General features: G+C 43.5%; 2 protein-coding genes and 1 non-coding gene across 3 annotated transcripts in view; 2 read left to right on the top strand and 1 right to left on the bottom strand.

Moving 5' to 3' along the window:
* The window catches only part of LOC118587755 (glutathione S-transferase A2-like), a 17135-nt gene extending 262 nt beyond the window's left edge, over positions 1 to 16873 (top strand). The window contains exons 2-7 of the mRNA XM_036193808.1: positions 5257 to 5362; positions 10348 to 10399; positions 11235 to 11367; positions 13371 to 13512; positions 15697 to 15828; positions 16646 to 16873. Of these exons, the coding sequence (XP_036049701.1) occupies positions 5276 to 5362; positions 10348 to 10399; positions 11235 to 11367; positions 13371 to 13512; positions 15697 to 15828; positions 16646 to 16771 (672 nt within the window). The 5' untranslated portion in view covers positions 5257 to 5275 and the 3' untranslated portion in view covers positions 16772 to 16873. The remainder of the gene's footprint in view (positions 1 to 5256; positions 5363 to 10347; positions 10400 to 11234; positions 11368 to 13370; positions 13513 to 15696; positions 15829 to 16645) is intronic.
* Positions 16874 to 24933: 8060 nt separating this feature from the next.
* Positions 24934 to 25006, top strand: Trnak-cuu. Its single transcript has one exon. It is a non-coding gene; the product is annotated as a tRNA-Lys (tRNA).
* Positions 25007 to 43968: 18962 nt separating this feature from the next.
* LOC118587743 (glutathione S-transferase A2-like) lies at positions 43969 to 59400 on the bottom strand. The gene is made up of 7 exons (XM_036193792.1): positions 59320 to 59400; positions 56275 to 56380; positions 52413 to 52464; positions 51445 to 51577; positions 49148 to 49289; positions 44893 to 45024; positions 43969 to 44091 (listed from the first exon to the last, which is right to left on the bottom strand). Exons 2-7 carry the CDS (start codon positions 56359 to 56361, stop codon positions 43969 to 43971), a joined length of 669 nt encoding a protein of 222 aa, XP_036049685.1. The 5' UTR covers positions 56362 to 56380; positions 59320 to 59400.
* Between the last annotated feature and the right edge of the window lie 12510 nt (positions 59401 to 71910).

Here is a 71910-nt window from a genome sequence, read left to right as displayed (position 1 = left end):
GTTTGACTCTGGTGCATGTGAGTTATTTTGTGACTCAACATGGAGTAGCAAGAAATTTCTCCTTCTCTCTTTCTGTTGTCCCTCCTCCCCACCTTCCCTCCTCTATCCCTCCTCCCTGAGGTGGCTCTGGCTTGTTCTGCTTCTCTGATCTTCCAGCGTTCACCCCAATTAAAAAAAAAAAATGTCTGCAGGGAACCATGACCACGCCTAACAGTGATTTTAAAATCTTCAAAACAGACGGGATCACACAATGATGATTCCACATGGACTATGGTAAAGCCATTAAGCTGATTAACACCACGGAAAGATCGACTTTGGACTACAAACTACTCAGGACAATTTTGAGATGGCTAGCTGAGATGATCCAGGCTGACAGACTACTTGAACAAGGACCTGAAACAAGCCCTGCACTTTCTCATTATGCAGCGGCTGGACAAATGATACAGGACTTGACAATTAACCCCAAAATAGAGTTTTTGTTTAAAAAAGAAAAAGGAGACTATAGGTATGAGATAGATCACTGAGTCTACCCTGAGAAAAAAGATAAAGACATAATAGGATAAATGGGTAGATCATTGAATCTACACTAAAAAGAAAAAGGGAAAGATATAAAAATGACAAAAGGAAGATTATTGAATCTATTATGAAAAGAAAAAAGAGAGAATATGGTTATGATAAGATAAAAAGGGAGATTATTGAATCTACTTTTAAAAAAGAAACTACTTGTTTTAAATAGGATAAGTAATGAAAATTTTTTTGTCTGAGTTTATCAAATGTTACTGGACTGACATTGTTATATATAATGGAGTTTTTCACCAGAATCTGTCAAATGTTCATGGACTAGACATCATTAATGTAATCTTGACTGTATATTGTATATACTTATTGGATATGATTTTTCTTGTATTAGTTATAAGCTTTTTAAATTTTAGACAAAAACAGGGGAAATGTGGTGATATTGTGTTCCCCAAAACATTGTGTGTTCCCTGAAATAAACTTATCTGGGGTCAGAGAACAGGATGGCCACAATATTAAACATGAGGATAGGCAGTGGTAGCACACGCCTTTAATGCTAGCATTTCAGAGACAGAAATACCTCTGGATCTGAGTTCAAGGCCACATTAGAAACAGCCAGGCTTGGTACACACACCTTTAATCCCAGAAATCCAGCCTTTAATCCCAGGGAATGGAGGCAGAAAGGGAAAGATTATATAAGGAGTGAAGACCAGAAACTAGAAGCATTTGGCTGGTTAAGTATTTGGATGGTTAAGCTTTTAGGCTTTGGAGCAGCACAGTTCAGCTGAGATCCATTCTGGATGAGGACTCAGAGGTGTCCAGTCTGAGGAAACAAGACCAGCTGAGGAACTGTCGAGGTGAAGTAGCTGTGGCTTGTTCTGCTTCTCTGATCTTCCAGCGATCACCCCAATAACTGGCCTCAGGTTTGATCTTATTAATAAGGCTCCTGTTAAGATTCCTACTACACCTCCCCTTTCTCCCTCCTTCCTCATCCTGGTCTTCAATCTTCTCTTCTCCTGTTTCTTCCTTCGTCTCCTACTCCTTTCTCTCCTTCTGCTTCTCTCTCTGTTCCCTCCCCCCTCCTCCTCCTTCAGAGTCACTGAGCCGAAAGGTGGGGTGTAATGTATCTGCAAGGGACTCTAAATGATGGGATTCAGGACAGTGAGGAGTAGACCTGGATGTCCTCTCAGGGAAACCTAAGATCAATAGCGTTCTTCTCTTGAATTGCATGTGCCAATCGCAGAGAACTTGCACAATCCTCCCAGTGAGAACTTAAATTTACCCAGACTCTCCCAGGCCACCCTCCCAAAGCACTTCCCCAGTTGGGTTTTCTACCACATTTGTTTCTGTCGTGTGGATTCTGATTGCTTCAATAATTCTGTTTCAATAGCAGAGTAACAAGTTTCACACTTACACTTAGGATTTGTTACTTTATTACTACCTTAATATTTAATTGCCCAACACAACCTCTGTTATTAAATGGTAAGCCCCAGAAAGCAAATGGAAAGGAAAACTGTGACAAACAGTTGAGCCCTGGGAGATCTGAGGACTGCGGACTGAGCCATCCATCATGTACCAGGGAGAAGACTGTCTACTTATTTCCTTCATGATCACAGATGTGTGCAGGAGGGATGAATGGGAGACCAGAAAGCAGTTTAAAATCTGTAAGAAGACATGGCAGGAAGAAATGAGTCTGTAGAAGAACGAGGTTAAATACAAACTCTGACACTAAGCAGTTACGTGGCCAAGCCTATCCTAAGGTTCAAAGCATCATCACGAATATGGAGAAGGCTAGCAGAATCTTAATTTATGCAGCTCTAAAACAGGGAGGTTAAAGAGAGAGCCACACAGCCCACAGAGATGTCCCTTATAAGGTACGAGTCACCACAAGGCTGCAAGCCCATAGCCTCAGTGAAGCTGTGGAGGAACTGACCCCAGGGAAGGTAGGATGGAAGTCTTCTTTGAAAGCCTCAGAGTCTCAGAGTCCCTGTGAGGTCCCCAGTGCTGAGGCTCTCCAGGGCAAACTAGAGTTCATGGAGAAACAGAAGAAAAGACAAAACTGACCAGAGCTTTATAATGTGCTGCAGACAGCTGTCAGGAGCCCACAAGGAGCAGCTGTAACCTGAGGGAGGCAGACATCTGAGGGCTGAGGCTGGGGGATGCTGACCTTGCAGACAGAGGTCACCTGGGCAGAACAGCCAGGGGCTTTCTTCTCAGGCTGGAAGACTTCTCCCCCTAGCCCTGGCCTAAACTGGCTGAGGGGATGATGGTGCTTCGGTTGAATCCTCAAGAGCAGTAATGTGCAGAGCCTGCTCTTCTCTTAGGGCTGGCTCCCTAAGTCTGGGGTCCAGATTTCAGCCCATGTAGACCAAAGCCCAAATGAGTTCCTTCCAGCCATTATTATCCTTTGGTCTTGGGAACTTCTCACTGCAGGTGATCATGAAGCTTCCATCACATTTCTTAAAAATAGAAATACACGTGTATATAAACCAGGAAGAAGGCATTAGAGGAAAAAAAGGACATGGGTTAGTGGGCACATGTAAACTGTTTTCTGTCTGAAGATTCCAGTCACACAGCTTTCACACAGGAATACAGTGAGAGGGGAGAACATTGGGGCTGAGACCACCAGCAGCCGCAGCCCACCCAGAGAACATTAGTCATTTCCTACCTCGAGGTCGGGAGCTGAAGGGGACTCGCACATGACACTTGGTGGTTCCAGAGGAATTTTCCATCTGGCTACTTCTTGTCTGTGTATCTCAAACAGTTTAGATTCTCTTTTCCTACAAATGCTAAAAGTTATGAACAAGAGATATTGTACTTTAAAACTCTTGAAAACAAGTAATAATAAAGGCTAGAGACATAGGTCAAGGCAAGGTGCTGCTGCCAAGGCTGATGGACTGAGGTAAACCTGGAACATGGTGACAAGAGAGAACTGCCTCCAGGTTGCTCTCTGACCTCTCTGTGTACTCAGAGGGCCGCATGTGCACACATACAAACACAGTCACACCAATCAACAAGTAAAGGATAAAAAAACAACCATCTGTTTATATATAACTGAAACTGTTCCCCTCCACGTCTGAGTGACTGAACTCATCCTGGCTGCTTAGTGAATCCTGTAAATTTCACACCCACACCCCGATATGTCTTCCCCGACTCTGCTGCTGACCTTGCCTGGTGATTGTGTGCAGTTATTGGTTTTGTGTTGTTGTCCGCAGGAGTAAGAACTAGAGCAGTCGATCACAGCAGAGTGGAATGCGCCCCCTAAAGGACATTCGGCAAGCTCTAGAGGTGTTTTGAATTGTCTTGACTGGGGTAGGGGGGACCTAAAGCCTCTTGAAGGTTACTTGGTTAATAAACTACATTGCCTGGGATAGTGTCACAGAACCAAAGAATCACTGGTCCTCATCGACAGTGTAGAATAGCCTTGAAACAGCAACGGAGAACTACCAGGCTTCTGCAGCTAGTCCCAGCCACACCCAATTCTTACATCTTATGTCAGTCCAGAGTGCACAGTCATGTGCAGATGCACAAGAATGTAACTAAGTTTAAAGTCTTCCTCTCAAGTACGTACCTTTCCCACACAAGAAACACCACAGGGAGCTGGAGCAAGGGCTCAGTGGTTAAGAGCACACATTGCTCTTCCAAAGGACAAGAGTTCAGTTCCTAGTACCCACACTGGGCTCTGCTCAGAGCAGGGTTAGTCCAGCTCTAGAGAATCTGATAGCCTCTCTGGTTTGTAGGCACTCCACTCATGTACACACACACACACACACACACACACACACACACACACACACACACACAGAGTACTTTTTAAAAGACAGACTCTGAAATTTCATATTACATTATAAGTTAAAGACACTACCCGAGCCGGGCATTGGTGGCACACGCCTGTAATCCCAGTACTCGGGAGGCAGAGGCAGGTGGATCTCTGTGAGTTCGAGGCCAGCCTGGTCTACAAAGTGAGTTCCAGGAAAGGGACAAAGCTACACAGAGAAACCCTGTCTTGAAAAACCAAAAAAACACAAACAAACAAACAAACAAACAAAAAAACCACCACCAACAACAAAAAGAAGACATTACCCAGCTCCATAAGCAGCAGGGACCCAGCACATCTACAAACTGTGCAGGAACTAAGCTGCTCTCTCCAGGGTCTCCTCACCATGGAACTGTGTGTACATCAGTCTATCAGTCTCTCCTGCAAACATGTGACAGGAACAGCTCCTCACCAATAACTCTGGAGATGAAGTAAAGTTCAAGCGAACAACTGCTCGTTACGTGGTGATAATGCGTCAACCACTCTCTTCTGAACACAGAACAGGATCCAGTGGTCAGTGGGAAACAGAGCTGGGGACCTAGGGTTTGCACAGCCAGGGTGGCACCAAGCCATCGACATCTTCTGAACTGAGAAACCCAGGAGCCAAAGGACTGGGGAGGGACTTTGTCTCATCCCTCTGTGATGGCTCTGCTGTCCAAGGTGAACAGGCTTCCAGTCCTTCATCACTCTAGGATAGTGGCTGCCTCATTTATGTTCTCAAAGAGAAGGCTTATGGCCAGCTGAGACCTGTTTTAGGTAATTACAGGTTTGTGGTCACTGATGGGTGAGAATAAGACCTTCCTGGGCCCCCTGCAAGCTGCCCATGAAGAAGGCAGATTCCCTCCTCTAGTGTTGTGTTATTACTCACATCCCAAAGCACAGTCTCCCTGGGATTGATCTCTTTGCTTTCCCTTCACACTTAGTGAAACCACAGTTGCTGCCATGGCTGGGAAGCCCGTGCTTCACTACTTCAATGGCCGGGGCCGAATGGAATGCATCAGGTGGCTGCTGGCTGCAGCAGGGGTGGAGGTAGGTTGTGCATTGTGCTTCTGGAACTGGACGTAAGATAAGATTAAAATATTTCTCTAAGCTGAGAGTCTTCACACCAGGAAAATGGCACACAGTTTCATGGTAAATGGTAATCTTCATGTATTGAGATGAACCGACGTGCACAAATGAAAATGTTACCACGCTGTCTGCCAAAGAACACATTGACATTAAAAGCTCTTTTCAGGTGAAAAAAAAAATCAAACAATTACTTATTTGGTTAATTAGCTATTTGCATTGAATCAAGTTATATGATGAGACATACAGAAGTAGAAACTTGAATATTGATTGTTAAGTAATCCTAATTGATTATTGCACATTATGGTATGATGTGATTTTAGCTATGGTACTGCTCTTTTAAGAAGAGTACTTACATCCGGAGATTCACGGTGAGGTGTTTGTGACAGGGAAGTGTGACACCTCAGCTCTGATATTAAGGTCACAGTCGCAGAGAAGATGGGCACAGAGGTGAACAGGGTGGACTTTAGCTGGTGGCTGTTGGAACTGGTGATTGATGGATGGAGGCTCTTTGCCCCTTGTGTGCAATTTTACAGCACAGACCCAGGAATTCCCATGATAAAAATGGTTTAGAGGGGACAGGAGACTGAAGTGATGTCTCAGTGGTCAAAATCCAATACAGTTCTTGCAAAGGACCCACACGGGCTGCTCACAACTTCCTGTTACTCTCGCCTCTGAGGGTTCCCATGCCTCTGGTCTCCATGGGCACTTATACACACACACACACACACACACACACACACACACACACACACACACACACCACACACACACCTTCTGAATATAATATTAAAAACACTAGAAAGGGTAAACATATTGAATAGGTAGAGGAGTTAACTTTAAATTATGTGCCACAGAAGGAAGGCCTGACACATGGGTTGTACAGAACAATACTCAGTAATCAGTTTGCAGGGACTCTATCAAATGTCAGGCACAGGGCTGGTTGGGAGGATATAGGTGGGGAGTAAGATAGAGGTCCCATCCTCAGGTGGCCCCAGGTCTATGAGCTTTCAAGTAAGTGTGTGAGTGGCCCAAATGAGGTGTGGAAGCAACAGTCTGCATTTCTGTAACTTTTTTCCCCCAGCTTTTGAGCAGAAGATCCTGGTCACTTCTATGCTGCCCTCTAGAGGTGTTGCTGGGAAAAATACTTCCCGGTTCACACCAGTTCATTGCAGGCATGGCTCACCTGTCCCTCACTAAAGCCTTTTAAGGCCCAGAACCTGCAGGTCTATTTTGAAAGTGGACATCAGAGGGGATGGATTCATCGAATGATTTTAGAATTGGTTGTAGATTTATTCCCCAAGCTGCAGAGAATGTTCCTGCTTTGTATATGGGATGAAAAGTCACCTGATCCACAATGGGGGAAATCTTTCAATTTTAAAGGATGTCCTTTCAATTGCTTTATTAAATTTATGCTGGGTGGTGGTAGTGCATGCCTTTAATCCCAGCACTTGAGAGGCAGAGGCAGGCGGATCTCTGTGAGTCTGAGGCCAGTCTGGTCTACAGAGTGAGTTCCAGGACAGGCTCCAAAGCTACACAGAGAAACCCTGTCTCAGGAAAAAAAAAAAAAAAAAAAAAAAAAAAAAATTTATGATTCAGGGATGAGACTTCTCAGATCAGAATGGGAAAGGTTTAACAAGTATTTATATTAAAGTTTTGAAGATGAAAAATTACATTATTAGCATGATTGAGAGGGATTTTCAAGCATGGCAAATTCAAATGTCAATACAACCGAGTTTTCAGTTTTTGATCACAACAGTGTTAAACCTCCTTTGGGTGGGAAACAAGGATTTGATCAGATAATTAAGGACTGTGTATGACAAAGATGCATGGAAATATGAAAGTGGAGGGTATAAGACATGCCGATTGTGTGTTATTGCAGGACATATAGAACTGAGTGAAGCGTGTCGGGTTGTTCCCCAGAGATGGTAACTGTCATCCAGATGTCACTAACAATGTATATATGAATTGAATTGAATTTTTTTCATATTATATGTATGTAATATTTCCTGAATGGATGTGTGGTGCCCCAAGTGTGCAGAGCCCACAGAGGACAGAAGAGAGCATTGGACCCCTGGAACTGGAGTTCCAGGCAGTTTTTTTTTTTTCCCCCGAGACAGGGTTTCTCTGTAGCTTTTTGGAGTCTGTCCTGGACTAGTTCTATAGCCCAGGCTGGCCTTGAACTCACAGAGATCCACCTGCCTCTGCCTCCTGAGTGCTGGGATTACAGGCTTGCGCCACCACTGCCCGGCTCCAGGCATTTTAAGGCACCAAATGTGGGTGCTGGAATCGAACATAGGTCGTCTGGAAGAGCAGCTAGTACTTTTAGCCCTTGAACCATTTTCTCCACCCCAAGATATGAAATTGAAAGATATAGATTAATAGGGGGAAGAATGGCCTAAGAGATTTGGAGCACTGGCTAGATTCCAGAGGACCCAAGTTCAATTCTTACCAGACACACAGGTTGCTCACAACCATCTGTTACCCTAGCCTCAGAGGGTTCCCATGCCTCTGGTCTCCATGGGCACTTAAACTGCCTTCCCCTACGCTCTATAATAATAAAAAAAATAAAATTAAAAAGGTAAACTATACAAGAGAAGCTTAATAGATTTAAATTAAAAATATACACCACAAAAGGGAAACCTGACAAAGAAGACAGTAAGTAACAACCCGCCTGTCAAAGCAGAGCAATACTAGGTAACCAGTTTTTAGAGACTATCAAATGCCAGGCACAGCCCTTGTCGGGAGGGTATAGTTGGTGAATAAAATAGAGGCCCTATCCTCAGGTGGCCCCCACGTCTATGAGCTTTCAGCTAAGTGTGTGAGTGGCCCCAGTGAGGTGTGGAAGCAACATTCTGAGGTTAAATGTTTTCCTTTCCAGTTTTAGAGCAGGAAGTTCTGGTAGACTTTAGTGCTGCCCTCTAGAGGTGTCACTGGGAAAAACACTTCCCAGTTCACATCAGGGCAGCTCAGTAGTTGGCATTTCCTGAGAGGAAGTCAGGAGCATTCCCTGAGATCTTGACCTCAGGAGGCTTGAAGGATGAAGTGGTGTCCTGTGAAGGCTGCTTTGGGGTGTTCCCTCCATGTCATGGCAACGTGTGTTGCCATGGACTGTGGAATCATACCTCCATTCCTACACAAATATGGCTTCAGCTGGATTCTGTCTGACTGAAGAGGTACATGAGAACCGAAAAACACTAGTGCCAGCCCAGGAGGATTGCTTTAAATGACTGAATAATTGGGGTTGGGGATTTAGCTCAGTGGTAGATCGCTTGCCTAGCAAGCTCAAGACCATGGGTTCGGTCCTCAGCTCCAGAAAAAAAAAAAAAAAAAAAAAAAAAGAATAATTGGGAGCCAGTGTCTGTATGCCAGCTTTGTGGCTCAGGGACCCAGGGATATGTTCTAAGCCCCTGGACTGCTGATTCAGCACAGGAGGAGGGTGTGGGACATCTGCATAGAAGCCTTCCTGTTCCGTGTCCCATGTGACTTGAGAAGGCAGTGGGCAGGGGCTATTGGAGACCCTGGCTCACACCTTCCAGACTCAATGTGCCCACAGGCCGCCCATTGACTTCATCATCCTCACCCCCACCAACCCCATCAGAGTTCAGCCGCCCTCTGTGATGATGTCAGCACTTTCTGCAGCTCTCTGAAAGCTGTGCAAGTTGTAAACACTCACCAATTCATTCCTGTCAGGTCAGTCCGGACGGTTATGGAATCATCCGCAAACTGCCTTGCCAAGCAAGGTAGAAGCTGATTTTCAGCCTTTCACAATTGAAAAGTTTCTTTAAACCGTGAAAGGAAGAAAGTGGTTTATTACTCTAGAGGGCTGGAGAGAGGGCTCGGTGACTAAAAATTAAGCCACATGGGTTTGGATCCCAGAAACCCATGTAAAAGACCAGAGTAAATTTTCATTGGGTATGTGTATCCTCACACAAAAATATATTAATATGGCCTGGCAGTGGTGGCACATGTTTATAATCCCAGCACTTGGGAGGCAGAGGCAAGCAGATTTCTGTGAGTTCGAGACCACCTTGCGCTACAGAGTGAGTTCCAGGAAAGGCAAAAAGCTACACATAGAAACCCTGTCTCGAATAACAACAACAACAACAACATAAATACTTACACATAAAACAAATAAATATTTTAAAAATACGACAGTGGTCCCAGGTTGTAAGTAACTTTGATGCAGGGTAGAGTAATGGCTTGGCTGTTTAGAGTTTTTTTTCTTTGTTGTTGTTGTTTTTTGTTTTGGTTTTTTGAGACAGGGTTTCTCTGTGTAGCTTTGCGCCTTTCCTGGATCTTACTCTGTAGCCCAGGCTGGCCTTGAACTCACAAAGATCTGCCTGTCTCTGCCTCCTGAGTGTTGGGATTAAATGCGTGAGCCACCACTGCCCGCTGTTTTGAGTTCTTATTGCACATACAGACAATGACTATAGTTACCAGCACATATGACAGTTAATAACTGCCTGTCACTCCATTTCTAATAGAATCTCTAACCTCTGACCTCTGACCTCCAAGATGGATGTGTTCACATGTACAAGGCCACACATAGACACACAGACCCACATACACAAAACCAGTAACACTAATCTTGAAGAAAGAAACCCAGGTGATCATGGGCCCATACCATGTGCCATAATGAAGACACAGAAAGTTCTGTTTTGTTCTCACTGAAGTTAATAGGCTTTCCTGAGAGCCCAAAACCTCAACAGTCTATTTCCCAGTGCTGGTCTTCCAGTGAGATCACTCTCTTCTTAGGACCTAAGCATGGACAGAGTGGGATCAGAGAAGCTTTGTTATGATCAACACCCTTTTGTTGATGGATCTACTCTGAATTTCCAAGTGGCCTTTGTGCCTACTTCAGGTTTTCACTTCTGCAGACACAGTCTACTCATGTTCAAATAAACAGAATGAGCTAATGAGAATGTATTGACTTTTTCTGCTTTCAGTTTGAAGAGACGTTTATAGAAAGTCCAGAAGATTTGGAAAAGTTAAGAAAAGGTAACACCAAGTATTTAAATGTCATCAATGAGGTGCCCAGTAGAAGGTTTACCAGAAGGTGATGGTGGTGGGTAGTGGGTGGGAATAGTCAAGAAGGGCAGAGTGATATGATGCAGGTGGTGGGTCTCCTTGAGTGCTCTGAAAATGGAAACAGTGATAAGAGTGGGGTGCAGAATTCTACAAAAATGTGTGTGGTGCCTTGTGAATGTCTTCTCCCTATTTCTGCATCAGAGTGAGCTATTTCATTCAGGCTCACTCTCACTCACTTTTTCAGTCATGGTTTCACCCACAGTGTTTAAGAGCCACACAAGTACATGGCCATTGATTAGATCATGGGTAGAGAAACAGCTGGGGTGATTTTCTTGAGTAATTTTCATTATAGCTACTGATGAGTTACTGTCCTCCAATAAATACAGGCTGGAGGAATTCATGGTGGCTCACTACATAGCAACCTGTCACACAGCACCTTAACATCATGAACACAATTAAAATTTCAAATACCCTGCTTAGTCCTGTTTGCATGGTGGCCCTCTGCTGCCCCTCCTCATCTTCCAAATTTATCCAGAGACATGAATTGAACATAAAAACATGCATGAGAGATATACTATGTATCTGGATAGAAAAATAACAGTGAATGAGAGAACCCCAAATGATAGCAGAGGATCATGAGACAAAGGAGGAAGCAGGAGCTAAAAGTAAATGGGATTTTAATTCAAGACTGGCTGCCAATCACTTATCTTTCCTTTGCATGATCAGATATTTCAATACAACTTTTCTGTTTCTGAGAAGTGAGACTTGCACACTTCACAGACCTTTTTCCTTTCTTCTTTCAAAGATGGGAAATTGATGTTTGACCAAGTGCCCATGGTGGAGATTGACGGGATGATGCTGGTGCAGACCAGAGCCATTCTCAACTACATTGCCACCAAATATGACCTCTATGGCAAGGACGTGAAGGAGAGAGCCCTGTACGGTAGATTTCCTGTTATTAATCCAAGGGGAAACAAAGGCAGGATTGGTCTCTCCATCAGTGAGCAAGAGAGTTGCAAACATTAAGTCTTGGAGCAGGCTGGCTCTTTTATAAACACTTAGGCTAAGTAGGAAGAGTCCATGGAGGAGAGGGAAGAGCATCTGGGGTGGGATCAGGTGAGTGTGACTGCAGCAGAGGATGATGTTGCCAGCACAGCATGGGGACAGAGTTGCAAACACGATGGTCTAAGGGCCCTGAGCATGGTGGAATCATGACTCCAGGTGCTCAAGGCTTCAGTGACTGGACCTGAGCCAACAGCTTAGGACAAAGGACACAGGGTTGAGGCTAGAGGAGTCCTAGAGAGGGGACAGGGAAGGAGCTGCTTCCTACATCCCAGGAGTAGGAATAGTGCAGAGCAAGACCTGAATTGCCAGCCAGTTCTATGGACTGGTCAACTCAAGGAGCCTTAGAGAGACCGGTTCCCAAGGACCAAGACTACCTGAAGCATTTAATTCAGAACTAAAGCAGCCCAGCTGACTGTACCACCCATGCTGGGACCCACTGTGAGATGACAAAATCCTTCATTCATAAACCACTCTGTGTGAGTATTGCAGTTGCTCAGAGAGCTAAATGTGGTGCTGGCCAGCAACACTAGTGTGGGAAACATATGTCCATGGAAAGAGAGACTCGGCTGTAATAATGCTTATATAGAAATACTCTTAGCAGCATGTTAACATTCTTAGACTGTTATGGATGCTTTGAAACACAGAATATCACCTTTTCAGGGGTTATCAATGATAGTGTGTGAAAATGTGACAATGAAACTCTTTTCTAAAAGCACTGTGCGAAATACAGTGTAGAACAAGGGAAAATATGTGTCCTGTGGTTTAACTGAGTAAAGAAATAGACAAGTCTTGACAAATGTTAACAAGGCCAGAATCCAGCAGCGGTGTGTGGAGGACATACACATGTGCTTTATGAGAAATGAATGGAGAAATTCTAACAGTGACCCCAAGAATGACTCTGGGTCATGCAGCAGAAGGAGAGATGGGCAGATACCCATCTGGTGGTTCAGCCAGGGCTCTGTGTTGAGATTACATGGGAGGCAGCTTGTTAGCTCTGAGAATCCCTGGATGGTTGTTGAGAACAAATCATGTCAGAGAACAGAGACAGACAGAGAGACAGAGAGAGGCAGACAGAGACAGACAGTGAGAGACAGAGAAACAGAAGGAAATAGAGTCAACACACACACACACACACACACACACACACACACACACACACATGCACGCACACACACACACACACACACAGAGAGAGAGAGAGAGAGAGAGAGAGAGAGAGAGAGAGAGAGAGAGAGAGAAACAGACAGACACACACACACACACAGATAGACAGATGAACACAGACACACACACACACATACATACACAGACACATACACAGTGATAGAGAGAAAGAGAAACAGCCTTGTGTAAAGTTGACGGTTATCATCTCAGATACCAACAAGTTTATCACGGCTCCATCTCTAGATGGGCCAGTGATGCTCTTTGTGCCTTGGATGTGTAACAAAAATTCTGAGCTGGGCAGTGGTGGCGCACGCCTTTAATCCCAGCACTCGGGAGGCAGAGCCAGGTGGATCTCTGTGAGTTCAAGGCCAGCCTGGTCTACAGAGAGACATCCAGAAAAGGTGCAAAGCTACACAGAGAAACCCTGTCTCAAAAAACAAAACAAAACAAAAAAAGAAATTCTGCACCTGATCTTAGCCAAAAGGCCGAGAAGCGATACAAAAAAAAAAAAAAAAAAAAAAAAAAAAAAAATTCTGAAAGTGTATCTGGTTGGAAAGGATGTTCTAGGGAGAAAGTTAATATATCTGTTAAATATAAGGATAATGACCCACTAGAGGCGAATAAGTTTGAAACCACATTTCAGTGTTTTTAGATTAAAATATAAAATAGTGAATCCCTGAAAACCCTGACCATTTGGATATTTGTCTTTCAGGATTGACATGTATACAGAGGGTATTGTAGATCTAAGTGAAATGATCATGCTACTGGTTCTATGTCCCCCAGACCAAAAAGAAGCCAAGATTTCCTTGATAAAGGACAGGACCAAAAACCGGTACTTGCCTGCCTTTGAAAAAGTAAGTGGGCTCTTTGAGTCAGGGGACAGTCAGTTCCAAGGACAGGAGAAAGGTAGAGTCTGGGAGAGAAAGGTTGCTGAGCACTGACCTTCCATGAGCCTCTCTGTGCAGCTCCCTGCCCCACAGGGCACTGTAGAAAAATGGCCTGTGAAGGAGCCCTGCATGGTCATGCCATCTAGGGGTCAGTATGCACAGGGTTCATGGCCACAACCAGAACTTGATCTGTGAAGGCTGAGCCACACCAGAGATGGACCTGGATCCTGCAGAACACAATGACCTTCAATTCCAGAGGAACTCAAGAACAACTCAGATGAGAAAATATTCTGTCATATCACACAGGGAGGCCAGAGAGTGGCTGTCAGGAGAGTGTGATTGTGCTTCAAAGACAGAGGGGAATGCCTGAACAAGGACAGGGAGGGAGGGTGGAGAGGAGGAGGCTGATGAAGAGATGTTAAGGAAAACTGACCTGTGGGAATGGGGGTCACAGATGCCAGGCTTGGAGGAGAGCCATGCACGCTCACCAAATGAAGGTGTGTCAGTGACATGGAGTGCCTCTTTTAGTCAGGGCTTCTCTTTCAAGGTAGATCACTTCAGAACTGCTTGATGTTCTGTCAAGTTAAAGAGAAGAACAGAGCTAGGATCCTAGAGGATCAGGGCATCCTACACATTCCTGAGAGACCTGACTTTGACAACCATGTTACAAAGCATCACCTTGTTTTTCATCCTTTCACTGAAAGTTCACCCACTGCTGTCCCTGCTCTGTGGAAGCTGCCAGGGTTTTAGGGCCATCAGGTCCTCACAGAGCCATCTGGAGTCCAGGCCCTGTCTCCTAGAACATAATGTCCAGCCATGACAGCTTACAGCATCTGTGGTACGAGATTCATGACCTCCATGCACACAATGTACTATGCACTGAGAACATTTGATGCTGCCTTTTGCGTTTTTTGTTTTTCTTCATTTTTCCTTTTTTTAAAAAACAAACAAACAAAAAGAAAGAAAACAAACAAACAAACAAAAACAGAGTCTTTCTATTATGTAGCTCTGGCTCTTCTAGAACTCTCTGTGTGGACTGGGATTAAATGTGTGTGTCACTCTGCCTGGCTTTCTTTTATTTTTGGAATTGCTAATTATATTTTTCTCTATAGACATGTACAGTGTGATGAGGTGACCACAAAGCCTTTTATAGTTCTTTACTTACAGCTCACGATTTAAGAATGGCTTTTCTTGCCAGGCGGTGGTGCACACCTTTAATCCAGGCACTTGGGAGGCAGAGCCAGGAGGATCTCTGTGAGTCTGAGGCCAACCTGGGCTACAGAGTGAGTTTCAGGAAAGGTGCAAAGCTACACAGAGAAACCCTGTCTCTAAAAAAAAAAAAGTGATTTTCCTTGTGGTTATCTGTGATTTTCATATTGCTGGGATATTTAAATAAATGCCACATGAATGTAACTAAGACAGTATTATTATCCAATCTTCACAGAACCAGAAACATTGGAATAAATATTAAATAAATACATAGCCACCAATCAGATAGCAAGATTAGCACCATATGGTGTTGGCATGCTCATCTGTCAACATTCATGTGTTATCAGTACAAAGTTTCTTATTGACACCAACTCAGTTCACCCTGTACAATTCAGCATGTCAATCATGACACAGGGAAGGTTGGGAGTCAGAGCCAATGCTGTAAAGTGGGAGGATGTGCTGTAGTTCAGTCGGTTGTACTTCAGATTCCAGAGAAGTGAGGAGAGCAGACAAAGGAGAATGCAGACACAGGATGTTCTCTGGTGACTGATGCTCCCTGCAGGTGGAGCCTCTGCCCAAGACAGATTGAACAGAGGACAGGGAGAGGAACGTCCTGAAATCTCAGTGCTCCATCAGTTTAAAATAAGGGGAAGATCCATGATGTGTCAGGGCTAAGCCCTTACCACACGTGGAAAATGCACAGAAGGGTGGGTGGTGTGGAGGCCATAGGAATTGGCAATGACCGAGAAAGGTCACCTGGGCTTTAAGAAAGGAAGTCGCACAGATGACTTCTCCCTCTCCCTCTTACATCATAGGCCTAGAGAAATGTCTGCCCATCTATCCCTGCCAGGCAGAGGCAGAGTGACCCCTTGGGAGACTTGGGAAAAGTCAGTGGTCCCTGCTCAGCTCTATGTTCACAATCTGTCTGCTTTAATTCTGCAGGTGTTGAAGGGCCATGGACAAGACTACCTTGTTGGCAACAGGCTGACCAGGGTGGACATTCACCTGCTGGAACTTCTCCTCTATGTTGAAGAGCTTGACTCCAGCCTTCTGGCCCCTTTCCCCCTGCTGAAGGTGAGATCACCTCAGAGAGGCAGCTGCACACACATGCCTCTGAGAATATAATGGTGGCCTGTGGGCTGCTCAGGGCCCATCCTCAGGCCTCCAAACTGAGCTACTGGACCCTGGTTTCAGGCATGCAAATGATCTTTTTGTGTATGGAGATTGGAGGCTGGTACCCCAAGAAGAATATTTTCCCATTTGTAATAAAAAAGATGCAAGACCTGCCAGCTGTCTCCCTGGACCCGTTTTTTTTTGTTTTTTTTTTTTTTGCAGGATGCTTCTGCCTTCATCTTCCATCTCCTGTGTCCTGCCTTTGCACACTCGGTGTCTGAGCAGGTCTCTGTCATGCTGATCCCCTTCCTCAGCTCTGACTTCTCAGCACTGTGCTTCCCTCTGCACAGCCCCCACCATGCTGACTTCCACCCCAGGGACCCCATCCTTATCTCCAGGTGTGAAAACTGGCTGGGAGTTGCTCCTGGTTAGACTGAGATTTTCTGTGTTCATTTCCAACTCAGTTTTTCATGTCTTCAGTTTTCTTTGGTAGTCTCTGCTTTCACACCCGAGAGACACAGTGCTCTGTGCTCTGCACCACAAAACCAGACCTACAGGGTGTGTCTGGGACCTGAGGAGAAGATAATTGGATGTCAAAGGAGGTCTTTGGGAACATTATGCTGAACTGTGGTTTCAGCTCACGGTTTCATCATCTTCTCATGTCTACACAGGAGCTGTTGCAAGGATGCAGTTGGTGGTGTTCTGGGAGGGGCTCAGAGTTTTTTGGACTGTCTACATAAGCTGTTCTGACTCTCAGGCTGTGTTTTCTGGATTACAGGCCCTGAAGAGCAGACTCAGCAGCCTGCCCAATGTGAAGAAGTTCCTACAGCCTGGCAGCCAGAGAAAGCCTCCCCCGGATGAGAAAATAATTGAAAAGGCGAAGAAGGTTTTCAATGTTAAGTGAAGCTGAGTGATGGAGTGAATAGATGCAAGTCTCTGATGTTCTGCAAAAATGAGCAGCAGCTGTGTATCATGGCTCATCTGAGATAATAAACATGAACAAATGATGTGTATCTGTCTTGTGTTCAAATTGTTGACCTGGACTGCAGGTACCACCTAGTTAGGGGAAAGCAAACAGTCATTACCAGAAACAAAAGCAAAGCTTGTAAAAATTAGGAAAAACTAAATAAAAAGAACACTAGCAAAAGAAAAAGTAACTAACATCTTGTAGACTGAACCAAAAAGTTTTAAAGCAGAATTAATTTACAAGTGGAGGAAATGAAAAGAAAAATGGAGAAAAACAATGAAGAATTTTTTTTTTTAAGACTGCAAGTTTGGTTGACAGGCATTGGGTAGCTAGTGAAAGGTTTTTTTTTTTTTTTTTTTTTTGGTTTTTTTTTTTTTGTTTGAGCTGAGGATCAACCCCAGGGCCTTGTGCTTGCCAGGCAAGCACTCTACCACTGAGCTAAATCTCCACACCCCCCTTTTTTTAGAAAAAAGAAAAAATAATGAAGAAAAGAGAAAACAAAATGAAAAATTTTAAACAGTGAGGGAGAATCAGGAGAGCAGGCTCAGAGATGACAAGTACTGGCTACTCGTGCAGAGGACCAGGCCAGATCCCCAGCATCTACACGTTATCTCACAACCATCTGTAACCCCAGCTCCATGGAACCAGATGTCCTCTTCAGACTTCTGTGGTCACCAACACCCGGGATATACATACATACATGTAGCCCAAACACCTCAATATATAAAATAAAAATGGAAAAATATTTTAATAATTAAAAAAGAAGGGAAAATACATTCAAACAAAATAACAGTAACAGAAAATATCTTTAATTTTTTTTCCATCTTTAGCCAGGTGTAGCACATGACTTCAATCCCAGTTCTTGAGATACAGAGCTACATGGATCTCTGAGTTCAAGGTCAGTCTGGTATACAAAGTGAGTTCCAGGATAGCCAGAGCTACAGAATAGTGATGCTCTGTCTCAAATGGGACAAATAAGTAAATTCTGTCGCTGACCCCACTGGAATCCCCTGACATCATCCTTTCCATGCAACCTAAAACCTCCAGCCCCAGTCCTGTAATGAATATCTTGTGTTGAGGTCTAGCCTGGTGGGTGTGCCTAATCCTACTGTCTGCATACCCCCCTCCTTCCTCAGATCCAGGTATATTCTGGTGAGCTCCACTTACACTGTCGTCAACCTCTAGCTCAGGCCAGGATGCACATCTTACACATAAGTCCTGTCCCTTTTCCCAACTGTGGGAGACACAGAGGTCCTGTGCTCACAGATAAACACTAGGAGAAGCAGGAATGCTAAACACACAGGGTTGTCCCTTCAAAGAGAGGGATGCAGAACCTGTTTCTCATCCATAGGGCTGGGAATGAGTGAGGTAACAGCCTGGTGACCTTTGAGCTATGTGTGTATTGAAGACCACACCAGATCCTCCACCAGACCCTTATCATGAGCTTGTCAATCTACAGAACCCATCTTCATGGAAGATGTCACATGTACCATACAAAGAATTTTAGTGTACGTATGTCTTAAGCTTTATTGTGCACCCAGGACTGAGTTAATTATCACCAGGAATTTTTTTAACCAAATAATGCTGTACTTAAATATGCCTGAAATAAACTACTCAAGGTCATAGTACCTTCTACCCTTCCATGCATTGTTACTCTCCTGGCTGTGGTGGTTGCAGAGACTCCCCATACCCAAACCCCTACTACAACCTGAATCCATCCTTACCACACCATATCCAAATTCCAGTCTCAGCCATTCCTATAAATCTTGTGCATATGCCAGCCTGCTGTGTCCACCTCAGACATGGAACCAACAAAAGTCTACATACCTAATTCTCATGGAAAACAATACAAGCAATATGAATAAGGCATTATCTTCCTGAAGACAAATCCACCAGTCCTACAATATGTTCTCCAATGTTCCACCCCAGGAAACAGACCTTAAAAGAGAAATCACAGATTTCACTGAAGTATTCTGGGTGTTTAGAGAAGAAACAAACAAACAGCTCAATGAAATTAAAGAAAAATACTTGGGTGATGTCCAAGAAAACACAAACATGATGGAAATAATGAAGACAACTCAGGATTTGAAAAAACGGATTCAGCAGAGAGCTAGAAATATTTAGAGAACTCAGGCTGAAATGAAGGCAGAATTGAAAAACTGAATGATCCAATTAGAAAACTCAGGGGAATGTCTTACAAATAGAATGGGTCAAGAACAAGAAACTGCATCAGTCCACAAAGATAAAGTGGAGGGAAGAGATCACTCAAAGAATATGAAATTAAAAATACATAAAGAAACACCAAAGAAATGTGGGACACCATGAAAATTCTAACTCTTAATTATAGGTGACAGAGAAGATCCCAGGTCAATGGCATAGACAAGATCTTCAACAAGATCACAGAAGAGTGGTTCTCTTCCTTCTCTATGCTGTGACCCTTTAATATAGTTCCTCATGTTGTGCTGACCCCCAACCAGAAAATTATTTTTATTGCTACTTCATAATTGTAATTTTGCTACTGTTCTGGGTCATATGTAAATATCTGTGTTTTCTGATGGTCTTAGGACACCTCTGTGAAAGGGTTGTCCAACCTCCCACAAGGCTCTTAGCCCACACATTGAGAAACACTGTCATAACAGAAAATGTTTCCAAACATCTCTTCTGATTAGTTTTAATTTGAAGTCTGGTTTGTTACACACTAGGACAGCAATTCCTGGTTGCTTCTGGGTCCCATTTGCTTGGAAAACTTTTTTTTTTTTTTTTGCATCCTTTCACTTTAAGGTGTTGTCTATCTTTAAACCTAAGATGTGTTTCTTGTATACAATAGAAAGATGGATTTTTGTTTCTTAATCCAATTAGCCAGCCTATGTCTTTTGATTAAATCATTGAGGCCATTAATATTTAAAGTTATTACTGAATGGTGTGTGTTGATTGTAGTTATTTTGGTTTATTGTTATTTATGGTTTATTGGATTGTAGTTATTGTGGTGGTTATTGTGGGTAGATGTAGTCATACTTTGTTTCAGTGATTACAGATTCAATCATTTTCTTCCTACACTCTCTTGGCTATTCTCTATTCTCTCTTTAATCTGTAAAGTTGCTTCCAGTATTCTCCTTTTGATACGGTTTTGTGATCAAGGATTCTTTTAGCTCATTTGTATCATGGAAAGTTCTTCTTCCTTCAACTATGGCAGACATTTTTGCTGTGCACAGCAGTCTAGGTTGTCTGCCGCAGTCTTTTAGAACTTGGAATGCACTCTTCCAGGTCCTTTTGGCTTTCAAAGTTGCCATAGAGAAATCAGCTGTTACTCTGGTGGCTTTTCCTCTATATGTGACATGTTTTTTGTTCTCTTGAAGTTGTCAACACTCTTTCTTTGTTTTATATATTTGTGCTCTAACTATGGTGTGCTGTGGGGAGTTTTTCCTGCTCTTATTTATTTGGCATTCTGTGTTTTTCTTGTAACTGTGTGGGTGCTCTTTTCCACTCAAACCCACATCTTAGGTTGAAAGATAACATCTAAAATTCATGGGGAACTGCAAAAGTAATCCTGAGCAAGAATATATGTATATATATATATATATCCCAAAGAGTCAAGAAAACAAATAAATGGTCCAGATAAAAATGGCCTGTGGATTTGAACAAAGAATTCTCAAGGAAAAAAAAAATATTGTGGACTGTTGGAGACCAGTTCCCACGATTGGCTTAGGCTAATAAAAGAAATGCCTCAGAAAAGTGAGTGTTAGGAACCTTTTTTTTTTTTTTTTGGTTTGGAGCTGAGGACCAAACCCAGGGCCTTGTGCTTGCTAGACAAGTGCTCTACCACTGAGCTAAATCTCCAACCGGATAGGAACCTTTTTTATCTGAGGGTAATTAGGAATACATTTTAATCTATCTATGACTGAAATAAGGAAATGCACGCTTTCTGATGTTAACTTTCTCTTTGACTTCATCTTAAGAATGGGCTCTGACTCTGTCTGTCTCCACACAGCTACATATCTTTACATACATACATCTTTTTGCGTGGCTACACATCTTTACATCTTTCTTTTACGTACATTTCTCTCCTACATCTCTTCTCTTTTTTCTTTTTCTATTTCTTTTCTTTTCTTTTTTTTTTTTGTTTCTTGTTTTTTGAGACAGGGTTTCTCTGTGTAGCTTTGGATTCTGTCCTGGAACTCGCTCTATAGACCAGGCAGGCCTCGAACTCACAGAAAGCCCCTTTCTCTGCCTCCGGAATGCTGGGATTAAAGACATTTGCCACCACCACCTGGCTCTACATCTCTTTTCTCTACAGCTTCACTTTCCTTGTGTCTACACAGTTACAAATCTCCACCCAGCCACAGCTAGACATCTCATCTGCACTGCTCTCTCATCATACAGCACTTTACAAAGTTCCTAGGCACAGCTCCTCTACATAGCAGCAGCTCTTACATACAGCTCTCTCTCTCACTCATTCACACACACACACACACACACACACACACACACACACACACACACACACACACACTTCATCCCCATTCTGCAGCAGCTCTCACATAGCTCTACACAGCTGTCTCTCTTCACACTGCTGCTGCCCACAGCCAAACTCTGGACAATTGTAAATCACATTTTCAGGGCCCTACCCACACTCATAACACAAGAGAAGTCTTAGGCTAGTAATGTCACATTGACCCGTGCAGGTGAGGGATCCCAGACAGTAAGTAAACAGTTGGCTGAACCTTGAGCTTGTCGCATCAACTGAGGCTGGACTACCATGCAAAATATCAATTACTGAGAAAGTTATGTTTAAAGTTGCTTCTAGCTCTGACCTTGAATAAGCAAAACAACACCTGGAAAAATGACCTTGTGTATTTGTCTCTAGGGGCAAACTGCCTGCTTTGAATCTGCTCTGAAGCCTAAAGTTGGCTGTCTGTGTAAAAGGCTGTCCTTGTAACTGAGAATCCTATGTTAGTCTGGATTATATAAACTATCCTTGTATCGTTCTATACATCAAAACCATACAGCTTAAACAGAAATCATAGCCTGACCATCCACAACTATAAGTGTGCCCAGAGATGTAAAACACACCACCAAAGGGCTGTGGAAAGCACCCACAGCTGTTCTTTTTAGGGAGGCATAGCTGTGGGATGTTCTCTATGTCAAATGTGTTGCTCTGATTGGTTAATAAATAAAGCACTGATTGGCCAGTAGCCAGACAGGAAGTATAGGTGGGACAAGCAGAGAAGAGAATTCTGGGAAGTAGAAGGCTGAGGCAGAGAGACACTGCCAGCTGCCCCCATGACAAGCGAGTTGTAAGGTACCGGTAAGCCACAAGCCACATTGCAAAGTATAGATGAATAGAAATGGGTTAATTTAAGATATAAGAACAGCTAGCAAGAAGCCTGAGCCATTAGGCCAATCAGTTTAAATAATATAAGCATCTGTGTGTTTATTGTATAAGTGGGCTGTCAGACTGCTGGGGCTTGGCGTCCTGGAGAGAAAACTCTAGCTACAAGGCATAGCAGTGGTACCCGAGAAAGTTAGACAGAAAACAGCCAGTTTCTATAGTCAGTGACCCCACAGCTTTGCCAGGTGGGGCTCCCCATTAGGGAGTTATAAGTCTGGTGGGTCGACTTGTCCCACACTAGTTGTCACCTGCTGTATACGCCCACAGCCTTCAGCAAAAGATGCATAGGAGATATCTTTAAAAAAATTTTCTTTGCCTTTATCTATTGGTGAAATTATTAAGGCCACTCCATGTAGTTAAAAGGAAGGTTTATTTTGTGGGGTAACTTACAAATGAAGGGATAGGTTGTAGGGTCTAGCAAAGGTATGGCGCAGTCTGGTGTTCTCTGGAGAACTCTGCTCAGTCTACCTCCTGCGTCCAGCGTCCCAGAACCAAGTGAGAGAGACCTCCTCTCTATCTTGGGTCTTCTGCTTCCAGGAGTAATGAGGGATAATGACCTAGATAAGTTGGAATTACAATAGATGCAAACAATATCAAGCAAAAAACACATAGCGAAATCCAGGGAAGTCTAGAGCATGGGTAGGTGGCATGTTACAAAGATCATTCCAAAAGGTGTTCTATCCTAAAGAACCTGAGTCTAATACTTAATTTATTGTATCTAAGATATTATATATGTATATATACTAAGTTGTAACTATAACTGCTAATCTTCAACCTCATCAAAGACCTGAGAAGGAATATAATAATACCTGAGAAATGGGAGAAGGACACAAGCAACTTTCGGGAGTCTTGCAAGAGTAGACAGAGACTGCTGGCAGCCTGGACAGTCACCTAATGTTTATCAGCATCGTTGGTGCATTCAAATTGGCTATAGGCCTAGAGTATCTGACAGACCATTTTCAGAAGCAGGAATTCTGAAAGACCATCTTACCCTGTCTTGGCAAAGTATAGTGGTCGCTTTCCTTGTGTCCCACTTGTTCAGAAAGGACAGCATTCATACTGTCAGCAGTTGAGGCAAGGGCAGTTCTTTGCCCAGTAGGCCATTTTGTGCCAAGAAGACAAACTTCCAAATGGAAATGTCTTAGAAGCCCAACATTCTCTCGGGATCAAATTGGTGCTGCCAGGAGCAATTGTGTCTCACATCAACAGAATTCTAAGTTATTTAAATGCCATATTCTCTAGGTCCATGAAGTGTTTGAAGATTACCTGTCCATCTGACCTATGTTTTTATAAATCTGGATAACCTAACTAACATAATTATAGAGATGTGAGTGAGTGAGGTGTTCCCACTCCTCCCTGAGTGCCGGCTCCCTGCCATCTTGGCTCCTGCCTTCAGCTGCTGCCAGCCAAGGTTGCCAGCAGGCCCTGCTTTGGAGCTATACCAACGCCTCCTGCTGGCTGAAAAGTGCTGCTACACACCCCCCCCCCCCAAAACCACAGAAAGGTAAGCTTCTTTCAAGTAAAAGTACTTGATAATTTTACACCTTAAAACTGACTTACAAATTTTGAGTAATTCTTGTAATATGGCTGACAACATTACCTCACAAGAATTTAAAAACCTTTTTGCCTGCATGATGAATGACATTTTCCTGGAAATATACGACCTCCCTAAGACATATCTGGCCTGTACAATTTTGACATTCATTGTAATAATTCACACAGTGTTCAAACACTGGTTTAATAATAAGAACAAAGATGAGTCATTGTTGGGACTGATACAGGCTTTAACGGATAGCAATGAAGGCTTACAGAAAAAGATTCTCTCTCTGGAATCTGCTAACCAGGATTTACAGGCTTTAAAAGATAGCAATGAAGGCTTACAGAAAAAGATTCTTTCTCTGGAATCTGCTAACCAGAATTTACAAAACAAGCTTGTACCCAAAATTGCTTTTTTGATAATAAATATGAGTATTTAATGGATAGAACACTAACTCTCCAGAGTGAAGTTGTAGCTACTCAGACACTATATAAGGAAGAAAAATTATCATTACTTGATAAGATAAGGTCCATGGAATCATGTGTTTCAGAAGAACATAAAAACTTCCATGATTCCATGAAAAATCTGGAATCCCTTACAAGAGAGGAGGTTTACTCCCTGGAACAGACCCTAGGTGCTTGTTTACAAGCCCTGGAGGAAACTCTCAATAAACATGACAAGGGACCTAATAAGCAAGACCATACAGGTTGAAACATCTCCAAATGGCTCTCATACAATGGCTTATCCTGTTATCATCCATGAGAAGCCAGCAGATGACACATACCCCAAGCCATATACAACATATACCTTACAACAATTTCAACAAAGGACTTTAAAAATATAAAGGAAGCAGTAGTTACATTTGGGATACACTCCACATATGAAAAACAGATGTTAAATTCGTGGTCTACCTCACAAAGAATCATTCCAGATGACTGTCATCAGTTAATTTCAGCTGTTCTAGAATATAGCCAGCAGTTACAGTGGAAAAGCTGATTGAGAGAAGAGGCAAGAAATTTAGAACAACAAGGTAAACTCAGAGGTTTTGAGATCTCCCAAGATCAAATACTTGGTAAGGGATGTTTTGCTGACAGGAATGTACAAGCCATTTATGATGAGCATACAATATCCCTATGCCGTACAGCAGCTCTAAATGCTTGGGAAAAAATTCCAGCCCGGCTAGCTCAGTCGGTAGAGCATGGGACTCTTAATCCCAGGGTCGTGGGTTCGTGCCCCACGTTGGGCGCCAGATATTAGTGAAATTATTAAGGCCACTCCAAGTAGTTAAAAGGGAGGTTTATTTTGTGGGGTAACTTACAAATGAAGGGATAGGTTGTAGAGTCTGGCAAAGGTATGGTGCAGTCTGGCAGTGTTCTCTGGAGAACTCTGCTCAGTCTACTTCCTGCATCCAGCGTCCCAGAACCAAGCGAGAGAGACCCCCTCTCTATCTTGGGTCTTCTGCTTCCTCCTCCGCTCTGCCTTGTGGGTGTGACCATTACCGAAGCCTCAGTGGGGGTTGGAACTTCCAGGCCAATGCTGAGATGGCTATCCACTACATCTATCAATTAGGAAACTACAAATTAAATCAACTTTATTATTTAATTGTACACCATTCAGAATGTCTGGACACAGCAACACAACTGACAACATATGCTGAGGAGGGTGTGGAGAAAAGGGAACCCTCATTCACTACTGGTGGGAGTGCAAACTAGTGAAGCCACTCTGGAAATCAGGGTGGAAAATTCCCAAAAAGCGAAAAATATGTCCACCTTCAGACTCAGCTGTACCACTACTGGCCATGTGCCTGCCCCAAAGGATTCAACGTTATATTCACAGATATTTACACAGTCATGTTTATTGCCACTCTATCCACAGGAGCCAGGAAATGGAAACAACCTAGCTGTCCTTCATTACACACTGTAGAATGCTATTAAGCTGTAAGACACAAAATGAAAGCAGGGTATTTATAGGTAAGTAGATGGAACTAGAAGATAGTTGAGAAAGGTTGTCTCCATCCAAAAAGAAAACACTACATGTCCTCTCTCATCTGTGGTTCTTAGTTCCAAATCTTCAGGTGTGAATACACAGCTCGAAATAACCATAGAAATGAGAAAATTAAAAGAGACCATTGTGGGGCACTAGGGAGGGAAAGAGGGAGACACAAATGAGATGAAAGGGGAAATGGGGGAAAGGAGGAGGTAAATGTGGAGAGGGAGGAAACAATACATAAGCAACGGAAGAAAAAGCATCACGAAGACTGTGAAAAAGTCACAAGGAATTACATGATTTTATATTTATCTACAATTGCATATATGTGCTGGCTAGGAAGAGGGAATCTCAATTGAGAAAATATCACCCCCCAAATGGCTTGCAGGCACACCTGTCGTGTAGCTTCCTAATTAGTAACTGATGTCAAAGGGCCCAGCCCATTGTAAGTGGTGGTACCTATGGAAAGGTGGTTCTGGGGTGTATGAGAAAGCAGACTGAAGAAGCCTTGAGGAGGAAGCCAGTAATCAGCCATTCTCCATGTCCTCTGCTTCAGCTCCTGCCTCCAGGCTCCAGCTGTGAGTTCCTGTCCTGGGTGATGGACTGTAAGTTGTAAGATGAAATAACCCACCCTTCAAGTTTCTTATGGTCACGGTGTTTTATCACAGCAACAGCAACCTAAGACAACATGTATGGTATTTGTATGACTATACTTTTTCAATGGAGTTATGCCACTTGGAGTAATAATGCTCCTCCAAAGCCACAGACTATCTCCAAAAAATCTCACCACCAGGTATGAGACACTCCCTTTTGAGTTGTTGGCCAGAGGAATGCAAGAGACTCCCTAAATACAATAGGTTATTATGTTGTCCTTAAAGGTCAGTACCATTGCTAAAGACACCACACACTTCTGACACAGGACTTGGAGGATTCAATCTGAATCTCACCTGAATACTTCCTCCCTGAGGACTACCTTTCATAATACCAGATGGGATTGTGCAAGCTGCCAATGTGGAGAAGCAACAGATAGCCCTACCTAGCTGTGGTGCCCATGACCCAAACAACAACCAGCATGGCAAGGTAGACCTAAAGGTTCAATAGTGGCACTCATACATTGGCAGTCACTTAAGGCTATCTAATTGGACTTAAGGCATGATCAACATGAGGAAAATCATGCCTGATAATGAAAACCTAGCCAGCTATCCAGGGCTAGTGAAGCCATGGATCTTAGAGGAAAACCTACTACTTTCATCTTTCTATCCCTAACTGCATTCTAAATACTTATAACCACAGATAAAACTCTCACTGAAGAGGAGGTGATACAAATATATATCTTATACATTTATATGGATGTAATAAAGTCAAACTACTCTATTATTGCTTAATGTAAATCTATGCTGATTAATTATACAGGTGTGTAGAACTATCATAACATCACCTCTCATCAAAGAAGCTTCAATGTGCAGCAGTTGGGAACCAAATAACAGAGAGCCACAACTGGTCAAAATGCAGAGACTAACTGACTATGGGATTCCCAGCCCACGTGGTACATCCACATCACAACTCCCATAACTAAAGCTCAGGGAACATCATGGAAAAGGAGGCAGAAGGATTATAAGAGCCAAAGAAACAGAAGTCTGTGTGAAATTGCATTTTCTATGACAGGGAAGCTGTACCCATAAAATCTCAACATGGTTGCCTAAACAAGACATGAACAATTCCAACACCAGCTGTCATCCTGATATAGATGGAGGACATCTTATGGGCCACACCCATAAATAAAGAGCTATAAGCAACTAGCAACTGTTGAGAGAGAATTAGGGTTTCTCAGGGATGAAACCCTTGATTGGATCCAATACCAAATGGTCAACCCTAGACACATGCATGTAGGCAACACTAAAGAGATCCAGCAGGCTGTATTCCTGTTGATTTGTTTTATGTATATGTAACAGTGATTAAAGAAAAGGAGGCTGTGAATTTGGGAGAGAGGTTGGGAGCGGCAGACACTGGAGGGATAGTAGTGAGTAAAGAATGAAGAATGATGTAATTATATTTTAATTAAATTTTAAAAGAAAAAAATCACAAGGACTGGTGAGGGTGTCACAAGATGACTCATTGGGGAAAGGCACTGTCTGCCAAACCTAGCACCTGAATTTAATTCCTTCATTCCACACAGTGGAAGGAGAGAATCAACTCCACTAAGCTGTTCTCTGATTTTTATCTATATACTGTGACACACACAGGTGTGCACACTTAGATGTCAATAAATGAATGTAAAAAGTGGCTGGTGACAATGTAAGAAAAGAGGAAACCTTGTTGACTGCTGGTGGTGTGTAAACTTGTACAGCTACTGTGAAAAGCATCATAGAAGGTTCTCAGACAACAGAAAATAATACTACCATGTTAGTCCATTCCTGGGTATATACCCAAAGATCCCAAGTGTAGGCCCACAGAGGTAACTGCATCTCCAGGATTCACATCAGCAGGAAATGGAAGCAGCCTAAATGAATGCCACCAGATAAAGATCTATGGTATGCACCTACAATGGAATTTTATGCAACAGCAAAGAAAAATGAAAAAGTGGGATTTTCATGAAAATAGAAGTAAGTGGAAGCCATTACATTAGGTGAAATGAGTGAGACTCAGTGATAAATGCCTCAGCAAGTCAAAGTGCCATGCCAACCTCACCTGGGAAAAAAGGGGCTTCCCTTCGCTGGAGGGGAGAAGGGGATGGGGAAGAGAGCAATGTATGACGAGTGTGTTTGAAGACATCCTGATGAAACCCAGTACTTTCCCTGCTAAACTAAAAATTTTAAAAATAGATTCTATCAGTCATTTAAAGAGTAATAACGAAATAAACTCAAAGTTGTGACATTAACAGTTTTGTGCCTGGTGCTAATAAAAATCATTATGACCTGTTGTGTGTTCACTGTGACAAAGGCAAGATGGGGGAGCCTGGCTCTGCCACTCACTGGTGTGAGACCAGAGAAGGTAGAGAGTTTCTACTCTGAGGACCAAGGAGATGACCAGGAAGCTCCGTCATCGAGGTTGTTTAGAACACTGAAAATCAGAAAAGTAAGCTCACCAAATGTTAGCAAAAACACTCGTAGAACTAGCTACTTAAATTTTTCTCATTTAATTTTGCGATTTTAATTATATCATTTCTCCCTTCCCTTTCTTCCCTTCAAACCCGTGAACACACTCCTCCTTGCTCTCTTTCAAATTCATAGACTCTTCTCTCATCAACTCTTTTTTAAAATATGTTTTATTTTATTATTATTTTTAAAGATTTTATTTATTACGCATACAGTGTTCTGCCTGCATACCAGAAGAGGGCATCAGATCTCATTACAGATAGCTGTGAGCCGCCATGTGGTTGCTGGAAATTGAACTCAGGACCTCTGGAAGAACAGCCAGTGCTCTTAACCATTGAGCCATCTCTCCAGCCCGATATATTTTATTTTTATGTGCATTTGTGGTTTTGCCATGGGTGGTCCCCTGAAACTGGAGTTAAAGACAGGAGTGAGCTGCCATGTGGGTGCTGGGAATTGAACTCAGGGCCTCTGGAAGAGCAGTCAGTGCTCTTAGCTGGTACAAATTGGTTCTGTGTTTCTTATTTAACAAGACAGTTACATCTACATCTGGTGCCCAATGTTCGTGGTACGAATTCACGAAAAAGTCTCTTGCCTGTGACCTTGTGAGCCCCAGCTCAGGCCGGAGCTACACTTGGCCGGTTGTGGTGGCACCCTGGTTGGATTTACCGAAGAAGGCAGAGGCAGGAGGATCTTGAGTTTGAGGCCGGCCTAGGAGGCTTGCTAAGGAGAAGCTTAGGCCGGGGCCCAGACACAAACGGTGGCAGTGGGACCATGGAGGCAGTGACTGCTGCTCCGAGTTGCTGGCTGCTTCTTATGGTGTTGGTGACTGAGGTGATGCTGCTACCTGGGATGAAGTGTTTACTACTGCTTGTTCAGAGAATTGCCCGGATCATCATGTTACAAGGCATCAGCAAAGGTCAGTTTGGAAAAGTTTGGCAAGACAAATGGTGGGGAGAAATGGCTGTGAAGATTTTCTCTTCTAGGGAAGAATACTCATGGTTCTGAGAGACAGACAGACATGAGACTGTGATTGCTCCAAACCACAGAGGAGGCACAAAAAAGAAAAAAAAAAAAGTCTTCAGAGAACCATGACCAAGCCTAACAGCAACTTTGATGAATTCATGCGGATTATGATAAAGGTATTAGCACCATGGAAAGATCGACTTTGGACTACAAACTGGTCAGGACAATTTTGAGATGACTGGCTGAGATGATCCAGCCTGACAGACAACTTGAACAAGGACTTGAAACAAGCCCTGCACTTTCTCATTATGCAGCAGCTGGACAAATGATACAGGACTTGACAATTAACCCCAAAATAGAGTTTTTGTTTAAAAAAGAAAAAGGAGACTATAGGTATGAGATAGATCACTGAGTCTACCCTGAGAAAAAAGATAAAGACATAATAGGCTAAATGGGTAGATCATTGAATCTACACTAAAAAGAAAAAGGGAAAGATATAAAAATGACAAAAGGTAGATTATTGAAACTTTTATGAAAAGAAAAAAGAGAGAATATGAATATGATAAGAAAAAAGATAAATTTTTGAATCTACTTTTAAAATGGAACTACTTGTTTTACATAGAAGTAACAAATTTTTTTTTTGTCTGAGTTTATTAAATGTTACTGGACTGGACATTGTTATATGTAATGGAGTTTTTCGCCTGAATCTGTCAAATGTTCATGGACTAGACATCAATGTAATCTTGACTGTGTATATTGTATATACTTATTGGATATGATTTTTCTTGTATTAGTTATAAGCTTTTTAAAATTTTAGACATAAACAGGGGAAATGTGGTGGTATTGTGTTCCCTGAAATAAACTTATCTGGTGTCAGAGAACAGGACGGCCACAATATTAAACATGAGGATAGGCAGTGGTAGCACACACCTTTAATCCTAGCATTTCAGAGACAGAAATGCCTCTGGATCTCTGAGTTCAAGGCCACATTAGGAACAATCAGGCATGGTGACACATGCCTTTAATCCCAGAAAATGAGCCTTTAATCCCAGGGAGTGATGGCAGAAAGCAGAAAGGTATATAAGGCGTGAAGACCAGAAACTAGAAGCATTTGGCTGGTTAAGCTTTTAGGCTTTGGAGCAGCACAGTTCAGCTGAGATCCATTCTGGATGAGAACTCAGAAGCTTCCAGTCTGAGGAAACAAGACCAGCTGAGGAACTGGTGAGGTGAGGTAGCTGTGGCTTGTTCTGCTTCTCTGATCTTCCAGCGATCACCCCAATAACTGGCCTCGGGTTTGATCTTATTAATAAGACTCTCAAGACTCCTGCTACACTTAGCCCTGAACCATCTCTCCAGCCCCTCACCAACTCTTGTTACAGCACATACATACATGTATATACCTTTATATTGATCTACTTTTTAAAACTACGTTATCATTTTTTTTTTTTTTTTTTTTTTTTTATTTGAAGGCCTGTGTAGGCCAGGCTGGCTGAAAATTCCATGTCTTCCTGCCTCTTCCTTCCAGGTGCTGGGATCGAAGCCATGAGCCTTCACTCCTGACCTAAGATTTTACCATTTAAGGGAGTGTCATGTGTTCAAGATTGAATTTTTACTTAAATTAGTAAGACTATCTCAGACAGAAAAAGCCGGCCACAGTGGTGCCTGCACATAGGAGGGCACAGAATCAGGACAGAGGACTCCATGCCAGGCTGGTTTACACAGAGAGCCCCAGTATCAAAATCAAAAACAACAAAGGATACAGTCTATTAGTAATATATGTTTTGACTTATTAACTAGGAAACTCATACGAAACTCAGCACATTTTACTTTTGAAAGGCCAAGTCCTGCATTAACTACTCCAGACCACACAGGGTATGGACAAGTGGCTATGTGAACAATGACCCTCTGTCACTAATCTTGCCTCTGTTCTCAGCACCTACCAAGTCTGCTCCCTCCAGACTGTCACTGGGACTTGAGGACATCAGTTATCCTCATTTGCCCCTGGACCATCAGACTCCACACCCCACTGCCATTTTCTCAGAGCCAGGCTTATTACCCTCCCACCTTTTTGTTTTGTTTTTGTTTTTTGAGACAGGGTTTCTCTATGTAGTTTTGGTATCTGTCCTGGAGCTTGCTTTGTAGACCAGGCTGGCCTTGAACTCACAAAGATCCACTGCCTGGTTGCTTATTAGTCCCTTATGAGACTCTCATTCCTCCATTTCCAGCCCCCCCCCCCTCCATCCACAAGCATCTTCATGTAAAATCTCCCTCTCAGTCTAACTCAGCTTCTAAAAGGCTCAGGCTGAAACTTCACTGCTCCTGCCAATGCCAGCAGTGAGCCCTGGGATGCACAACCCAGATGTGGTTGTTCCCTTACGACTACATTGCTGCCACATCTCTTCTCCCCCTCCACCTCCAGTGAAACTCCGCTGGGACGCAGGCCCTGGTGAGCCTCATCTCCAGCAGGAGGCACACCAGACTCCTCCAGAAAAAAATTCGCGCACAACCCTAAACTCCATGAGGAGCCCAAAGGACTATATAAAGATGTGTTTTACCTCTTCATCTCACCTGATAAAGATTAAGCCAGGAGGTGGTGGTCCAGGCCTTTACTCCCAGCACTCAGGAGGCAGAGGCAGGCAGATCTCTGAATTCAAGGCTAGCCTGGGCTACAAAGCGAGTTCCATGACAGCCAGGGCTACAGAGAGAAACCCTGTCTTGAAAAACAAACAAACAAACAAACAAATGAAAAAGAGAACTAAAAAAAGCAACACTAGAAACCAATAAAACCAAAACAGCAAACAGGCTAGATCTTCTTCATTTGAGTCAACTACACAGTCCCGGTTTCCAGATGTACCTTTTATTTATTATTAAACCATCAGAAATCCATGTAAGAACAGGGCACTGCAATAATGAACACCAGGATAGAGTTAAGAAGACTGGAAATCTGCCCCCTGCCCTTCCCCTCTATCATGGCACAAACAGATCTGGAGTTTGGCATCCTAGTCTCCAGGCTAGCAGGCTTTTCCACAGCAAGGCTCCTGTCCTGTGTTGAAGTCATGGGAAAGCTTGTCATCTCAACATTGAGTTCTGGGCAGCCCCCCACTTTAAATGAAGTATCTCGATGACCACCACACAGGACTTTGCAGGCCCCTGGCCCAGGCTCTGGCTAAAAAGAAAGCAGCTGGTCAGGTACATGCTCACAGAGGTGTTTATTACAGGGGTAATTTTGGACTTGGGCCTGCACCAGCGTCCTCTGGAACGCTTTTTAAAGCACAGGCTGCTATGTCTCGCCTCTCTGGTTTCTGGTTCTGTGATAGTGGAGAGGGTGCCTGAGTGGATTAGGTTTTTAAATGGTGTCTGGGTGACCCTGATGCTGCTGGGCCTCAGACTCGTTGTTGAAATGCACAATCGGGTGAAGCTAAGAGATAGACCAAAGAGATCTGACAGATTACATTCCTCTAGAGAGTTTTCTAGGGACTCAATCCCACATCTGGATAGAACAAACAAGATCTTACGTATTTGCATTGAAAGGGAAAAATCAGTAGCCATCTTGAGAGATGCTTCCCCCCACCCTCCTCCAAAGGTATTTGCTGAACAGTAGTTTTAGAAGTGATCAGAAGTTGAACTTAAGGCTGGGACAATAAATCTATGTATCCTGGACTTGGCAAAACAAGATATGGGGAGTAATGGACTCAAATGACCAGAAGTTGACCTCAGAGGAGAGCAGGACTGGAATAATAAATCTAAATGTATATACCCTGGGTTCAACAAAAGCAGGACATAGGGAGTAAAAAACTTATGATACCCCAAATCTTGTTAGCCATCAGTAGCTTCATGCTTACAGTTCAGCCAGTAACTTCAAAGAACTGCCTCACCCCTAACCCCCTCATCCAATCCCAAGCTGCATGTAAACTTTTCCTATATAAATCCCTTCAAGTGAGTGCTCAGGCCCGTTCTCCTCCACCTGCTGTGTCAGATGCTTGCTTATTTTGTTATTAAAAACCTCTGTGTGCTTGCATCGGATATTGGCTCTGTGGTGGTCTTGCTTGGGGGTCTTGCGACCTGGACACAACAGCATCAAATGCACAGTCGCCTTAACCAGCTGCAGCTTGCTGGTCCTACTCTGAAAGAAGAAATCACAACTAGAGATTGTTAGACTGGGTGGTGGTTTTCAGAACTCTCTGCCCAGGGCCTTCAGATGGTGGAACTAATTAGAAGGAACATAAAAGGTAGGAAAAGCTGCCTTTTCAGACCTTCAGAGAAAGAAATGCCCTCTACCAGGATATGTGAAGCCATTTACCTCGATTTCGTTTGATCCGGAGATTGCAAGCCAGGGACACAATGAGAATCACTGCAAAATTTCTGAAAATTTCCTTCCCAGCAATGTGCAGGACCATGCCATTTATGTCCATTTTAACTGTTACATAAACCATGTAGGTATCCTCAAAATCCTTCACATTTTTAGAACTTTTAAAACCTGGGAAGGGGAGAGGATGCTTAGTGGGCAACAGTGGCAGCCCCCAGGAAGACAGGAAAAGAAATCTTAGGCCCTGAAGGAAATGGGCACTTTGGTGGGGCCCACCTACACTCAGCTGACATTTTGTCTACCTTTCTAAGAGATACTGGATCAGGGACTCACTGGGCCAGGCAGTTTGGTAGCAATTAACAGACCATGTTCAACCGGCTTACTCTTCAAGGGTACAAGCTCTCGCCATGCTTACCAAACAATGCACTGAAGACCCACATTTCCAGGTGGATAGACAGGAAAGGCCCACAATCAATGAAATCCAGAATCAACCTAGGAAGATCACAAAAGGACCCGAAATGGGTATGAAAACCAGACAGCATCCTTGCCTGCAAGGAAAAGGCTTCAGAAGATCCTGTCCAGCGTCACCTTCTTCTAAACTGTGCCTTCTGCCCTCTCCTTCCCATCTCTCCACATCACCCCACCCTACCCCCACCTGTAGATCTAGGCCCACTGGCGTGAGTCATTTCTTCTCTTTCAGCCACTGCCCATTTACACTCACTCTTGCCATCTAGATCCCTATAACACTACTCAAGGCTCCAAAGCTTGGACTTTGGCAAGGGGGCTTCTGCCAATGAACCAGTCATGTAGGGCTCTCTTTGACCAGGGACACCACATGCCAAGAATCTGGAGTCAGGAAGGCTGCTGTCAGTGGGGCCCACACCTCCTCTGAGGATTCCCTTATCCCCAAAGACTCCATCATTCTACAGAGGTCCATCCCCACCTCCCATATGTTCTGTCCTGCAGTCCCAATGCTACATCTAACCTCCGGGGTCATACATTGTAGACTCTGGGCACAGACTTCAGGTCTACTGGGGTTAAAACCATTTAGCTAATTGTTGGCTGAAATCTAGATTGCCCAGGAGGAAACCAAGGCCGGAAACCCTGAGGAGAAGGAACCTGCCCTCGGGCCCAAGGTCTGAGCAGAGGTGAGAATGTGGGATTCTCTCTACATGGGCATTCTAAATTCCCTAAGACAGCAGACACCTGGAGGAAGCCAGTTGGCTTGCTCACAAGTCAATGCCTCTCTCAGCCCAGCACACTCAGCCCTACCTCTTTCGGTTCCCATGCTGCACCTCTCTTGTGCCTTCCTGCTCACTGGGAACCAGGCTTCTCTTGTGTCTCCGACAGCCCCTCCTCATGGTTGGTAGTCCTGACAGCAGGATGGGATCTGTGAGTGATGGAGAGCCAGATTCAACCCCTGTGCTTTGGAATCACCTTTTCATCTGCTTCAGCCTTACCAGCCTCACCACCATGACTAATGGAGCAAATAAATCGGCACATTTGTGACTGCATTGCATTCAAGAGTCTGAGGTATGCACACCGGGGGATATTGCAGTCCCTGTCATGGTCGGACTGTGAATCCTGACACCAGCAGGAAAGGACTGCTGGGCATTTGAGTGTGGTCAGAATTCTTTCCAGCTGGAAGCAATCAGGGAGGTGGTATGCAGAATCCTACAGTTCTGATTTGACAATTTACATGTGTGATCTTGAGCAATTACTTTAGTAGACATGAGTTTTGGAGACAGAAAAGGAAAATAAGAATTAGGGTGAGAAGGGAGCTCAAGAGTTGGGGGGCTGTTAGGCATGAGCCACTGATGGGTTCTTTTGTTAGTGTCTCAGCGGACAATGCTTCCTCTTTGTCCCAGGTGTACTCAATCAAACCTCATGCCAGGAAGGAAGGAGAGAGGTGGCTGCAGCCCCTTTCCTGTTTTAACACTTTGCTTTCGTTATAGTTATTAATTAATTAAAGTGTGTGTGTGTGTGTGTGTGTGTGTGTGTGTGTGTATGTGTGTGTGTGTGCGCGCGCGCGCGCGCACGCGTGCGCGTTTGTGCGCCTACACAAGAGTGGTGTAGCATACCTGTGGAGGTCAGAGGGCAGCTGTTGAGTTGACTTCCTCATTCCAGCTTTAGGTGACTTCCAGGGATCCAACTTAAGTCATCAGGACTGTGTGAAAAGTGCCTTACACACTGAACCATCTGCTGGCCCTATAATAATCTTTTTTGGAAGAGAGATTTATTTCTTCTTATTTTATATGTATGAATGTTTGCCTGCTACTTTGTATTTGTATCACATGCATGCAGTACCCAGGGAAGCCAGAGAAAGCACCAGACTCCCCTTTCCATGCCTCACCCCAAGAGTGGAGTTACAGGCAGTTTGACATGCTGCTGGGAACTGAAATCCCAACCTCTGCAAGAGCATAACTACTTTTAGCCCCAGAGCCATCTCTCTACCCCTTATTAAAGCTATTTTAAGATACAGCCTTCTTGAACTAAAGGTTCTGAGACAGTCTTCCTCCATCCCTTCTTTCATTTTTTTTTTCCTGCTGGAGATTGAACCCAGAGCCTCACATGATGCTCCACCCCTGACCCTGAACCATATTTTCAAAGACAGGTGCTTTGCTATGGCTCTTGACTTTGCAGGATGTGTAGGTCTAGCACCCACAGTTAAGGTTGCAGATCCAGGTCGAATGCTCTTCAGGTGTCTTTGGTGTCTGCCATTTGCTATCTACTGTCCACCTCTGTGTCTCACCAGACACCCCTTCAACTATCAGGTGAGGCCCTTGGGTGGCATCAGCAGACCTCTGACTTCCAAGAACTCAGAACTAAGGTCGTCATCGGAAATACCTGTTTCCTGTAGCAGTCTATTTTGATGCAGCCGCCTAACCTGATGTTCCCACCAATGTGTTTGAACAACAATAACAAAGCAACAACAACAAAAAAATTCTCTTGTTCTATGATTATTAAAGTTCACAGAACCCTTTCCATGTTAGAACATGTTATTTGGGCAACCCGAGTCCATGTGCTTTGGCCAAAATAATTTCTTTTGCATCAGTGCTCTGTGAGGTGGGATGACGTTTCACATTGTTGACTTCAGCTCTTCTGAGTCACCTGTTCCCCTTTGCAGAAGGAATGTTCATAATTCGGCAGGTATTTGACCTAAGCAATCTTTCCTTGAAACTAAAAACAGATGAATAATTGGCCCAGACCTACCATTATGGTGTAACATATTAAGATCACTATAAATTTTAACACACTCATTCAAGTTTTTAAAATGACAAGTTTTAATATTTAGAGTTATATCTTACCTAGGCCTGGCTAATATATGGATCTGTTGGTGTTGTCATACATATGACAGATTTATATAAACAAAGATTTTGAATGTTATTGTTCATTGGGAATTACATATCCTATATTTCTTATTGTGAAAAGAAACTGTAACACAAAGATCTTTAGTAAAAGTATGCATCCCTTTATATGTAGTCCAGCCTTAATTAAAAAACCCTCACATTGCCAGGCTGTGGTGGACCATGCCTTTAATCCCAGCACTCAGGAGGCAGAGGAAGGTGGATCTTTGTGAGTTCAAGGCTAGCCTGGGCTACAGAATAAGTTCCAGGAAAAGTGCAAAGCTATACAGAGAAACCCTGCCTCAAAAAACAAACAAACAACAAAAAACCCCTTACATTAAACATTTTAAAATAATTTATTTCATTTCATGTACATTGGTATTTTGCCTGCATGTCTGTGTGAAAGTGTCAGGTCCCCTGGAAGTGGAGTTACAGATAATTAGGAGCTGACATGAGGTTGGGAATTGAACTTGGATGCTCTGGAAGAGCAGCCAGTGCTCTTAACTGCTGAGCCACCTCTCCAGCACCAATTTTTTTTTTTTTTTTTTTTTTTTTTTTTTTTTTTTTGGTGGGGGAAGCAGGGAAAGGTAGCTGTCTGGTTCCTGGGACTCTGATGGGCAGGGCTTAGTGGCTATAGACCTGATCTGCTGGTGTGGAGATGGGGGCTTACCTGTTCCTGGTCCGTGTTGGGTAGGCTTATGATTCTGGTGATCCAGTTCGGTGGCTGGGCGGCGCCTTCTTTTGTGTTCTCAGGTCACGTTTTGCTCATTCGTCAATTCCTCAGCTGATCTTGTTTCCTAAGACTGCAGACTCTCCTTAATGGATCTCAGCTGAGCAGTTTGTTCAGCAGGGCAATCTCACCACTACCTCCAAGTTGTTGGGTTTTGTAAGATCTACAGCTGGGTCCTGGGTTGGCCTCAGGCAGAATGTTCCAGTGCCAACATTTTTATGTTAACAATATTTTGAAAAAGAAAGCATATGTTTTTTTTTTTTTGTTGTTTGTTTGTTTTGTTTTTCAAGACAGGGTTTCTCTGTAGCTTTGGAGCCTGTCCTGGAATTCACTCTGTAGACCAGGCTGGCCTTGAACTCACAGAGATCTATCTGTCTCTGTCTCCCAAGTGCTGAGACTAAAGGTGTGTGCCATCACCAACCAGCTGTATATGTTTTTTTAAATGTTACTCATGATTTGATTATTTTATAAATTAAATAATGTTTAAGCCTGTTTTAGAAGGAAATCCTTACCAAAAATCTATGTATGTAACATCAAACTTTATAGCTTAATGAAATCTTCATCTTGTGAGTTTAATGAATACTATTTATAGGAACAACTTACACTTTAAAGTTCTGTGAAACACTTAATAGATCCAAAGACATCAATTTAATAGGTTTTAAGATGTTTAGAAGACCCAAGTTTGTAAGGTAGTATATATTTATCAGGCCTCGTAATACATCACCCAAAACCTACCTTTGTAAATCTGCACGTGTGCTTGTTAATTGGGCATGTCAGAGAAGAACAGTCATTTTAGCACACCACAATAACGAATTTAAAAACTGAAATGGCCAGTTTGTTTTAAAAAATTGACACAGGCAACATATGAAAACAATTATCATAGACACACATGACAAAATTACATGAAATCTAGGTGCACCAAATTCATAAAAAAAAAAAAAAAGTAGAACATTCGTATCCCTTTTACTTTAAGATGTGGGAAAGCCTAGGAGCATAAAAGACCAAAAGGTGAAGTGGAGACTTAAGGTAACATCTTTTCCTCTGGTGGTTGCAGCACGTGGACCCATCCTTGAGAGTGGGCATGTGAAGGCAAAGGCAACTCATGAACTTGCAGATGCCCCCTAACCCTGGGGCAAGCGACTTCCTCTGGCAAGACATTATGTGGAGGAGAGAGCAGAAGGTTGTTGCTGTAACAGGTGACCTGGATGGGCACACACTCCAACCCCCAAAGAAGAGGCTGCCTGGGCCTAGGGGTTTTGTCCCTAACATAGACATTGCTGGGGCGGTCAGCAAACCTCAGGGTCTGTGGGTAAAGATCAGTGCAGGGCACAGAAAGCCATGGGGGGAACTTGGAACCTGTGGGGAGCTGGAGTCTCACAGCCAGGGACCAAGTTGGACTACTGTCTCCCCAGGATTATTCCAGAATCCCTAAAGCAGCTCATGGGCATGGCTAGGTGCCACTGGACCTCGACCACCATACAGTGAGGTTGCACAACCAAGTTAGTTGAGAGGGCAGCAGTGTTGTTTCCATGGTGCCAAGGGTTCCCCATAAATAGAAGATTTTCACTGTCAGCCCACTCAACCTCAGCAGAGACAAAGGTTGGGATTGGAACCTGGGTGAACAATATTCTCTGGTGGCTTGTAAGACAACTACTCCCACACTCACTCTTTTTTTTTTCCATGCCTGGTAGGTCACATGACCAGTCTCCTAGGCCTAATTAACAAGTCTGACCAGAAGGTGAAGGCTAATGTCCCAGGTGGGTAGTGTTAAAGGACAGAACTGGTGGTCAGGAGACAAGAGAACATTCAGAGGTGCTGAGATGCACCTGCCTAACCCTGAGAAGGTGCCAGACCCCACTCATGTGCTGGTGGGAAACTTGGGAAGTCACATGACTTGGTGCCTGTTGGGGCACACATCTCTACTCACTTGGTGTAGGGGAGCAGGGATGGCATGGTTATTTCCCGAGTTGGGCTTTAAGCCCTCATTAGCTCAGAAGAACCCTTTTAGAGCATTCTCATCCTCTTTAGCTATTTAAACCACATGTCTGGCAACAGGTCCCTGTAGGTTTCTTGGTCCCACCTAGCCCCACAGTCCAGATGAATCTCTCCCACCCAAGCTCTTACAGTCGCTTATAAAATAACCACTCTTTATATTAATTACAAACTGTATGCCTCAGGCTTCTTGCTAGCTAGCTCTTACATCTTAACCCATTTCTAATAATCTATGTATTGCCATGTGGCTGTGATGTGACCGGTCTACTGGCATCTTGCTCCTTGGGCAGATGGATGGCATCTTTCTCGACTCTGCCCTTCTTTTTCTCTGGATTCAGTTTGGCTTTCCTGTCTAGCTATATATTCTGCCCTGCCATAGGCAAAAGCAACTTTATTCATCAACCCATAAAAACAATACATATTCACAGTGTACAGAAGGATGTCCCACATCATTTCCTCTTTTCTGTCTAATTAAAAAGGAAGGTTTTAAATTTAACATTGTAAAATTATATATAACAAAATAGTTATCAAGCAAGAATTACAGTTATAATATCTAGTTTGTTAGTATTTAGCAAAATTAAAGAAATATTCTATCTTATTTTTGTGAGTCTAAAGTTTTATATCTAATTTATCTTTTATCATGACTAAGGAAAACTGTAATTATAATGATCTAGTCTTCAACCTCATCAAAGACCCCAGAAGGATTTCATATTACCTAAGTAAACAGGAAACAACTAAGTAAACAACTCCCAAAATTCTAGAAATGACAGAGACATCTAGCTACTTGGACAGTCACCCAAATTTCCTCTGTAATGTTGGGGCATCCATTTTCAGCCTACAGACCTAGAGTCTCTGGCAGACTTTTTTGAGAAGCAGGAAATTTGAAGGATTGTCTTGCCTATTGGCAAAGTTCATCAGTCACTTTCCTCTGTGTCCTGCAGAATGTCTGGCAGGATCTCAAAAAACTGCAATTAGGTGAGATGAGGATGTGTGTGTGTAGGGGAGGTAGAGAGTGCACAGAAAGGAGACTCTCCAGAGAAGTAGCATATGGAGGATGGGGGCGGTCATCAGCTGGAGAGGAGAGCCGGTATCCTTAGTGGGCTGCCTGTGCAAAGGTCAGGAGGCAGGACAGAGCCTGGAAAAGTTCTTTTGTGGATCAGAAGCATCAGGGGGTGGCAGAGATGACACATAGCCATCCACTCCTAGAATACTCAGGAATTTCAAAGTCTAGTCAGGCAGTCAGCAGAGGCTGCTCTGTCCCCACAGTTGAGGAATGACCTACAAGGCCGGAATGGACAACCTCTTTCTCAGCTGAGCACCACTCTCAGTGTCTCCTTCCCAGGATCCTCCACTTTTTCCAGGGCAGGGCTCTGCCTGCCCCACCCCAGCCCTGGTACTTCCCCATTCTCCACTGCTGCACCTTGTATTTGGTATTAGATCAAGCGTCCTGTAGTTACAGCACTCTCTCTGATAAATCAGCCACACTTCCCTCAGCTTTTCTTTCTGGATAGAGAAGCTATACAAAAACTTTCTGTGCTGTGACTGATCAGTGTTCTCCCAGTCACCCACAGCATAGAGCAAGCTCTGCTCCCTTGGTACCTAGATCAAGGATAACAATTGTGACAGCTATTCATGGTTGTCACCTATATCTGCAACAAACTAAAACCCAAGTGGCTAGAGACATCTGTGAGGGTTTTTTTGTTTTTTGTTTTCTTAACTAAATCATTTGAAGTGGGAAGGCCCACTTTAAATTCAGACCTCCTGAAGTGGAAAGATATACTTTTAATCCAGATCTTTTGAGGTGGGAAGATACACCTTTAATTTGGGCTACAACTCTGATGGCAGCCTATATAAAGGACATGGAAGAAGGAAGCTTGCTTTCTTTGCCTGCTTGCTCTCCCCTACTAGCAAGTCCATTTCTTCAGTGGTATTAGAGCCTGCTTCCTTGGGATTCTGGCATATAGTGGAGATGAACTAAAACATCCATCTTTGTTTACTGAACAACTACTGGATTCTCAGACCTTCTGTTGGTAGACAGGCATTGTTGGATTAGCTGGACCACAGCCTATAAGCCATTCTATATATCTCTCTATATCTATACAGATAGATTCAATCTGTAAGTTCTGTCCCTCTATAGAACCATGAACTAGAATCTCAAGGCCTTTTATCAGAGCCTTGAGACCTAGAGTACATAAAAGGTCACATGGTTTGGAGCCTGACCACAACCCCGAGAACTTAGAGAGTTGGGAACTATTTTGTACTGTGGAACTCAAGGGTCTGCATCTCTTCAGGGCCCCTTCATGGCTACCTATGCCCCCCACAGCTGAGGACTGAACCCAGGGCCTTGCGCTTGCTAGGCAAGCGCTCTACCACTGAGCTAAATCCCCAACCCCACGGCATGGGAATCTTAGGGGTAATGTGAATTGCTTGGGTGAAGTCCAAGAAAGTCTTCTAGTTTGGCTCCCAGTTGGGAATGGATGTGGCTGTACTACAAAAGCACTAAGCATACTCATTGAAAAGCAACAAATTGTGCTCCCAGCCAGGCCCAGGCTTGGGTGGGAAAGCAGCATGGTATGAAGACCTGAGTCAAACTCACCCAGAGAGCTCAGGATCTTCTTTGTATCAGGATGGAGGAGATAACTGTAGGGGTAGCTTAGGGTCCTTGACACTGGTCAAGATATCAAGATACTGCTGCTCTGGCCTGGGCCTGAAGGGGCATACCCAGGTGAGGGTTCCAGGTCAGACTCAGCAAGAGAGAGAGCTGATGCCGCTCAGGGTGGGGTCTGGGCCACAGGGGCATTGTGGAATAAAGGAACGGAAGCAAACACACCAAGAGAGTTCATGGATAGGGCTCAGCCAGGGCTGGAGAGGCAGCTCAGGTGAGGGTCTTGGGTTAGACCAGGCAAGACGTTCAAGAATGTAGCTCCCACCTGGGGCTGGGCCTAGAGGGGTAGCCTGGCTGGGTGGGGAAGTGTGAGATTCTGAGTCAGAATCAGCTGGAGAGTGTGAAGAATTATCTCTCGATTGAGCCTGGACCTCCTGGAAGGACACTAGGAGGAGGGAACCTACTGTCAGTCACCAAAAAGCTCACAAATGCAGTACCTTCTGTGGTACTTGTGTGAAGTACCTTGTGGTACTTTTGCAGGGCCTTGAGGGGCAGCATGGGCAGGCAGTGCTGCTTAGGATCCAGAGTTGGATTACCAGAAAAATGCAAGATCAAAGCTTCTTCCTGAGTCTGAGCATGGAGGGGCAGCCTCACTGGATGGCTGGAAGGGGCCAGAGGGGGGCTGGGGGGGTAGGTCACTGGATGGTGTGGGGAGGAGGGTGTGAGGGTAGGGAGTAGGAGGAAGGTTAAGGATGTGGGGAGGGGTTCCTAGTGAGACTAGTTTCCTTTTCTTTCTTGTTTTTAAATTTATTAGGGTTTTTTTGTTTGTTTGTTTTTTTCAAGACAGGGTTTCTCTGTGTAGTTTTGGAGCCTATCCTGGAACTTTCTTTGTAGACCAGGCTGGCCTTGAACTCACAGAGATTTGCCTGCCTCTGCCTCACGAGTGCTGGGATCAAAGGCTTGTGCCTCCACCACCTGGCCTAGTTTACTTTTAAATGAAGCATTTTTAGTTTCCCTTCCTCTTTACGTGTGACTCCAGGAATCCCAGCTCATACTTCAAACACACTAGCTACATACAGTGTCATTTCATGTTTATTGTTTCAGTATAGCCAGGACCCATAGTTGCTACTAGTTTAGTGAAACACCAGAAACTGGTGAACAAGAACGTGGTCAAGGCAGCTTTCCTAGAACTTGAAAATCTTCCTCGCCTCTTCGATTTGTTTTGCATCCAGGGGAGGCTTTCTCTGGCTGCCAGGCTGTAGGAACTTCTTCACATTGGGCAGGCTGCTGAGTCTGCTCTTCAGGGCCTGTAATCCAGAAAACACAGCCTGAGAGTCAGAACAGCTTATGTAGACAGTCCAAAAAACTCTGAGCCCCTCCCAGAACACCACCAACTGCATCCTTGCAACAGCTCCTGTGTAGACATGAGAAGATGATGAAGCCGTGAGCTGAAACCACAGTTCAGCATAATGTTCCCAAAGACCTCCTTTGACATCCAATTACCTTCTCCTCAGGTCCCAGACACACCCTGTAGATCTGGTTTTGTGGTGCAGAGCACAGAGCACTGTGTCTCTCGGGTGTGAAAGCAGAGACTACCAAAGAAAACTGAAGACATGAAAAACTGAGTTGGAAATGGACACAGAAAATCTCAGTCTAACCAGGAGCAACTCCCAGCCAGTTTTCACACCTGGAGATAAGGATGGGGTCCCTGGGGTGGAGGTCAGCATGGTGAGGGCTGTGGAGAGAAAAGCACAGTGTTGAGAAGTCAGAGCTGAGGAAGGAGATCAGCATGACAGAGACCTGCTCAGACACCGAGTGTGCAAAGGCAGGACACAGGAGATGGAAGATGAAGGCAGAAGCATCCTGCAAAAAAACAGGGGTCCAGGGAGACAGCTGGCAGTTCTGCGTCTTTTTTATTACAAATGGGAAAATATTCTTCTTGGGGTACCAGCCTCCAATCTCCATACACAAAAAGATCATTTGCATGCCTGAAACCAGGGTCCAGTAGCTCAGTTTGGAGGCCTGAGGATGGGCCCTCAGCAGCCCACAGTCCACCATTATATTCTCAGAGGCATGTGTGTGCAGCTGCCTCTCTGAGGTGATCTCACCTTCAGCTGGGGGAAAGGGGCCAGAAGGCTGGAGTCAAGCTCTTCAACATAGAGAAGAAGTTCCAGCAGGTGAATGTCCACCCTGGTCAGCCTGTTGCCAACAAGGTAGTCTTGTCCATGGCCCTTCAACACCTGCAAAATTAAAGCAGACAGATTAAGAACACAAATAGTTGGTCTGGGGCCACTCACTTTTCCCAGTCTCTCAAGGAGACACTCTGCCTCTACTCAGCTTCAAGTAAAGAATGATTAAAAGGCTTACAGATTGTCCATGTATTCTGAGAAAAGAATTATAATTACTACATGGTGTTAGTTTGAATGTAATTGCCCCCCCATAATCTTATAGGGAGTGGCACTATTAGGAGGTATGGCTTTGTTGGAGTGAGTAAAGGCTTTTTGGAGCAAGTGTACCACTGTAGGGGTGGGCTTTGAGGTTTCCTATAGAGGCCCACAGAGTTTACCTAGTGAGAACTTACTCAGGGTCCAAGAATCTGAGCTTGCTTTACCCAGAAGGGCTGCATTGGGATGATTTGACCATGGCCGTGGCTACCAGGTGTTTTGAAGAGTCTGCACTTGACTGTGCTATATCCTTTGATATAGCAATGGGTAGATCTTTGGCCCTTCCCCTTGGCATTGTTATAAAAAGCCCTTTGGAAGATACCTAAGTGTCCAGTAGATTTTGATCCAGGTCCTCCTGAAGCTATACCGTGTTTCTGTCTGTCTCTTTCCCTCTATCTTTCTATCTAAAAGTTTCTTATTCTTCTCTCCTCCTCATAGAAACCCTGTAAAAGATGGGAGCTGGCCTCCCACAGATGATGCCCTAAACAGGAACTTAGATTCAAGGATCTCCACACTATCCTATGCTTAGGATACCATCCAGTGAGTCTGTTGACTTCCTGTTGCCAGCAAACCAAGATGTAGCCAGCACCACATCTGTCTGCATGCCTCCATGCTCCCCACCATGATGATAATATACTGAATCTCTGAAACTGTAAGTGAGCCAATTCCAATTAAATGTTTTCTTTATAAGAGTTGCCATGGTCATGGTGTCTCTTCACAGCATTAGAAACCCAGACTAAGACTGACTTGTTACCAGGAGTCAGGAATTGCTGTGATAGGCCTGACCATGTGTTTGCCTGGAGGAATTTGGATTTTGGTACTTTGTGTTTGGAGAGCAGTGGAATGCTTTAAGCACTGCTTAATGGCCATAGTAGTAGGAGCATGGAAGACAGAGGTGCTAATAGTTATTTGAACTGTTGGGGGCTTGCTCAAGAGGTTTCAGAGAAGAATTTTCTTATGTCACCAGCTGGGCAAACTCCAAATTCTGCATCTTCATATCTGATGTTGAAACACTCTTCAGATCTCCAACTCTGTTCAGCTTTATGGACTGCAACACACTTCTTTCTCTTGGGCTGGTCCCACTCCCTATTAGCAGCTCTCCTTGACAGGTATCCCATGACTCTGGCATATCCAACATCTTGGGTTCCCAAAGCAATCCAGGCTTCAACTTCACAGCCTCATGCAATGACCTCTCTACTTGGCCTCCATTCATGGACACCCCTGACACATGCTGTCTTTCTTTAGGTGCGCAGTCAAGTTCCATAACTCATTTCTTCTATCCTTAACTCTAAAGCCAGAATCAAGTGGCTGAAGCTGCCAAGTTCTGCTGCTTACTGGGCCTGGAACATGGCCCCCTCATTTAATCATATCTTTACCAGTTTTCAGTCCTTGGCTGTCCTGAAACTTGCTCTGTAGACCAAGTTGGTCTCAAACTCAGAGATCCAGCAGCCTCTTCCTCCCAGTGCTGGGATTAAAGTCATGCACCACTACACCCAGCTCTAAGCTTTTCTTTACTCTGTTGTCTCAAACTGGAAACTTAGCTGGGTGAGATCTTACCCCGAGGTCACCACTCCCTAATTCCATTTCTTAATCTGTTCATCACCTGGAACACAGGACTTAGCTCCATTCCACTTCCAGGTGCTCTTTATCTTCTCAAATTGTACATTTTGTAATTTACCCTTCTCAGCTTGCTCCTTTTCATTATAAATCTTCATTAGAGTTACCACGAATATCCACACAACAGAATAGAGACTGGGCTGTTTTGAGATTTCTTCTGCCAATAGACTTAATCCAAAGTTCTTCACTTCAGCCTCAGGCAGACTCTTTGGTCCTGGGCAAAAGGCAGCCACTTTCTTCACCAAACTCTCACAAGAACAGATTCAAGAGAACTGAGAAGAGCAGACAAAGGAGAATGTAGATGCAGGATATTCTCTAGTGACTGATGCTCCCTGCAGGTGGAGTTTGCCCAGCTGGTTTTCTGTCTTGCTTTGGTCCAGTATTTCCTCGCTGTGTTCCCTTCCTGACACTTTGGAATGGTGATGTATATCCTGTGCCATAATATGTTGGAAGTATGTGATCTGTTTTTTCATTTTATAAGGGATTACAATTAAGATATTGAATGAATCTCAGAAGGGACTTTGAACTTTGGACTTTTAAATATTGTTGAGACTGTGATAGACTATGGGGACTTTTGAAATTGGCCTAAGTGTATTTTGCATTATAATATATCTACAAGCTTTTGGGGGCCAGGGAGTGGAATGTGGTATTTTGAATGTAATTGGCCTCCATAATCTAATAGGGAGTGGCACTTTTAGGAGGTATGGCTTTGTTGGAGTGGGTATGGCCTTTTTGGAGGAACTGTGTTACTGTGGGAGTGGGCATTGAGGTTTCCTATGCTCAGGATACCACCCAGTGAGTCAGTTTACTTCTTGTTGCCTACAAGCCAAGATTTAGCCAGCATCACATCTGCCTGCACACTGCCATGCTCCCGACCATGATGATAACAGACTGAACCTCTGAAACTGTAGTGAGCCACCACAATTAAATGTCTTCTTTATAACAGTTGCCATGGTCAAGGTGTCTCTTCATGGCAATGAAAACACTGACTAAGACACACATTGAAACCAAAAATAATCCTCAAGTGTTGTTCAGTACATAGCTCATTGTATAGAAGGAGCTCATGGTTCTCAAGCAGACACTATTTAGGCTGCAATGGCTAGATAATATGTCCTATGAGACAGGCTCCTAACCACCAGCACCACAGGCTACAGGGGACTGTGTGAGGACCTGGTGACTCCAAAAACCCTCAGGGCTTCCATAGAGCAGAGACAGCAGTGAGTGAGCTTTCAGTGGATGAATGGAAAATAAAGGTATGCTTTATAACATAGGTTTTACAGTCAGGTGTTGTTGGAAGATAATCCAAGATTGTTTTGGATTATGTTTCATACCCCTTACAGGTATAGTGCATAGGAGTGAGATTACTTCAGATTACTCATTACAACAGGATGTTGTTAATTGTTTATGTGTCTCTATGGAACAAGTTGTTTTTGTCACTTTCGGCTTGACCACCACATGTATCTTGCTTTTGTGCCTATATACTATTTACTCATGTGTCTTCTCCTCACTCTGAGCAAAAACAGTCTGATGTCTGAATAAAGTTGTCTATTGCATGAGAATTTAGTTTGTCCCCAATCTCCCGGGCCCCACAGCCTCTAAACAGTAAACAAGTTCTCTCAGGAATGTGTAGGATGCCCTTATCCTCTAGGATCCTAGCTCTGTTCTTCTCTTTTACTTGACAGAACATCAAGCAGTTCTGAAGTGTTCTTGATCTACCTCCAAAGAGAAGCCCTGACTGAGAAAGGCACTCCATGTCACTGACACACCTTCATTTGCTGAGTGTACATGGCTCTTCTCCAAGCCTGGCATCTGTGACCCCCATTCCAACAGGTCAGTTTTCTTTCCTTAACATCTCTTCATCAGCCTCCTCCTCTCCACCCTCCCTCCCTGTCCTTGTTCAGGCATTCCCCTCTGTCTTTGAAGCACTATCACACTCTCCTGACATTCACTCTCTGGCCTCCCTGTGTGATATGACAGAATATTTTCTCATCTGAGTTGTTCTTGAGTTCCTCTGGAATTGAAGGTCATTGTGTTCTGCAGGATCCAGGTCCATCTCTGGTGTGGCTCAGCCTTCACAGATCAAGTTCTGGTTGTGGCCATGAACCCTGTTGCATACTGACCCCTAGATGGCATGACCATGCAGGGCTCCTTCACAGGCCATTTTTCTACAGTGCCCTGTGGGGCAGGGAGCTGCACAGAGAGGCTCATGGAAGGTCAGTGCTGCAGCAACCTTTCTTTCCCAGACTCTACCTTTCTCCTGTCCTTGGAACTGACTGTCCCCTGACTCAAAGAGCCCACTTACTTTTTCAAAGGCATGCAAGTACCGGTTTTTGGTTCTGTCCTTTATCAAGGAAATCTTGGCTTCTTTTTGGTCTGGGGGACATAGAACCAGTTGCCCGATCATTTCAGACAGGTCTATAATACCCTCTGTATACATGTCAATCCTGAAAGACAAAATTATCCAAATGGTCAGGATTCTCAAAGGTTCCCTATTTTACATTTTAATGAGAATTTACACTGGAAGATGATTGCAAAGGAATTTCTCCCTAGAACATCCTGTCAGTCCAGATACATTTACAGATTTTTGTTTTTTGAGACAGGGTTTCTCTGTGTAGCCCTGGATGATCTGGAACTCACTCTGGAGATCAGGCTGGCCTTGAACTCATAGAGATTTGCCTGCCTCTGCCTCCTAAATGCTGGATTAAAGATGTGTGCAACTACTAAAGGGCTGAAATTTTGGTTTTTTTTCTCACACATTACATTGTTATCACAGTTTCCCCACCCTCTACTCCTCCCAGTGTTTTAGAATTTTTGTTGCACACACATAACTTATCCCAAGCACAAAGAGCATCACTGGCCCATCTAGAGATTCAGCTGTGATAACTTGGTAGCATTCCAGATGGTAACTATCAACTAACTCTACAGCAGGCGCTCTCTCTCTCTCTCTCTTTCTCTCTCTCTCTCTGTCTCTCTCCTCTCTCCCCTCTCTTTCTCTGTTTCTTTTTCTGTCTCTCTCTCTCTCTCGCTCTGATATAATTTTTTCCTCAACAACCACAGTGAGATTCTCAGAGCTAACAAGCTGCTTCCCATGTATGCTTCCCACAGAGCCCTGGTTGTACTGCCAGATGCATCTCTGTACATTTTTTTTTTTTTTTCTGTTGCATGACCCAGAGTCATTCTTGGTCAGTGTTAGAAGTTTTCCAGTCAGGGTTGGGGATTTAGCTCAGTGGTAGAGCGCTTGCCTAGCAAGCACAAGGCCCCAGGTTCAATCCTCAGCTTAAAAAAAAAAAAAAAAAAAGTTCTCCAGTCATTTCTCATGAAGAACATCTGTATGTCCTCCACACACTGCTGCTGGAGTCTGGCTGGGTTAATATTTGTCAAGACTTGTCTATTTCTCTATTCAGTTAACCCACAGCACAGCACAGGACACATGTGTTCCCTTGTTCTAAACTGTACTTTGTATGACTCTTTTTGGAAAAGAGCTTCATTGTCACACACCATGATTATCATAGCCTTAAATGTAGCATTCTATTTAGTACTTCTGTAGAATTCTGAAAACAACATTCTTCAAATTTAGAATATTTTGGTCGCCCCCACTCTGAATCCTGCCCCTGTGGCAGCTGCTGCAGAAAGTGCTGACCCATTTCCTTTCTTTTCCACGGGAGGACAGGAATGTTTCCTATGGAATGAACCATGGAGCATATGCCCTGGTGTCTGCTTACTTTACATAATGCAGTCCACACTTGACCTTTGTTCTGCTCCCCTCAGCACTTCATATATTTTCACGGCTAAAATGATAAGTTGTGTTCCTTTTTCCTCTATTACTGAATATCTTGGCTGAGTCCACCATGAGAAAATTATAAACAATGCTCCTAGGAGTGTTTCTATACAAGCACTATTAAAGCCGAGTCTCTCTTTCCATGGACCTATGTTTCCCACACTAGTGTTGCTGGCTAGCACCACATTTAGCTCTCTGAGCAACGGCAATACTCACACAGAGTGGTTTATGAATGAAGGATTTTGTCAAGCAAAATGGGTCCCAGCATGGGTGGTACAGTCAGCCAGGCTGCTTTAGTTCTGAATTAAATGCTTCAGGTAGTCTTGGTCCTTGGGAACTGTCTCTCTAAGGCTCCTTGAGTTGACCAGTCCATAGAACTGGCTGGCAATTCAGGTCTTGCTCTGCACTATTCCTACTCCTGGGATGTAGGAAGCAGCTCCTTCCCTGTCCCCTCCCTAGGACTCCTCCTCCAGCCCCAAGCCCTGTGTCCTTTGTCCTAAGCTGTTGGCTCAGGTCCAGTCACTGAAGCCTTGAGCACCTGGAGTCATGATTCCACCATGCTCAGGGCCCTTAGACCATCGTGTTTGCAACTCTGTCCCCATGCTGTGCTGGCAACATCATCCTCTGCTGCAGTCACACTCACCTGATCCCACCCCAGCTGCTCTTCCCTCTCCTCCATGGACTCTTCCTACTTAGCCTAAGTGTTTATAAAAGAGCCAGCCTGCTCCAAGACTTAATGTTTGCAACTCTCTTGCTCACTGATGGAGAGACCAATCCTGCCTTTGTTTCCCCTTGGAGTAATAACAGGAAATCTACCGTACAGGGCTCTCTCCTTCACGTCCTTGCCATAGAGGTCATATTTGGTGGCAATGTAGTTGAGAATGGCTCTGGTCTGCACCAGCATCATCCCGTCAATCTCTACCATGGGCACTTGCTCAAACATCAATTTCCCATCTTTGAAAGAAGAAAGGAAAAAGGTCTGTGAAGTGTGCAAGTCTCACTTCTCAGGAACAGAAAAGTTGTATTGAAATGTCTGATCGTGCAAAGGAAAGATAAGTGATTGGCAGCCAGTCTTTAATTAAAATCCCATTTACTGTTAGCTCCTGCTTCCTCTTTGTCTCAGGATCTTCTGTTGGCTTTTGAGCATCTCTCATTAATTGTTATTTCCTATCCATATACATATTATATCCTTCATTCATGTTTTATGTTAATTCTTGTCCCTGGATACATTTGAGAAGTTAGGAGGCACAGCAGAGTGGTCACCATGTAAACAGAGCTATGTAGGGAGTTTGGAAGTCTAGTTATCTTCAAGACATAAGGTGTATGACAGTTTCCTCTGTAGTGAGCCACTGAATTCCTCCAGTCTCTATTTGTGGGCTGATAGTAACTCATCAGTAGCTACAATTAAATTACTCAAGAAAATCACCCCAGCTGTTTCTCCACCCATGATCTAATCAATGGCCATGTACTTGTGTGGCTCTTAAACACTGTGGGTGAAACCCTGACTGAAAAAGTGAGTGAGAATGAGTCTGAATGAAATAGTTCACTCTGATGCAGAAATAGGGAGAAGACATTTATGTACTGATCACCAGACAAATTTTTGGAAAAGCTAACTTCCTCACTCTTATCATTGTTTCATTTTCAGAGCACTCAAGGAAACACACCACCTACATCATATCACTCTGCCATTCTTGACAATTCTCATCCACCACCCACCACCCACTAACACCACCTTCTGGTAAACCCTCTACTAGCACCTCATTGAGGACATATGGACACTTGGTGTTACCTTTTCTTAACTTTTCCAAGTCTTCCGGACATTCTATAAACTTCTCTTCAAACTAAAGACAGAAAAAGTAAATATATTTTCATTAGCTCATTCTGTATTGTTATAGACTTTTGAACTTGAGTTGTCTGTGTCTGGTAGTACATCTTCAGAAATTAAAACTTGCAGTAGAACCGAAGGGTATGATCATGGCCACTTGGACATTCAGATTAGATCCATCAACAACAGTGTTGATCACAACAAAGCTGCCCATTCCTGTAGTGTTCCTCCTCCCTGACCCCACTATGTCCATCTTAGGTCCTAAGAAGAGAGTGATCTCACCTGAGGACCAGCACTGGGAAATGAACTGTTGACGTTTTGGGCTCTCAGCAAAGCCAAGTCCAGTGAAAATAATAGAAGTTTCTGGGTCTTCATCATGGCACATGATATAGGTCTTCTGATTACCGAGCTTTTCTTTTTCTTTCAGAACTTAGTTTTACTAATTTTAAGAGTGTGTGTGTGTGTGTGTGTGTGTGTGTGTGTGTGTGTGTGGTCTTGTAGATGTGAATAAATCCATCTCAGAGGTCAGAGTTCATGGAGGCCAGAGTTTAGAGATTCAGTTGGAGATGAAATGATAAACAGTTACTGTCATATATTGGTGCTGGGAACCATAGGACCTTGTCTGTATGTACAAGAACTTTAAACAGCCAAGCCATTACTCTAGCCCCACAATGCTTACATTGTAGGGCTGTTATTATATTTTTACAATCTTTATTTGTTTTGATTACAAATATTACGTTTTTGTATGAGGACGCACATACTCAATGAAAACCCACTCTGGCCTTTTACCTGGGTTCCTGGGATCCGAACCCATGTGGCTCAACTTTTAGTCCTCCAGCCCTCTCTCCAGCCCTCTAGAGTAATAAACCACTCTCTTCCTTTCACGGTTTGAAGAAACGTTTCGATCATGAAAGGTTGAAAATCAGCTTCTACCTTGCTTGGCAAGGCAGTTTGTGGATGATTCCATAACCGCCCGGACTGACCTGTTGGGAATGAATTGGTGAGTGTCTACAACTTGCTCAGCGTTCAGAGAGCTACAGAAAGTGCTGACATCATCACAGAGGGCAGCTGAACTCTGATGGGGTTGGTGGGGGTGAGGATGATGAAGTCAATGGGCGGCCTGTGGGCACATTGAGTCTGGAAGGTGTGAGCCAGGGTCTCTAATAGCCCCTGCCCACTGCCTTCTCAAGTCACATGGGACACGGAACAGGAAGGCTTCTATGCAGATGTCCCACCCCCTCCTCCTGTGCTGAATCAGCAGTCCAGGGGCTTAGAACATATCCCTGAGTCCCTGAGCCGCAAAGCTGGCATACAGACACTGGCTCCCAATTATTCTTTTTTTTTTTTTTTTTTTTCTGGAGCTGAGGACCGAACCCATGGTCTTGAGCTTGCTAGGCAAGCGATCTACCACTGAGCTAAATCCCCAACCCCAATTATTCAGTCATTTAAAGCAATCCTCCTGGGCTGGCACTAGTGTTTTTCGGTTCTCATGTACCTCTTCAGTCAGACATAATCCAGCTGAAGCCATATTTGTGTAGGAATGTGAAATCCCCCCCCCCCCACCCGTCTCAGTAACTTAGCCTAAGAAACGGCCTTGAGAGAGATAATTGGGAAAGTAACCTTGAGTCAAAGCAGGAGATATCAAACACCCGGTCTTGGGAGGAAAAAAAACCTTGAGTCAGGACAAGATATCTATAATTGGCTACCTGGCCTTGGAGAACAAACAGCTGCACATTTCTGAACATTAAAGATAGTCCCCAAGTTCACCCTGGCCTTATTTGAATTAACCAATGGGGACCCTGTAACTATGCTTCTCGCTTCTGTAACCGTGCTTCTGCCCCTAGGATCCTATAAGAAGTTCCCCCTTCCCCTAGGAGGGCACTCAAGTCTTCCCGAAGACTTTGTTGCCCCAGGTACCTGCGCATTTGAATAAACCCTCTTGCTGTTTGCATCTGATCCGTGGTCTTGGCGTGTTCCTTGGGTTTGGGGTCTCTCTTGAGGAAAGATCTCCTGTGGGGGTCTTTCAAATGGAGGTATGATTCCACAGTCCGTGGCAACACACGTTGCCATGACACGGAGGGAAGACCCCCAAAGCAGCCTTCACAGGACACCACTTCATCCTTCAAGCCTCCTGAAGTCAAGATCTCAGGGAATGCCCCTGACTTCCTCTCAGGAAATGCCAACTACTGAGCTGCCCTGATGTGAACTAGGAAGTCTTTTTCCCAGTGGCACCTCTAGAGGGCAGCACTAAAGTCTACCAGAACTTGCTGCTCTAAAACTGGAAAGGAAAACATTTAACCTCAGAATGTTGCTTCCACACCTCACTGGGGCCACTCACACACTTAGCTGAAAGCTCATAGATGTGGGGGCCACCTGAAGATGGGGCCTCTATTTTATTCACCAACTATACCCTCCCGGCAAGGGCTGTGCCTGGCATTTGATAGTCTCTAAAAACTGGTTACCTAGTATTGCTCTGCTTTGACAGGCAGGTTGTTACTTACTGTCTTCTTTGTCAGGTTTCCCTTTTGTGGTGTGTATTTTTAATTTAAATCTATTAAGCTTCTCTTGTATAGTTTACCTTTTTAATTTTATTTTTTTTATTATTATAGAGCATAGGGGAAGGCAGTTTAAGTGCCCATGGAGACCAGAGGCATGGGAACCCTCAGAGGCGAGAGTAACAGGAAGTTGTGAGCAGCCCGTGTGGGTCCTTTGCAAGAACTGTATTGGATTTTGTTCACTGAGACATCACTTCAGTCTCCTGTCCCCTCTACACCATTTTTATCATGGGAATTCCTGGGTCTGTGCTGTAAAACTGCACACAAGGGGCAAAGAGCCTCCATCCATCAATCACCAGCTCCAACAGTCACCAGCCAATGTCCACTATGTTCACCTCTGTGCCCATCTTCTCTGTGACTGTGACCTTAATGTCAGAGCTGAGGTGTCACCCATCCTTGTCACAAACACCTCACTGTGAATCTCCAGATGTAAGTACTCTTTTTCCCCCTATGAGATTTTTGAAACAGGATTTCTCTTTGTAATAGACCTGGCTGTCTTGGAACTTGCTCTGTAGACCAGGGTAGCCTGGAACTCGCAGAGATGCACCTGCCTCTGTCTCCTGAGTGCAGGCACTAAAGTGGACTGCTACCACCACTGCCTGGCATAAGCACACTTTTTAAAAGGACAGTGTCACACCAAAATCACAATATCTTACCATGAAATGCAATAATCAATTAATATTTCCTAATAGTCAATATTAAAGTTTTATTTCTGTATGTCTCTTCTTGTAACTTGATTCAGCTCAAATAAGCAACAAAACCGGATAGGTGTTTGATTTTTTTTCTCCTGAAAACATCTTTTAATGTGAATGTGTTCTTTGGTAGAGAGCATAATAAGATTTTCATGCGTTCAAATCAGTCCCTCTCCTTCTCATTACCCTTTTGTGTGGGGTTGATTTTCACATTCTGTGGGGAGCACTAGGGAAGGGGGGGGGGCTCTTCCACTGCAAGAGTACAGTTTCTTCAGCCATTCCAGGCGTGGGCCCTGAGGGTCCTGGTGGTGGCTGGGCACACTGGGCATGCTCCCATTATCTCCCACAGGCACTGTAGTATGTGGTCTGGTAGATGAAGGTGGCATACTTGGTATAGAGGCTGACTGTGGGCAGAATTATACTGCCAGCCTTCTTGGTCTTGGCAGTACCATGGGCACCAAGATGACTACCATGTATGGCAAAGCTGGTTACAATTTTCTCAGGGTGGAGTCTCTGGGCTTAGAGAAGTATTTTATTCTTTTCTCTGGTCCCGTTCCAGAAGCACAATGCACAACCTACCTCCACCCCTGCTGCAGCCAGCAGCCACCTGATGCATTCCATTCGGCCCCGGCCATTGAAGTGGTGAAGCACGGGCTTCCCAGCCATGGCAGCAACTGTGGTTTCACTAAGTGTGAAGGGAAAGCAAAGAGATCAATCCCAGGGAGACTGTGCTTTGGGATGTGAGTAATAACACAATACTAGAGGAGGGAATCTGCCTTCTTCATGGGCAGGTTCCAGGGGGCCCAGGAAGGTCTTATTCTCACCCATCAGTGACCACAAACCTGCAATTGCACCAAACAGGTCTCAGCTGGCCATGAGCCTTTGTTGTGGCGATGTTGCAAGGCCCCTGAACAAGACCATTACAGAGCCAATATCCAATGCAAATCACAAAGGGGTTTATTGATAATAAGCAAACCCAGGCTTGGTCCGTGTCCAACACTCAAAACAGTGGGTGGAGGAGGACAGCCCTGAGCTGTCAGGGTGAGGGGTTTTTAAAGGGAAAAAACATAAAAAACATGGTACAAGCCTTGCCATCATATGATTGGCTGAGGGTATGTAACCTTTGAATTTACTGCAGTTATCGTTTGGGGGGCAAGCCTTGACAAGTCTCAGGCTTTGTCCTTATGCTGCCATGGGGGCTGGCTGTCCTAGCACATTTGCATTGACACATGCAAGTAGCTCTAAGTTGGTGAGGGGTCCCAGACAGTAAACAACTGGCTGAACCTTGAGCAGTCACAGTATGTGCAAAAAGGTCACTACTGAAAGGACTGTGTCTTTTGTTCACGGCCCTCCCAGAAACTGCTTGCTTAAGTCTCAGGAAACTGAAACTGAGGCCTGATCTCTGAGAGAAGACTGACCAGCCTGTTATGGCGTCTGCTTGGTCCTTTCGCCTTCTCTTTGAGGACATAAACGGAGTAGCCCTAGTCCTAGAGTGATAGAGGACTGGAAGCCTGTTCACCTTGGACGGCAGAGCCATCACAGAGGGATGAGACAAAGTCCCTCCCCAATCCTTTGACTCCTGGGCTGCTCAGTTCAGAAGATGTCCATGGCTTGGTGCCACCCTGGCTGTGCAAACCCTAGTTCCCCAGGAGAAGGGATCGTCTCTTGATTGCAGTTCTGTCTCCCACTGACCACTGGATCCTGTTCTGTGTTCAGAAGAGAGTGGCTGACGCATTATCACCACGTAACGGGCAGTTGTTCATTGGAACTTTACTTCATCTCCAGAGTTATTGGTGAGGAGCTGTTCCTGTCACATGTTTGCAGGAGAGACTGATGTCCACACAGTTCCATGGTGAGGAGACCCTGGAGAGTGCAGCTTAGTTCCTGCACAGAGAGCAGATGTGCTGGAAAGTCAACATCATGGGTCATGGGTAGTGTCTTAACTTGTGATATGATAAGAAATTTCAGAGTCTGCCTTTTACAAAGTACTGTGTGTGTGTGTGTGTGTGTGTGTGTGTGTGTGTGTGTGTGTGTGTCTGTCTGTCTGTCCTTAGGTGCACATGGATGCAGTGACTGCAAAGGCCAGTAGAAGACATCAGATCCTCTAGAGCTGGTGGGCTCTGTCTAGTGGGTCAGCATCACCAGGCCTCAGCAACATTCTTACTCACTCAGATGTCGGCCTCCATGTCCTCAGTTTACAGTTCTTCTCATGGGCCTCCCAGTTTCCTCCAGCACTTTATAATGCTCTGTTCTTTTTTGTCTTTGCTTTTCTTTGTTTATTCCATGAACTCTAGTTTACTCTGTACAGCTTCTGTACTGGGGACCTCACAGGGACTCTGAGACTCTGAGGTTTTCAAAGACTTTCCTCCCACCTTCCCTGGGTTGCGGCCATTCTTCAGCAACACTTGTCTTGCAGTCATGTGGTGACTAATACCTTAAAAACAAGATCTCTGCAGGCTGTGTGGCTCTCTCTTTAACCTCCCTGTTTTAGAGCTGCACGAATTAAGATTCTGCTAGCCTTTTCCATATTCATGATGAATGCTTTGAACCTTAGCATAGGATTGGCCACAAAACTGCTTAGTGCCAGAGTTTGTATTTAACCTCATTCTTCTACAGACTCATTTCTTCCTGCCATGTCTTCTTACAGGATTTTAAACTGCTTTCTGGTCTCCCATTCATTCCTCCTACACACATCTGTGATCATGGAGGAAATAAGTAGACACCTTCTCCCTGGTATATGAAGGAGTCCTCAGATCTCCCAGGGATCAATAGTCACAGTTTTTCTTTCCATTTGCTTTCTGGGGCTTACTGTTTAATAACAGAGGTTGTGTTGGGCAATTAAATATTAATATAGTAATAAAGTAACAAAATCTATGTGTGAAACTTGCTACTCTGCTATTGAAACAGAATTATCAAAGCAATCAGAATCCACACGATGGAAAAAAAATGTGGTAGAAAACCCAACTGGGGAAGTGCTTTGGGAGGGTGGCCTGGGAGAGTCTGGGTAAATTTAAGTTCTCACTGGGAGGAATGTGCAAGTTCTCTGTGATTGGCACATGCAATTCCAAAGAAGAATGCTATTGATCTTAGGTTTCCCTGAGAGGACATCCAGGTCTACTCCTCACTGTCCTGAATCCCATCATTTAGAGTCCCTTGCAGATACATTACACCCCACCCTTCGGCTCAGTGACTCTGAAGGAGGAGGAGGGGGGAGGGAACAGAGAGAGAAGCAGAAGGAGAGAAAGGAGTAGGAGACTAAGGAAGGAACAGGAGAAGAGAAGATTGAAGACCAGGATGAGGAAGGAGGGAGAAATGGAAGGAGGAGTCTAGGAAGGGAGTGGTGGGGGTGGGGGACAACAGAAAGAGAGAAGGAAAAGAGAAGGAGAAATTTCTTGCTACTCCATGTTGAGTCACAAAATAACTCACATGCACCAGAGTCAAACACAGGTAGAAATTAAAGGTAGTGAGAAGTGACTATGATCAAAGTATGTAACATGCATGAGTGGAAATTACATAATAAGACCAGCTGTTCTGTACAATCATTGCACAATAAATAAAGCACTGAAAAGCCACTTTCCAGTGATGCAGACATGAGAACATGTCACAGGGGTTATCAAAGAGAACTGACCTAGTGAGAGTCCAGGCTTCCTCTCCACTCAGCGCCCCAGCTGCAGCTCCACATGAGTGTGGACACTGCTTTAATAAGGTGACCAATCTAACAAGGGGGTGGGGACCATTAGGGAGGAGCCACTCCCATGGACTCCCGCAAAGTTCAAGATTCCAGAGTTTCATAACAGACTAGAGTCCTTTAATGGATTCGTTGGTTTATTGCTTATGTGTCTCTAAATCCATGTCATCCATGCTCCTGTGAACAACGTAATGAAACACATTGGTCAGGAAAGGAAGAAACATAGGAAGGCAGACTGCACCGGAAGGATAAATGGAATCACAGAATCAAGCCACAGACCCTCAGCTATAATAACAAAATGTGACTTTACACTACTGACTTTGGGGGATAGTTTGTTAAGTAGCCTTAAATCACAGAATTAATACATTGTCCCAAATTCAAGGCTAACTGAAGTACAGGTTACACTGCCCCCTGCTTATTTTTCCGAATGATCAAGCTAATATCCTGTAAGAACATATTTGTCTTAACCTTTGTCCTGTTTTCATCAGAGCTGAAGGGCAGAAAGGGATTTCACAATCCATACTTAACTTCACCTGGGTGACTATCAATGGTCTCTCCCAGCATGCTCTGGCCCTCAATGCAGACTGTGTATCCCTGCAGTCACTACTGTGAAAAATTGCCTTGTCACCATTAGTAATGCCATTTCCAAGCTAGTGATAATTACTGTTACTTCGTGCCAAGTTCAGACTCACACTCTTATCTACAAACAAGGACATCTACAACTGACTTTATGTACAGACTCACATGCTCAATTGTGGTGTTAGTTATAATCATTAGTTCATAGGTCTTTATTAATTATTGCCTGATGACCTGGTTGGCTTCAGAGAATCGTGTCACTTGCCTGAGCCTGATACCCTCCCAGTGTCCAGGGCTGGCCTCTTTCATCTTGGTATACACTGCTAATTTCTCTTCAACTACAGAATTTCACTCCTCAAGGGCCCTCCACTTTTCTAGAAACAGATGACAAATTGGCAGTGCTGCCCTTCAGGGTGATGCTCATGTGCACCAGCACAGAATCTCAAGTCCAGGCATCAGTCTGAGTTACAGGGATGAGTTTGAACACTGCCCATGAAGAATCCCTGTCACAGGCTGTGAGCTTATGGCAGAGGAAGACACAAACCCTGTGGGAAGGCAAGTGTCCTGGGAGAACAATGTGAAATTTTGCTCTAGAGAATGGGGGATCTCAAGTGCACACAAGGGCTGAATCAGGAGTGCTGCTGAGGACTGCTGTTGCCTTAAACTTGAATCTATTGTGCCAGGCCTGTTAGGAAGGACGTCCTCAGCTGTCTGCCTGTCCTGTGTCTTCTCCCTGGGACCATGTTGAGTCCCTGTTCTTCTAGCTCCAGACTTTAGTCTTTCTCTGCAGCCCAGGCCCTGCACAAACCATTTCTTCAGCTGGGTCTACTCCTCTCCATCCTCTGGACATGCTGGGCTTCCTCTATCAGGGCCCTGTCCAGACAGTGGGAAGCCTGAGCAAAGAGCTCTCCACGGCTTGGTTCTAAGTTCCCATGGTTGGTCTAGAGTTCAGCACAGGGGCAGCCTTGAGGAACATGGGACCAACTTTAATACATGTGAACTTGTATTAAATTCCATGTACACGGGGATCTTCAGAAGAGACGAGATCCTAAGCATGATGTCATGGGAGTTTAAGACATGGGACAATGTGTTTGTAAAAGAAGACAGGACACACAGATCAGAGAGTAAGAAGATGAACTCTGGGCATGTTGTAGGAGGGGCACAGGAAAGGCTAACACAGGTCCAGGGTTCCTGCAGAGATCCTGTGGTCCATCACCGCCTCACCAGCAGCCTCCTGTGATCAGAACTGTCTGTCCTCCTCCCAAAGGACTGTCACAGGTCCCCACATGTAGGGAAAAACAGCTCAGGGGGCCTTCCTGAAGTTGCAGGCCAATGGCTTCAAGCCTGAAGTAACTCATGGACCACGGGTGTTATTTGGAGATGGCACACGCTTGACTCTGCCAGGTGAACATGGGCCTCAGAAGACATTTGTGACTGTGATTCTGTCAGCACTTGACATTCATTCTCTGTCTCTTCCCTCTGTTCTTCAGAAGCAGTGTGAGCATCTCCACCTCCACCCTATCTCCTAGCAGGTTTAATCTTTGTCTTTCAAAGGAATTGGAGTCTAAAAGTAAGAAAACTGATTCTAGAATCCTCCAAGACACCAGGCTGTGGCTCTGGTCACACCTCCGGTCTACCAGCTCCTTCTGATGCAGTGGTTGAGATGCCTCTGCTGCAGCCTATGAGCAGAACTGCCTGCACACTCGATGGAAGATTCATCTGCATGGAGCACTCAGATATTAACTGTAGGGGAGGTAATGTGGCATGCATGCACTTATGCATAACACACACAAACACACAGACACACACACAGACACATACACAAACATAGAATTCAGGAAGGCAGCATACATAGACCTTGTCAGAAATCCAGTTCCAAGCCCCACCCAGTCCACTGAACCACTTTCTCTTGACACCTAGGTAACTCTTGTTTGGATTAGAGTTTCAAACTGCTTTTATATTGCCCAATTTCCCAAGTAACTGTCCAATGGTAGCACTCCTAGTGGAACACCAACATCTCCAGCTGTGCAAATGTTCTATTACCTCCCATCCCCTGTTGCTGTCTTCACCAGAGGAACCCCTCCCTATGTCTGCCTCCTCAGGTTTAAAACCCTCACTTGCTTCCCTGGTCATGGTGTTCATCAGGGTCAAAAGCCCAGGATCTTGTTTTCACCCTCCTTCCAATTTGAATGGTAGCTATGTGGGAGGATACATTCTTCTCAGCAGCCCATGGAAATTCCTCCAAAATTGGGGACATATTAAGACACTATCTCAACAAATATTGGAAATTGAAATAAACTTTTTATTCTATCTGACCAGGATAGAAAGCTAGATCTCAATAGTAATAGAAAATGAACAAAGTAGGCAAAGTCATGCAGACTGTTCAACACAGTATTAGATAGTAATTGAGTCACTATGAGATCAATAAGGAAATAAAAGATTCCTAGAATTGAATGAACATGAAGGTACAATATACCAAAATCTTTGGGATATAATGAAGGCAGTCCAAAAGGAAAGCTTATAGTGCTCAGTGCCTGCATTAAAAACAAGTGATCTCAAATTAGTAATTTAACGATGCATTAAATTTAATAATGATTTTAGCCTTGGAAAAGAAAAATCTTAAGTACAACTAAAACAGCAGATGAGAAGAAACATTCAAAATCAGAGCAGATATTTAATGTCAATACAGACATTAAAATTACAAAGAAAGGGCCAGGCACAGTGGGACATACTTTGAATCCCAGCACTCAGGAGGTAGAAGCTAGCATACCTCTGAGTTCAAGGAGAGCCTGGTACAGAGTGAGTTGAAGCACAGTCAGGGCTACACAGAGAAACCTTGTTTCAGGAAAAATAAAATATAAAGAATGAATAAGACAAAGCTTGTTTTTGAAGAGATAAACAATACTGACAAATTCTTGGCCAATCTGATTGCCTAAAAGAGAGAGAAGAGCCAAAAAACAAACAAACAAAAAACACCAAAACAAACAAAACCAAACCCGAATTTGAGAAGGGAGACATTGACAGCAGATACCAACGAAATTCAGAAAGCCGTAAGAACATACTTTAAAAACCTCTGTGCCAGTAAATGAAAAAAAATTTTAAAAAATGGATGAATTTCTAAATGCATATGATGCGGCACAATTAAGCAGAGAAGAAAAGTACTTACACTGATTCATAACCAGCAACAAGATTGAAGCAGTATTAAAAAAAAAAGTCTCCTAACTAAAATATGCCCAGAACCTGGTGGATTCACGGCAGAAGTCTACCAGAACTTGGAGAAGAATTGACACTTACATTACCCAAATTGTTCCATGAAATAGAAGGAAGGTTTCCAAGCTCATTTTATGATGCAGCATTACCCTGACACCAAAACCCAGATAAAGACACCAGCAGTCAACAAGGGTTCCTCTCCCCTCACACTGTCACCAGACATTTTCTTATATTTATTTATTGACATCTAAGTGTGCACATGTGTGTGTATCACAGTGTATATAAAGGTCAGAGGACAGCTTAGTGGAGTTGATTCTCTCCTTCCACTGTGTGGAACGAAGGAATTAAATTCAGGTGGTAAGTTTGGTAGACGGAGCCTTTCCCCAGTGGGTCATCTTGTGACACCTTCACCAGTCCTTGTTGTGGTTTTTTTTCTTTTAAAATTTAATTAAAATATAATTACATCATTCCCCATTCTCTTCCCTCCCTTCTATCCTTCTAATGTTCACCCTCACAACCTCTCTCCCAAATTCCCAGCCTCCTGTTCTTTAATCACTGTTACACACACATAAACAAATCAACAGGAAGACACCCTGCTGGATCGCTTTAGTGTGGCCTGCATGCATGTGTCTAGAGTTGACCATTTGGTATTGGATCCAATCAAGGGTTTCATCCCTGAGAAATCCTAATTCTCTCTCAACAGTTGCTAGTTGCTTATAGCTCTTTATTTATGGGTGTGTTCCATAGGATGTCCTCCAACTATATCAGGATGACAGCTGGTGTTGGAATTTTTCATGTCTTGTTTAGGCAGCCATGTTGAGATTTTATGGGTACAGCTTCCCTGTCATAGAAGATGCAATTTCACATAGACTTCTGTTTCTTGGGCTCTTATAATCCTTCTGCCCTCTTATCCATGATATTCCCTGAGCTTTAGTCGTGGGAGTTATGCTGTGGATGTATCACGTGGGCCTGGGAATCCCATAGTCAGTTATTCTCTGCACTTTGACCAGTTGTGGCTCTCTGTTATTTGGTTCCCAACTGCTGCACATTGAAGCTTCTTTGATGAGAGGTGATGTTATGGTAGTTCTACACACCTGTATAATTAATCAGCATATATTTCCATTAAGCAATAATAGAGTAGTTTGACTTTATTACAACCATATAAAAGTGTAAGATATACATTTGTATCACCTCCTCTTCAGTGAGAGTTTTATCTGTGGTTATAAGTATTTGAAATGCAGTTAGGGATTATACTGGTCTAGAAAGATGAAAGTAGTAGGTTTTCCTCTAAGATCCATGGCTTCACTAGCCCTGGATAGCTGGCTAGGTTTTCATTATCAGGCATGATTTTCCTCATGCTGATCAAGCCTTAAGTGCAATTAGATAGCCTTAAGTGACTGCCAATGTATGAGTGCCACTATTGAACCTTTAGGTCTATCTTGCTGTGCTGGTTGTTGTTTGGGTCATGGGCACCACAGCTAGGTGGGGCTATCTGTTGCTTCTCCACATTGGCAGCTTGCACAATCCCATCTGGTACTATGAAAGGTAGTCCTCAGGGAGGAAGTATTCAGGTGAGATTCAGATTGAATCCTCCAAGTCCTGTGTCAGAAGTGCTGTGGATATCGCTCTGTATAAATAAAATGCTGTCTGGCCAGTGGCCAGGCAGGAAGTATATGTGGGACAAGAGAGAAGAGTATTCTGGGAAGTAAAGTCTGGGGTGGGGAGACACTGCCAGCCGCCGCCATGAGAAGCAACATGTAAAGACACTTGTAAGCCACAAGCCATATGGCAAAGTATAGACTAACAGAAATGGGTTAATTTAAGATAGAAGAAGTAGATAACAAGCAGCCTGCCACGGCCATACAGTTTGTAATCAATATAAGTTTCTGTGTGTTTACTTAGTTGGTTCTGAGCGTATATGGGCCTGGCGGGTGAGACAGATTTGTCCTGACTGTGGACCAGGCAGGAAAACGCTAACTCCACAGAAGTGTATGGTGACTTTAGCTATGGTACTGACCTTTAAGGACAACATAATAACCTATTGTATTTAGGGAGTCTCTTGCATTCCTCTGGCCAACAACTCAAAAGGGAGTGTCTCATACCTGGTGGTGAGATTTTTGGTAGATAGTCTGTGGCTTGGGGTGAGCATTATTACTCCAAGTGGCATAACTCCATTGAAAAAGTATAGTCATACAAATAGTATGTGTTGTCTTAGGTTGCTGTTGCTGTGATAAAACACTGTGACCATTAGAAACTTGGAAGGTGAGTTATTTCATCTTATAGCTTCCAGTCTATCACCCAGGACAGGAACTCACAGCTGGAGCCTGGAGGCAGGAGCTGAAGCAGAGGCCATGGAGAATGGCTGATTACTGGCTTCCTCCTCAAGGCTTCTTCAGTCTGCTTTCTCATACACCCCAGAACCACCTTCCCATAGGTACCACCACTAACAATGGGCTGGGCCCTTTGACATCAGTTACTAATTAGGAAGCTACACTACAGGTGTGCCTGCAAGCCATAGTTTTCCACTGATGTTCCTACTTCCTAAATAAGTCCAGTTTTGTCAAGTTGGCATAAAACTGGCCAGCACATATATGTAATTTTAGGTAAATATAAAATAATGTAATTCCATATGACTTTTTCCATATTCTTAGTGATTTTCCCTCCCATTTCTTATATATTGTGTTTCCTCACTCTCCACATTTACTCCCCCATTACCCATTTCCCCTTTTATATCACATGAATCTCGCTCTTGCCTTCTTTAGTTCCCTGCAATGGTCTCTTTTAATTTTCTCATTTCTATGATTACTCCGGATTTGTATATTCTTTCCTGAGGATTTGGAATAGGAACCACACATGAGAGAGGACACATAGTGTTATCTTTCTGGGTCTGGATGACCTCTCTCAAATATCTTCCTATTCCATTTGCTTGCCTGCAAATACCATGAATTCATTTCTTCTCAGAACCAACCAGTATTCTATAGTGTATGTACCACATCTTCACTATCCATTAGTCAGTTGAAGGACATTTGGGTTGTTTCCATATCCTGGCTGCTGTGAATAGAGTGGCAATAAAAATGACTGTGAAAAATCTGTGGAGTGTAACGTTAAGTCCTTTGGGGTGGGCATATGGCCAGTAGTGGTACAGCTGAGTCTGATGATGGATTTATGTTTTCTTTTTAGGCATTTTCCACCCTGATTTCCAGGGAGGCTTCACTGGTTTGCACTCTCACCCCTTCTCCCCACACCCTCCTCAGCATATGTTGTCATGTGATGTTGTACCTAGACATTCTGAATGGGGTACGATTGAATATTCAAGTTGACTTAATTTGTATTCATTGATTGATAAGGGCAGAAAACTTTTTTTTTTTTTTGGTTTTTTGAGACAGGGTTTCTCTGTGTAGCTTGCGCCTTTCCTGGAACTCACTTGGTAGCACAAGCTGACCTTGAACTCACAGAGATCCACCTGCCTCTGCCTCCCGAGTGCTGGGATTAAAGGTGTGTTGCACCGCCACCTGGTAGGGCATAAAACATTTTTAAAGATATTTCTTAGCTACTTTTATTTCTCCTCTGAGAACTCTTTGTTCAGATACTCATGCTATTTTTAAATAGACTGTTCGTTTTCCTGACTCTTTTTTAAAATTATAGATATCTGGCTAGGGATTGCTTTTGTGCTTCCAGATGGATTTCAGTATTTTTTCTATTGCTGTGAAAAGTGCTATGGGGGTTTCGATTTGATTCATTGGATAAGTAAATTACTTTTGGTAAAATGATCATTTCTGCAATGTTAATTCTACCAACCCGTGAGCATGGGAGGTCTTTCCATTTTCTGGTGTCTTTCTCCATAGCTTTCTCCAGAGAGTTATGTTTTCATTGTAAGGGCGTTTCACCCTTTGATTAGGATTATTCTTAGATACTTAATTTTCTTTAAGGCTATTGTGGATGGGAATTGTCCATGATCTATTTCTTAGCATGTTTGTTCATGGTATTTAGAATAGCTATTGATTTTTGTAAGTTGATTTTCTACCCTGCCAGTTTACTGAAATTTTTCGTCATTTTTAGACATTTTCTGGTGGAATTTTTGGGATCTTGTATATATAATATCACACCATCAGTAAATAGTGAGGCTTTGACTTCTTCACCTGTTTGTATCCCTTTAATTCCCTTCTATGCCTTATTTCTCTGGCTTGTGCTCCAAGCACTGAATTGAAATGAGCAGGGATAGTGCACAGCCCTGCCTCATTTTAACATAATGGGATTGCTTTCGTTTTCTCTAGGACGATGTTGGCTGTGCCTGTCACATATGTAGCTTTTATTATGTTGAGGTGTGTTTCCCCCAAGTCTTATTCTCTCTAAGACTTTTATTATGAAGGCACATTGGATTTTGGCAAAGGTTTTTATTTTTTATATCTATCAAGATGATCATGTGATTCTTGTCTTTAACATCATTCATATGATTTATTATATTGATTGACTTACATATGCTGATGCATCCTCACATCTCCAGGATAAGGTCAACTTGATGGTAGTGGATAATCTTCTTAATATATGTATGTATTTGGTTTGCAAGTATTTTATTGAGGCTTTTAAAATATACTTTTATCAGGGATATTAGAGTCTGGTTCTCTTTTCTTGTTGTGTGTTTACCAGCTTTAGGGTTAGACTAAGACTTGTTTTGTAAAGAGAGTTTGGAAGTGTCTCTTCTGTCTCTTTTTATATATTTATTTTCTAAATAATTCAAAAAAGATTGCCTGTAAATCTTCAAAAGCCTGATAGAATTCTTCTGTTAATAGAACTGGGCCCGGGCTTTTTAAAAAAAAATGGATTCTTATTACTGTTCCAGTCTCTTTATTTGTTATGGGACTGTTTAGGTTGTGGACTACCTTTTGGTTTTAAATTTGTTGGTTTGGGTGAATATAGAAACTCATCTACTTCTTTTTGATTTTCCCAACTTAATGGAGTACAGTTTTCAAAAGTGTTTCCTTATAATATCCCGAATTTATTTTGTATCTTGGTAATGTTTCTCTGTTTGCTTCTGATTCTGTTCATCTGGGTCTTCTGTCTCTTTCTTTAAGTAGTTGGGCCAAGGGTGTGTCAATCTTGCTTCTCTCCTCAAAGACCTGGCTCTTAGATCCACTGATTATTGTATTGTTTCTATTTCATTAATTTCTGTTTTGATTTTTTATTTGTTTCTGTCTACTAGATTTTGGGTTGGTTTGTTCTTGTTGTTTTTTTTTTTAATTCTTAAATTATATAAGTAATCCAATTATATTTTTTCTTTCTGATTTTTTAAATGTAGGCACTTAGTGCTATGCATTTCCCTCGTGGTATTGTTTTTATGTATCCCAGAGTCTGGGATGTGTCTTCATTTTCATTTAGTTTTAGGATATTTTTTTCTTGATTTCTTTTTTTTTTTTTTCCTGTTTTTTCGAGACAGGGTTTCTCAGTAGCTTTGGAGGCTGTCCCGGAACTCGTTTTGTAGACCAGGCTGGCCTCGAACTCACAGAGATCTGCCTGCCTCTCTCCCTCCCAAGTGCTGGGATTACAGGCGTGCACCACCACCACCCGGCTCTTGATTTCTCTTTTGACCTATTTATCAATCAGTAATGGATTGTATAATCTCCATGAGTTTGTGTGCTTACTTGAAGTTTGTTCTGTCTTTCAAGTTTTACTGTATTGTGGTCAGATAGGATATATAGAGTTATTTCACTTATTCTGAATTTGTTAAGTACATCCATTTCCCATTAAAAACAACCTCTGAGGGCACTAAAGTCCATCGGCATTCCATTAAGAAGTAAAACCACAGACTTCTTGAATTAATTTGACCACAGTGATCCCTAATTTGAATTCTGCACTTCTCTTCCTGTATCTTCTGTCTGTCATTTGTGATTACTGGCCTGTAGCTTGTGTGTCTTTCTGTCCCTGTTCTATAGTCCTAAGAAAAGGTTTGAGTCTGTCTTATTGAACAGCTCAGAAAGCATCCCACGGTAAAGAAATGAGGGATACTTTACAGAAATCTTTATCACAGTTTTTCAAGGGGAAATTACTGACCCCAACTAACTCAGAATAGCAAACATAACTGCAAACCTGTGTTACAAAACTATACGCATGTATTGATTCCAACATTTATAGGGTGTTTTTGCTTTATAAGTTGTTTTCAACATGTTGACTCTTTTCAGCAAATGATTACCACCATGCATATATACACATGTTCATTTTTCTGGATAGGAGGCATGAAGGTACATAATTTGAGATTAAAGCTATGTGTTAGCATATTTGTCAAAGCTGATTACATGGAAATCCCAGGCATGATAAAGTTGATTGTTTCATCATTATGCTGTGAAAGGCAGGTTCAGCTTAAACAGGCTGAGTACACAGTTGGGAAGCAGGTTAAATGCATGGTCAAGAGGTATGATTCACCTTCCTGTGAGGTCTGCCCACAGTTTATTTAGTCTTTTGAAGGTCAAGAGATATTTTCATAAAATTGTCCCAGGATGTAGTCTATTTTAGAGAAGTTTCCATGACTTGGAATGTATATTCTTTGGTGTGTGGGAGAATATTTTGTAGATTTCTGTTAAGCTCATTTCATGCATGTCATTTATTTCTGATTTTTTGTTTACTTTTGTCAAGAAGAATTGTCTATTGGAGCAAATAGAGTATGGAAAGCCCCTTCTATTAGTGGATTGTAGTTGTTCTGTGTCTTTAACTAAGTAGTATCGGGGTTTTTTTTTTGTGAAAATTTGTCCATCAGAGTTGGGGTTCTGACAACATGAGGAACTGTGTTAAAGGATCGCAGCACAGGGAAGGTTGAGAACCACTCTTCTATGATCTTGTTGAAGATCTTGTCTATGCCATTGGTCTGGGATTCTTCTCTGTCACCTGTGCCTATAATTTAGAGTTAGAATGTTCATGGTATCCCACATTTCCTGATGCTTCCTTATGTATTTTTATTTCATATTCTTTGTGTGATCTCTTCCCTCTACCCTATCTTTGAGGACTGGTACAGTTTCTTCTTCTTGACCCATTCTATATGTAAGACATTCCCCTGAGTTTTCTAATTGGATCATTCAGTTTTCCAATTCTGCCTTCATTTCAGCTTGAGTTCTCTAAATATTTCTATCTCTCTACTGAATCTGTTTTTCAAATTCTGGGTTGTCTTCATTATGTCCATCAGCCTTATGTTTATGTGTTCTTGGACATCTCCCAAGCATTTATTTTCTCTTTTAATTTCATTGACCTGTTTCTTTGTTTCTTCTGTAACCACTCAGAATCCTCTGATGAAATTTGTGATTTCTCTTTTCGATCTGTGTTCTGGAGTTCATTCTCATTGGAGAACATTTTGTAGGACTGGTGGATTTGGCTTGAGGAAGATACTGAGTTGATCATTCCTATTGCTTGTATTGTTTTCCATGAGAACTGGGTATGGAGACTTTTGTTGGTTCTGGGTCTGTCTGATGTAGACACAGAGGTCTGGCATAAAGCACAGGATTTTAGGAAGGCTGGTTCTGTAGCTGGATACAGTCAGGAAGGGTTGGATTCAGGTTGTCATTGAGATTTGGGCATAGGGTCACTGCCACCACCACAGCCAGCAGACTAACAATCCATGCGAGAGAAGAAGGTAGTCTGACCCTGAGTAGTTTATTTTAGGCTTATTTAAGCACAGCATTATTTGGTGAAAAAATTCCTGGTGATAAACTTGGTCCTATAGGCACAATAAAGCTTAAGACGTGACTACATCAAAACACTTTGTATGATACATGTGACATCTTCCATATAGACGAGTTCCATAGATTGACAAGCTCATGATGAGGGTCTGGTGGAGAATCCTGTGTGGTCTTTGATACACAGATAGCTCAAAGGTCATCAGGCCATTAAGCACATTCATTCTTAGCCCTCTGAGCGGGAAAGAGTTAATACATCATTCTCTTTGAAGGGACAACCCTGTGTGTTTAATATTCCTGCTTCTCTCTAGTGCTTATCTGTGAGCACAAGGACCTCTCTTCCTACCACAATTGGGAGGAACACAACTTGTGTAAGATGTGTATCCTGGCCTGGGCTGGAGGTTGATGACAGCGTAAGCGGAGCTCACCAGAATACACCAGGACAATGGGTGTGGAGCCCAGGCTGGATCTGAGGAAGGGGGAGGGTATGCAGAGAGGAGGTTTAGGCAGACCCACTAGGTTAGACCTCAACAGAAGACCTCAACAGGATGGGTCTGGAAATTTGACATTGCATGCAAAGGATGAAGTCAGAGGATTCCAGTGGGGGCAAGGACAGAATATTGTTTTGCACTTTTTGAGAAAGGGCATCATTATTCTGTAGCTCTCACTGTCCTGAAACTCACTATGTAGACCAGGGTGGCCTCGAACTCACAGATTTCCATGTAGCTCTGCTTCCCAAGTGCTGGGATTAAGGGCATGTGCCAACACACCTGGCTAAAGACAGAAACTTTTCAAAGGTATTTTCTGTTATTGTTATTTTGCTTAAATGTGTATTTTCTGTCTCTTTTATTTTTACTATTAAAATTTACTTTAATTTTTATTTTACATGTTGAGGTGTTTTGACTACATATATATATATGTATCCTGGGTGTCCAGTAACCATGGAGGTTTGAAGAGGACATCAGGTTCTATGGAGCTGGTGTTACAGATGGTTGTGAGATGTCATGTAGATGCTGGGGTCCTCTCCAAGAACAACCAGTGCTTATCACCTCTGAGTCAGCTCTCCAGATTCTTCATCACTAT

This window comes from Onychomys torridus, chromosome 7, assembly GCF_903995425.1.
Source record: "Onychomys torridus chromosome 7, mOncTor1.1, whole genome shotgun sequence".
Lineage (NCBI taxonomy): Eukaryota > Metazoa > Chordata > Mammalia > Rodentia > Cricetidae > Onychomys > Onychomys torridus.
Note: the sequence above shows the minus strand (reverse complement) of the source record. Positions and strands in the feature narration are given on the sequence as shown.

What these genes read in the sequence shown, in the direction of transcription:
- LOC118587743 (XM_036193792.1), bottom strand. Translation starts at nt 56,361, where the DNA reads ATGGCTGGGAAGCCCGTGCTTCACCACTTCAATGGCCGGGGCCGAATG. An exon ending in CTTGGAAAAGTTAAGAAAAG is followed by an intron (nt 51,578 to 52,412) that starts GTAACACCAAGT and finishes CTTCTTTCAAAG; the next exon opens with ATGGGAAATTGATGTTTGAG. An exon ending in GACGTGAAGGAGAGAGCCCT is followed by an intron (nt 49,290 to 51,444) that starts GTACGGTAGATT and finishes TTTGTCTTTCAG; the next exon opens with GATTGACATGTATACAGAGG.